At 46.7% G+C, this 58,413-nt stretch overlaps 3 protein-coding genes across 4 annotated transcripts; 1 reads left to right on the top strand and 2 right to left on the bottom strand.

The window, feature by feature from the left end:
* The first annotated feature begins 6,951 nt into the window (after positions 1-6,951).
* On the top strand, positions 6,952-19,624 carry LOC119463862 (lipase lipl-1). Its single transcript, XM_037724684.2, has 5 exons — positions 6,952-6,963; positions 9,546-9,698; positions 10,331-10,402; positions 18,285-18,353; positions 19,056-19,624. The coding sequence occupies exons 1-5, from the start codon at positions 6,952-6,954 to the stop codon at positions 19,302-19,304; spliced, it is 555 nt and encodes a 184-aa protein (XP_037580612.1). The 3' UTR covers positions 19,305-19,624.
* Positions 19,625-22,532: 2,908 nt separating this feature from the next.
* LOC119464188 (uncharacterized) lies at positions 22,533-38,993 on the bottom strand. Of its 2 annotated transcripts, XM_037725049.2 has the most exons (5): positions 38,848-38,993; positions 31,334-31,688; positions 29,369-29,585; positions 28,068-28,286; positions 22,533-26,708 (listed from the first exon to the last, which is right to left on the bottom strand). In XM_037725049.2, exons 2-5 carry the CDS (start codon positions 31,660-31,662, stop codon positions 26,010-26,012), a joined length of 1,464 nt encoding a protein of 487 aa, XP_037580977.1. In that variant the 5' UTR covers positions 31,663-31,688; positions 38,848-38,993; the 3' UTR covers positions 22,533-26,009. The 2 variants fall into 2 exon arrangements, with proteins under 2 accessions (XP_037580977.1, XP_037580980.1); XM_037725052.2 differs by lacking the exon at positions 28,068-28,286.
* A 9,831-nt stretch (positions 38,994-48,824) lies between these two features.
* Positions 48,825-54,498, bottom strand: LOC119463861 (solute carrier family 22 member 5). Its single transcript, XM_037724683.2, has 3 exons — positions 54,326-54,498; positions 51,839-52,097; positions 48,825-49,409 (listed from the first exon to the last, which is right to left on the bottom strand). Exons 1-3 carry the CDS (start codon positions 54,496-54,498, stop codon positions 48,825-48,827), a joined length of 1,017 nt encoding a protein of 338 aa, XP_037580611.2.
* Between the last annotated feature and the right edge of the window lie 3,915 nt (positions 54,499-58,413).

Here is a 58,413-nt window from a genome sequence, read left to right as displayed (position 1 = left end):
CCATTGCACCTATGCCTATTTGGCACAAAGCATACTTGCGCGGGCGGGCAAATGTCACCTCGTGCACCCATGCTATGCAATGTGATACACTTGAAGCTAAACATTTCGACGGAATTTCCTGTCTGGTTGGGAAAATTGATTAGGACTTAGAGAGTGACTCCAACCAAATACGGGAATTTATTAGCTCGACGTTTTCGAGCCAGTTCGGCTCCTTCTTCAGGGGGTATTCTTCGGAGGTGGCGGTGTGCAGCTTTTAACGGGTCCATCATAAAAAAGGAGGAGGGGGGAGAGAGCGGAAGGTGGGGAGACACTTGACAGGGCAGCTGTCCTTGACATACGGAAAAGGCGAAAGGGTGGGGTGGGCTGACTCCGGCATTGCTGGTTGACTGAGATGACCGATGCTGGGGGCGCTTCACCCGCGGGGATGCTTTTGAAGGGGGGGCGAGATGTTTTGGTGTTGGTGACCTAGAGCTTTTCTTCTTTTCGTCGTGCATCCAAGGCCATGGGCATCCACAGAGGGTAGGTTGCCCTTCATGCGGTTTATGTTACCGGTTTATGTTACATTCTGAATGCGCCATGACTCCAGTAGCAGCCTTGTTCGCGAGTTTGTGTCTGTTCGAAGGATTTGGATTTCTGGGAAAACCTTATTGTGGTCGGCGTCTTCCGAATGCTCGGCTATGGCGCCACGTATTCGATTGAATGTTGTGACGTCATTCTCATGTTGTCGGATTCTTTCTTATAGATTTTTGGTTTCCCCGATGTACGACGCTGGACAGTCGGCACAGCTGACTTTATAGACGACGCCTTGAGCTTTTTAACACGAAAGTGTTTTATGCCGGGGTCCACCAAGACTTCACTGACGTATTTCCGTCACGGAAATACGTCAGCTTACAATGTACACGAACATAATACAAAGAAAGAAACCAGAAGAAAAAGTTCCACAAACATGCAAAATTTGGAAATCGAACCCACGGCCTCTCGGTCCGCGACGATAGATCGCCGAGCGTTTAACCCATTGCGCCACAAACGCATTTGCAGAGAGCTACACAGACGCGCCTTATATATCTAACACTCCTCCGTGTACCCGCGCTCTTGCTCGGGGCGGTGCCGCCGCCTACGAGCAGAAAAGAGAAGTACTGCATTATGACACTAACGCGCACCGACAGTGAACGCTTCGGTGGTCTCAGCACTACGACGCCTCGATGCCAGCATTCGAAGGGACGCTGGCATCAAGAAGCACTACCAACGCCACCTAGGTGGCGTTCACCGTACTCAGCACAGCGGAGCGTGGCCTCCGCAATTAGCTCTGAAAATGTTTCTGAAGTTGATCGCGGAGGCTGCAATTACGACGCGTTGTACGCGCTGATTTGACTCGGTGACGATTCAGTTACGTGCTTTGTCTTGCGCGTTGTATTAGTGTGTCAGTTACGTGCTTCGTCTTTCGCGTTGTGCTAGCGTGTGCAGCGTAGTGCAGCTTCCATATGCACGACGGTTGCTCATGGTCATCGACGTTGGTAGTCGTGATGGAGGAGACGTGCCACCAGGCGTCAGCGTGGGTGCATCAACGCCTAAGGGCGCTTTAGCCACAAAACACCAATAGACATTATATATCAATGTGCAATAAACATTACACTACTTCTGTGAAGACACGTTTCACTTTCGTGTTCTATACCGATTCCTATATAAGAGGGATCAACCACATTTTTTTTTCTTTTGGTGGACGGTCTTCTGGTTTAGGAAGGAGGATATTCAAAGTGTTCGTCGGTTTGGGCGCGACTTTGAGGCCTTATTTTTTCATATTCGGCCGAGTGATTCGCTGGTACCTTTGACGCATGGGATGGACACTCGTTTCTGTGATAGAGGGCAAGTCAACGATTGAAGATCCAGTAGTTTGTTTATTCTTTTTTGATGTCGGGTGCTTTCTAGAATGAATTCCTTTGTATATCCATCCCTTCTAAGATCGTTGAAAACGGTTCTCCCTTCTTTGTTTTGATCTGATTCCAATGAGCAATGAGTTTCGGCTCTATTCAATAATGAATTTGCTACAGATGCCCTATGGTTTGCCGGATCGTTGGATGCGAAGTGAAGGTTTCGGCCCGTGTGGTTTGGTTTTCGATAAACTGAAAATTTTAGATGGCCGTCGGCTCGTGTAACTTGTGCATTTAGGAATGGTAGCGAACCGTTTTGTTCGCACTCAAGGTTGAAATTCCGCCAACACACACGTTTTTTTTAAGAGGCCTTGCTTAATAAACTTACGTTAAGCTTACCTGGCAAGAATCTCAGCAGTCAATTAAGCAAGTGAATCTTCTCCAAGGTGGTAAACGAAAGCTTTCGATTTAAAACAGTTTTGTTAAGAAAAGTCCAGGTAAAGATAAACAGTGCAATTAGCAAAATAACTCAATAAATACAAATAGATGTTTTCTCGAAATATACAGAGCACAGGAACGACCAATCAACCAAATATAAGCTAAATGTTTCAATAGTCTCACTTCTCTGCAGTAACAAAACTTAAATTAGACTTAAATTACCTCATACCTTTCCTTTACAGCTTTCACGTAGCACTACGACATTGACGGAGAGGATTTATTTATTTATTTATTTATTTATTTATTTATTTATTTATTTATCTATCTATCTATCTATCTATTTATTTTTTTATTTTTATTTACTTATTTCAAGACTCTCAGGGCCCAAGGAGCACTGCAGAGGGGGTGGGTACATTCTATTTACACAATCCCAATAATCTAAACAACATTGTTATATATAGAAGAAATTTGAAAAATACAATAATTGAGTAACGACATATTCCATGTGGCATTGTCACGTGTAAGCATCTATTAAAGCTCAGCTGTTCTCACGGACCATCCGTGACTGCTCGGAACATCGTAAGGGCAAGCACATTCAATCAAGCCACAAGATTGAAATCAGCCAACTTGTTCGCGCACACGTTTCGAAACCTGGCCGGCGTTTTGTTCGCAACTGCTGTGCAAACGCTGTGACATACGAGGAACGGGAGTCTGATTAACTCATGCAGTGCGGAACCGTTTGTGCAGCGGCTGCATCGCCCCACGAATTTCTTGCGTTGCAGCAACACCCTGTGGCGCCAATAGGCACAATATTCGTCGCACATCTTCCCCAACGCCAACACAAATACGCCCGCGGCGTAGTACAGTTCCACGCGGCAACGATGCCGCCATGTTGTTGCTTGACGTCACCAAATAGTTTATTTCTTTCTCACAGAGTTTGGAAGCGAGGTGATATATGCACTCCGGGACCGCTTACGTGTTGAGTAACGTTGGTGCGGGAATAAGGGATACGTCCACATATGAGGAGGCTTCAGATACAAGTCTCACGCCATGTTTCTCGGATCTGTCCCGGGATAGACCACGCCGTCAACATGGAGGACTTGCGTCATATTTCGGCAGCATGGCTCTTGGTCTTCGCTGCCGTAACCACAGGGAAAGAAGACATGAAACTGGAGGCTAGCATGACCCCCGTGAGTTAGATTTGTAGCGTTTCTTTTTCGGCAGCCTGAGTTCAAGAACGCGTCACCATAGTTAACCATAGTTATACTAATGTTAGTTGTATTAATGTTACCATTAAACATTGCCAGCCCACTAGAAGACACAAACTTTTTAGGACCATAACGATAGGTGTGATATGGTGCTTGCGGTGCTGAATGTGCTTCGGTAAGGAACGTGGGACGATTCCTTAGACGCAATGGTTGGATGGTTCAGTTAAGGTGGTCCTATAATAAGTAAAAGAAGCGTCTATTACATATTTCTACTCTGCTCTTGTATGTGAAGGGCAGTGGCATTTTTGTCCATGCTGTTGCTTTTAGAATTTATTTGTAATGTTACGTTCCTCTAACTGTATTTATAAGAATACATACTATATACATATGGTATCTGTACAAGAACATCAGAGCTATGTAAGTACGTATAAGAGCACGTGTGTACAATGCTCTTTCTGAGACTAGGAGTAGCTGGTAACGGATTTGTGCACAAAGAATGTATCAGAGCACACGTGTACAATACACAAGTTTCTCAGACTGGAAGAAGCCGGTCACGTATTTCTGCCCTATCTCATTTTCATTGTGTCAATAATAAAGTTTATTCAAAGAACGGCGCCTGTAGTAAAAATGTAAACCTAACGAAAGTCTTTTTCTCAATTTGAACAAGCAGCTATCCTCACCCCTGAAGTAAACTTACGAACCTTCAAGGTGGCGTCCAAGATTTGAAATCTCGACTTTCATGGAGATTTTCGTCTTGCAATGGTAGGCCTAGCCCGAATGGTGATGACAAATATACTACGCTTCTATTCGAGCTGACGCAGTGTGAGCTTATAAGGTACCATGGCTACCCATGCGAGGCGAGCTACGCGACCACGGACGACGGATACATGCTCCAAGTGGTCAGAGTTGCTCACGGCGTGCGCAGCGACGGACGAAGTGCCGCAGGTAGAGGAAGCGAGACACCGCGTCGACATCCTGTACTCTTCGTGCCACCATTGCTCGAAACGTCCGCTGTTTACTTCATCAATTTCCCTTCGGAGAGTCCAGGCAAGTCAGTTTAACTGAACTATGTTGGTGTTCATGTTTGTCGGATCCTATTTATCTGAGTCCAGTACTTCGAAAACACTTTACAAGTGCCAGTACATGTCAAGAAGGCAATACCGAGCCGAAGACTGTGTACAGGCAATTCTGGAGACAAATTGGAAACAAGTTAAAAGCACTTTCCTTGCCAAAAAAAGGTTCACTTGTCTTCCAGCTAAAGAGTTTGTTCACTGTCAGTTTATTACTGCTGTTAGTTGCAATGTTGAGGCACCATGCATTTAGTTAGAATTTTGAAGCTGAATGAAACGATGCATTACATAACCTCGCAAATTCCTATTTTTATTGAGGTGAGTGCTACGCAGGCATTCGAAATTTAATCTAACAGTCACGGGCTTTTGAAGTGTAGACACTTACACAGACAAAGCCTCTTGCTTTCTACAGGGTATTACGCTCAACCTCGGCCCCAAAAAGTATCAAAATGAAGCATAAATGAAGGCCTTAGTGCAATAATGCATGCAGGCAGTCCAGTATTGTTAAGTGGAACACGCAGCACAGTTAAGGCAATTTTTGGTCTGAGTTACTGGAAACTTTTGAAAGTAACTTCCCTCGAAGTTGAAGAAAGGTATACTTTTCGCAAATGGCAGCAGCAAGCTCAGGAGACACTGCCAGCCCCTCGCACCAATTCTCTCTATAACTTAATGTCATTCTTTTACAGAACCAGTCAACATGTAGGTGTTCACGTAATCCACATTTCTCCTTTCGAATGTCGACAATCGGTGAATGCTTGAAGTCCAATCAAACTGAGCTGACTACAGATAGTTGCCACAATATGAGAGCACACGAAATCATATCTCGGCCACTTCCAACCTGCCTCAGTGCATACTTTCCCATGTTTGTGTATTATTCATGTACGGTTGCTCATTTAATGGTGGCGTATAGTTGATTTTTTTTTCTGGCCAGGTTTCCTGTTCGCCGATAGTGGGTTCGACGTCTGGGCCATGAGTAACAGGGAGTCAAGGCCCTACACAAACAGCACGAGATTTTCGCAACGGGACCCGAAGCACTGGCAATGGAGGTAACACGCGTATCTCAATGTATTTTCAGAGACGCAAAAAAAGAAACACATGACAAAATTTCCTTGACATTTACTGCTCAATGTCACTGCAGCTTCGACGAATTAGGGCGCTACGACTTGGCTGCTTGCATCGACCACGTTCTTAAGGCCACGGGCTCCCCCAAACTGACAACGGTGGCTCTCTCTCAGGGAGTAATGGCGAACCTCGTACTGCACTCTGTACGGCCAGAGTACAATAATAAGGTAAGGTGTTCTCAGGTATGCGCACTTAGTAACGCTAAGCGCCTCAGGTCAGAAGAGTGGGATTCGAAGCGTCGATTTACAGTGTCACGTATAGCTACCCTCCATGAGTCAGAAACCACAGATCTGTTTGCTTCCAATATACTGTGATCGTGGTGGAGTAGCCTTGGTAACCTGACGTGATTTTTCGACAAACATACAGAAACACAAACACCCAAACAAACACCCCCCTCCCACACACACACACACACACGCGGAACTTGGAAAAGGGCACGTGTTAAAAACAAAGTGTCAAGCAGCCAATTAACTCGGGTTAAGATGTTCAGGTATCTTGCGTTGTACAGTGAGAATTTGACGTTTCACGTCTTCTTATCTAAAATGTTAATGACTGGCATGGCCACAAAATATAACACTTTATTATTGTGGATCTTCGTATTGCCTTAACTTCTAGGGAAATAATTTGTCAATACGTGATGTTCGTGCATGTGAAGCACGTATTTTCATTAGTATGTAAAATATACACTTTGTATGAAACGTACCAAAAATAAAAACACACACAGTAACAAAATGCATAACTATTCATTTACATATTGCAAGCATCAATTACAGGCACAGATTTATTGGATACACTTACAAAACGGAATACTGAACAATTAGTATAGGGAAGCATTAGCGTGCCATTTACACTGGCTTTGCAAAGCCAGTGAAATTCTTGCAAATCCAGTATGATGCTCTTCAGGGGGAAACAAATTAAAAAGCACATGAAAATAAGTGACGCCATTTGTTTACCGTAAAAACAGTTTGCATATATTGTGATAATGCTATACGCCAAAACACAGAAAAAAAAGCAAGGAAGGCATTTCATTCACGCAGGTAGACCTTCTTGTGGCGTATGGCCCTGTCGGAAATCTCACCCACATCAGGCCTCCAACTTCGCTACTAATACCGTTTGTCCCTTCTCTCATGGCAAGTTGCTTCTTTCTAATACGCTTGTACAAGCCCGTAATCATAATAGAAATTTAGCACTTTAGCCGTGCAACTAAAGTACGATAGCATTATTTATAACTAAAGCTATGCAAAAATGCGACTCAAGGTAAGTTGTTTTTATAGTAGTAGTTCGTAGATACCTGGTAAAGCCATTGTAAGTCAACTAAAATAGATCTAAAGAACTCAAGACCAGAAACCACGGGCGCTCGTGGTGATAACAGTAAAAAGTTGTCGCAGTTTCACCCGAAAGGTGAAGCATCAATTGCGATAGCAACTTAGTAGAGAGATATACGGAGTAAGGATAGTAGTTTTATCCGCTGTACAAACTTGGACATGCAGCAGCACCGGCAACACACAGCACTGTTGTCGACGCCGTCGGCGTTTTGCCCGCGTTCGCACAAAATGCGTGCGGCGTTGGTGACTGTTGCCGGAGCCTCTGATATAAATAGGCACTTGGTGCCGCAGCTAAACGTCGCCTCCTTTCCCTGCCCCCCCCCCCCCCCCCGGCCTTTCGTGCGTCAGAAGAAGGCGCGTTTGCTCTACATATATGGTGATTGTAAAGGAGGAAAGAGACGCCTACTTCTGCAGCCCTTAAGGGAGCACGGCACAGAACGTGCGTTTGTTCTCCGCCGTGCGTTCACTCCCCGTGACAGCGCGCGTCCCTCGCGCCCTTTCACTCGCACATACAGCGTTCGGCGGCGCGCGGCGACTATTTCATCTCCATTGACGTCATACGGAACCTCACGGCGACGGCGACGGCGACGGCGACGGCAACGGCGACGGCGACGCCGACGGCAGAAATCTGCTTTGGAGTGTCCATATAATTGCTATCGCAATAAAAGAGATAACTAGTATCACATTGAACGATGGAAAATCAAAGCCGAATGGTTAATGAAACTTTCTGCGAGCATTTAAATAAAGCAGCGGTTTCTACTGAAGAAACGTAGTTGTTGCTGTAACTTACTGCAAGAGGTTTGCTAATAGCTGTTTTGTAAACCGAATCGAATACAAATCGAACAGTGGTAGAAGCTAAACGAATCGAATGTAATATCGAGTATTTTTTGAATTATTTGCGGATTATGTACCACCTTCTCACGAATATTATCAAATGATGTTATTATCCTGAAATTCGTCACAATATAAAATTTCTGTCAATACAGTGCACATTATAAGGTTTTGTTTTTTATAAAATACAAAAAAAACATTATAGAACAACAAAGCAAATAGTTCGCAAATTCAGGGCTGGTAAAGGAATACACGGACATGCATTACAGTTTTTTTTTTATAACTAGCCTTGCGGAACAATTAATATATGTGAAGTATATGTGTATTTACAGTGAAAAAAAAAGAAAACCACATTTTTAAAAGTTCAAATTGATGTGGCAGATGGCGCCACTATCGTATAAGGTATGCTGCAATAGAACGTGTTATCGTTTATTTTAATGAGAGGATGCAGGTGCTGCATCTATAAATTGTACCAAACAATGCTGTATACTGCTGAATATAGTGGCTAAACAACATTTTATTACAAATAATCATGTTTAACCGGAAACGTTTGGCTGACTTAGCGACGCAGCGGTCTCTATTGCGTTATGTTCACTGAGTATGGAGTGAAAGTATTACAGTTTTGCTTTAATTTCACGTTTTATCGTATACAGTCGGTCACTAAAGTATCCGAAAAATATACTTAGCTTCAAATAGGGACTATTGATTTCGAGTACTTAATCAAATAGGGGAATATTCGATTTGTTATTATATAAAGTTTCAAATATTCACACAGTCATGCTTACTGCTATATCTTCGGGCTGAGAAAGAACTTGCTGCTATACGATCAGTCCTGAAGAATGGTTGCGGAATTTAGTTGCTAACGGGAGCTAGACGAAGCCTTGGATACCTTTGCAGAAAAGGTTAGAGAAGAACTCGGCGCACTTGGTCGGCTTTTCTTCGAAACACTCTCAGGAGCAACGCTAGCGGCAATCCATGGCCAATCTTTGGACGCCTTACAAGCAGTTTTCCCAGAGTGATGAGGCCGGGTCTACTTCAATATGTAATACTCCTGAGTTGTTGAAGTCAAAAGAGAACCAATGAACAACATTCGTCGCGTACCAACATTCTGAGAAAGCCAACGCTTTTTGTCAAGGAAGCAGGCAGTTTCTTTGGTGGAGTGAGTTGGACACCAGAAGCGCAACACTAAATCACTTCACACAAGTAACACTTCGCCTACAGATTATGTGTTCATTCATTTAGTAGAACTTTCATTCGGACTTGGCGGTGCCACAAAACAACTTGCAGCATGATTTTGCGAGATCGAAAAATAGAAGACAAAAATTTCTGCGACCGAAAAGAATGGATGTAGAGAAACTACTGGTAGCACGTATGTCAGAACTTCTTAGGAAGGAAAGAAACGTTAACCATGAGAGGGGCCAACTGTTGTAAGGCGAGTGCATCAGTCAGGCGCATGTTGGCCTCGTGCTCTAACTATTAGCGATGAGGTTGAATTTTGGTAAACCGCTCTCGAAGGCGACAAACCTTAGGTATCAAATGACCATTAGCAACTTACAGGTTAACATTTTGGTAGCTTAAGCAGGGGACTTTTGACTATAGATAATATGATTGCAGTTACAAATGTGGAAAGACTCATCTTGTGGGAAAAAAGTGAGGAAGCATACTTCTCATGGATCTTTACAGAAAATAGTCTACCCGTTCACAGATGCAGGCTACCTCGGTACTACTAAAGCCCTGAGGGCATTGATCTCGACAGCGTGCCATCTCTTTGGAGGCGCGCTCTGCGCGCTCGGCTTCACGCTAAACGACTTCTGCAGCCCGGAACAATTCAACAAGGTGAGGGCAACTTAAGTAACTTGCAATTGATTCTAAAGTGCCGGTTCAGTAACAGAAATAACCTTCATTATGGCAAATGTAAGATTCGTTGCAGCCAGAAATAGAGTGCCACTTACAAGAAACAACACTAGTCGCTTGCAAAGAACCAGCACAGCATTGTCCCTGTGAATATGCCGGCTATATATGCTGTACATGGCCATCGCAAGTACGGCACTTGAAACGAAGAACGTCACGATTGCAACACGAGCGACACTCCGGCGGCTAATCTCTGACCGGCGGGCTGAGTCAAGCACGGAATCCCGAGTTTGTTTCAACGCGTACAGGAAGTGCGCAATATAGAGAAGCAAGCACTACAACATGTCTCATCACGCTCTGTAGCACTTCGTGATGCTCTAAGCTCTCAGCCATAGTTGCCAACCCGGATGCGCACTTTTCTATTTGTTGCAGCTTTGGGAAGCCAAGACTTCAGTGTTTTTCTTTTTCGTGCGCTATTATGTCATTGGGTACGTTCTCCTTGCCTGCTTGCAGAACTTTGGCGGCCTCTTTGGACACCTTACCAGTGTCATAGGCTTTGATTGCAGTTTTAGAATCGGTGATGAGTATTCTGGTTGATGGACCTCCCTTTATTTCAGACTCGCGTTCCAGTGTACATGGGTCACATGCCAATGGGGACAACTGTGCAAAACCTTCTTCATTTCCACCAGGTATTCAATTTCTTCACTATATATTCGACTGATGCAAGGGTTCACATGGTCTCGTTTGCTCAAATACGTTACGATAAGGTTACCTTATTTGAAGTTCATTATTACGGTTAAAAATGCCCCCCTCGGTAGCTAAGTCAGCTAAGGCGTTGCGCTGCTGAGCACGAGATCGCGGGATCAAATCCCGGCCGCGGCGGCCGCATTTCGATGGAGGCGAAATCCAAAAACGCCCGTGTGCTTGCGTTGCAGTGCACGGTAAAGAACCCCAGGTGGTCAAAATTAATCCGGAGCCCTCCACTACGGTATGCCTCATAATCAGAACTGGTTTTTGGCACGCAACACCCCAGAAAGAAGAAGAATGATTACGAATAACATAGATTTCCAAAATTAGATGTAGAAGGAATGAGGAATGTCCTTGGAACGTCGAGTCGAGTTGGCTGATTTGGTTTTATGGAAAGAGTAAGAAAAAGTGAAGGAAGCGAAAGGCAGGGTGGGTAACTATGGGTTTTATACAATTTGCTACCCACACGTGGTAGGGTTATAGTTTACAATTCCCTTGCAGAGCACTCAGCTAGTTCGGCATGTGTGTCTCACCTCCAATAACAGACTCATGTCCGAACAAGTTAAGTTGAGCACAAGTTATTGTCATCACCATGCAGAATGAGAACACGTATTCTCTCGTTGCTATGCGCTCGTTGTTGCTTTGGCTGCCCACACAATAAAATAAATATTTTTTTTACATGGTTGAGACTTCAGAGTTGCGAATCAAGGCTTTCGCTTAAATCCCAAACCTTTCATAGTCTGCCTTGCTTACTAAACCTTGCCTAACGGCTCGGTGTCACATTCACTGCTCCAAAAGAGCTATATGAATATACGTTCAGGCGGTTGATGTTTCAGAAGAAACGAACATAGTAGACAAAAAATTGGTGAGGGAAGTACTCCTCAAGGACCAGCAGCACGATGGAATAGGCTCGAAAGGAAAGACAGCGCATACCAATTAGCACAGATTCTATGCATTGATACAACGGCGTAATTTAGCAGATTTTATGCGATACCAACAGCTCTGCTGATCAGAATATGTAATTCATTCCTGCAGCTGCGCTACGCGATTACAATGCTTTCAAGAGTTCACCCAACAACAAAAATGTCACAGTTTCGCCCTAAGGGCGAAGCAATGAATGCGATAGCAACACAGCAATGTCATACGAAGTAAGGTGAGCGGCTTTGGTAGCAACAACACGCAGAACTGTTGTCGACGCCATCGGCGTTTTGCCCGCGTTAGCTCAAAATGTGTGCGGCGTTGGTGACTGTTGCTGGAGCCTCTGATATAAATAGGCACTTGGTGCCGCAGCTAAACGTCGGCTCCCTTCCCTCCCCCTCCCCCACGGACTCTCGCGCGTCTGAAGAAGGCGCGTTTGCTCTACATATATGGTCATTGTAAAGGAGAAAAGAGACGCCTACTTCTGCAGCCCTTAAGCGAGCACGGCGCAGAACACGCGTTTGTTCTCCGCCGTGCGTTCACTCCCCGTGAAAGACGCGCCCCTCGCGCCCTTTCACTCGCACATACAGCGTTCGGCGCGCGGCGACGATTTCATCTCCAAATGGCGTCATACGGAACCTCACGGCGACGGCGATGGCGACGGCGACGGCGACGCCGACGGCAGAAATCTGCTTTTGAGTGTCCATATAATTGCTATCGCAATAAAATATGCTTATGCAAAAACATTTCATTGCCTACCCTGCCAAATTTGTTGAATCTGAGTATCAGGCATATACCAAAGTACAAATGCTCTTTATGATTAGGCTCCACTGACACCCATTGTTCTCTAAGACAGCCACCAAGACTCCAATGTGATTGGCGCTTGCGTCAAGTACCATAGCAACAATTTCTTTTGGGAAGCCAGAACACGTACAAATGCTGCCACGCCACTGGCGCACAAGTGGAACGCGCAAATAGGCGCCGGCTTCACCAGTGCTTTTCGCTTGCGCTGCCTAATGGCAAGAAGTAGCTTACAAAACCGAGAACCCGCTATATTACACTGCCTTGTAAACTGACCCAGGTTGTAAGCTAAGAAAGAGTATTTCTTTGCCGCTTGACCAATGCACTATTATGTCATCACGGTCGCCATCATACCGCTGTCATCACGCACACGCTCGCCTGGCACACACAATTGCTCGCCTACACAAACGCGTTGGCCCATCTGGTAACGCCTCGCAGTTAGTACCCCAAACGATGCGCAATAACCAGCTACCATGTCAAGTGCTTCGCATAACACGAATGCTCACGGTTCGTGGGGACTGCGTAATTTTAAATGCGAAGGATTTTGTGGCGAACATTTGCCACTTTCAGAGTATCTATTTATTTACCTAGCCGCCTACGTCTTGGTGCTCTCATGGTCGTTTCATCAGCTTGCTATGTACTAAAATTGGCACAGCATGACAAGAGTGTATGACGAACATAAATGATAGGTCATCAAATGAATGTCATGACATGTGTGTCATGTACGTAATGAAACAGCTGCCTACGTCTTGGAGCGCCTTGGTGCATGGGTCAAAAGAACGCCCAAGTGGCAAAGAATCGAGAAATAATGACGTTAATGGGTGCAAGTGTGGGTACGATAGTAACGATAATGATAGTAGAATACAATAATTACTCAATAATGACCATGACTCAGCAAAAATGACAATGATCGACTCGATGAAAAAAAAAGGTTAACACTCAAAAACCACTGAAATGGGTTCGGACAAGGGTACTAAGTGAAGGAAACACTAAAGGATGATGGTAGATTTCATAGTCACGGGCACGACTCAGCAAAAATCACAGTGACTCCGCAAAAAAAGATGAAGAAACAAAAACCACTGGAATGGGTTCCTACGGGGGCAATAAGTGGAGGAAACACTAAAGGATGACGGTAGAAGTTATAGTCATGAGTTAGTTTTATTTTCAGATGTATAGTTTTGCCATTGTAAGCTTGTCGCATAGCAACATTTTTCGTGGCCCCTGTCAAAGTGCAATTATCGGGTACAGACCCCGTCAAGCCTTTTTTGGCTTTTAGTGTGTGCCCCCAGCATTTTGTACATGCTATAATGTACCAGAATGCCTAAATAAAGGGAATTAATTAATTAATTAATTAATTAATTAATTAATTAATTAATTAATAATTAGTTATTTAATTATTAATTAATAACTCAGCAAAAATTATAATGATCGACCCTGCGAAAAAAGCGGGCAAGTTAGCACTCGGTCGTGCAAAGCTTAGGCACAGCGAAAGTGTCAATCCTCAAGTCTTACTGGCTGCTACTGCTAGGTATTAACTTGGTTGCTGCTAGGTCTTAACTTGGTTTATCTTAACTACTTGTGTAGGTAAGGTAGACTCGAGCGAGCATTTTCGGAGGTACCTTTCCTTTCGCGACATTTCGCGTGAATAGCGCTGGACTCGTCGGCGTCTACGAGCGACCTTGTTCCTGGCGTGCCACAAACCAAAGAGTTAGTATACAAACTCTAGAGGAGAAGATGGGCGAGAAAATCGGGAACTGCAAGGGCGTCGCCGTGTTGCTACGACTCATTTTTGTAGCACTACAAATTTTTGAAACATTATGCAAAAGCAACCACTTACACGTAGCGCGTAGGCATGGACAACATTTGAAGTTCATTCAGTACATTTTTCATAAAGATCGGATGGCTATTTAGACAAATTTTGTGCAAAATTTACGGTGGCCAAAAGGCTACGTTTGCAGGCGCCTTAAGTAGATGGCGCTACCATATTCACGGAGGCTCAGGACCATGTTGATTGCGCGTCTCATCCGAGTCGCATCTCATCGTCTGCGCCTGCGCGCCTGCATGGGGTAGCAACATGGCAGCGCCCTTGCGGTTCCCGATTTCAATACATGGGCGCTATGCGGAGCTTTTCCTCTAGAATTGGTTATATTCTTCTTCTTTCTGGGGTTTTACGCGCCAAAACCAGTTCTGATTATGAGGCACGTCGTAGTGGAGGCCTCCGGATTAATTTGACCACCTGGGATTGTTTAACGCGCACTACAACGCAAGCACACGGGCGTTTTTGCATTTCGCCTCCATCGAAATGCGGCCGCCGCGGCCGGGATTTGATCCCGCGATCGTTGGTTATATTAACTCTATGCCACAAATGCAGGCAGGCAGGCAGGAGCCCTGTGTCGGGCGAAGCGAGAGCACACCTGCGCCCGCGGTTACTAGGCAACGCGAGATGACGTCATCGCTACTGCTTCAGTGCATGCGCGGCTAGGCAACGCGGGTGGCGTCGGCAGCATCTCTGCGCGTTGCCTCGTTCGTGCTGCTACAATTTGTTTCTCTATCTCGCTCTCACTTTCTCTTACCCTCTCCCGAGCATTGCGCGCATGCTCTCCTTAACGTACCATGTCAAGGGAACACGTGCATGGCACGGAGAGGAGGCGTGGCACACGCCGCTCCGCGAGGTGGTTGCTAGGCAACGCAGTAACGTCACAGCTCGGCGAGGTTTTGCGACAGCAGGCGCAACTTTTTACGGTTAGCTAGTAGTAAGTGGTTCGTGGGGAAAGGGAAAGGTTGGCGCTATCTTCGGTTAGCTAAAACAACACCATCTAGACTAGGAGAAGGCCTGCGCAAGTCCTCCTCTTCACAGCGCTTACGTCACCACTGTGAGATCTCCGGGATTTATGCGACAGTGGCGGCGCAGCGCACGCAGAACGCAGCGCGCGTGTGCAGGTTTCCGTCGGACTCCGCTCAAAAGGCAGCGTGGACGAAGGCTGTGCGACGGGAGAACTTCGCACCTACGAAGTACTCTGTGGTAAGCACACGTTTTCGCTTGCTTCCCGGTAGGCATGCTTCTCGCGAGAACAGGGCCTACTCAATTGTCGTATTACATGATGCTTAGAACCGTTACAACGCGCTATGTGCTTCATGAAGCGAAAACGGAACAAATGACTCTGACGCATTGTATTTTCTTGTCATTTGTTCAGTCTTCGTGCCGTAAAGCGTGTAGTGCACTGCAAGCCTTAGCGTGCACTGCAAGCTTCTGTTTAACCAGAAATTGATTTATCGCCATGTATTCTCGAGTAAAAGTGTCTATACCGAACAGACGATGTGGCCGGCGTAGTTACGGTACAATGTGTAGCGTCCGCCATGCCTTGAGTGCAGAAGAAACAATGGCTTTGCAGTACTAGTTAGTTTGTAGCAGCACCAGCAACACGCAGAACTGCTGTCGACGCTGTATGCGTTTTCCACGCGTTCGCATGCGAACGCGCGCGGCGTACGTGACTGTTGCCGGTGCCTCTGCAGCGGCTCGGAGGTTGCCGACCAGATCAGAACTGGGCATTTGTGGAACAGCGTCGGAAGTCTTTGGAACCCTCTCGCCTCGCAACGTTACTATAAAAATCAGTTTCTGTTTTTACAGTTGTGCTTACTCGTGCATAAGCAACTTCTTCAAACAGAAACTTATTTACATAGAAACGTTGCGAGGCGAGAAGGTGGCAAATACGTCCGCCGCTGCTCCACGAGTGTCCTCTTCTAATCTGGTCTAGGTGGTGTTGGTTCCGTGCGAACACGGGGAAAACGCGGACAGCGTCGACAACGGCTTTGCGCGTTGCTGGTGCTTCTACATGGTCTTTATGCCACCACGTTTTGCATAGTTGATGGTACAGTATCTGCGGTTTAACGTCCTAAAGCAAGATCCGCTATGCCCTCCTAAGGTGAGCATTGCTTACCGGCACCCATTAGACCCATCAAAGACCTTATTTTTTTTATTTTGGATGCGGTTGATATACTAAAGTGCCTCCGAAATAACTGGCTGAATCAGCGTAAAAGTGGATGGTGCATCTTCTTTCCAGATTTTAGTCCCCTCTCGGAAAGCCCATCTGTGCTGACAGCTTCCTTTAACACACTATGCAAGTTGCATGAGGGAGAAAAAAATGAGCTTTTGCGACTCGCTCCAACTTTGATCAAGAGCGGCAGAATGTAAAGCTCGCACTCACGATCTTCAACAGTTCGACTATTGCAGCACTAACAAGCACCGAAGTAGCACTTGAGCATACAACTAGAACATTAGAATTTATTAACATTGTCTTGACATGGTGGAATATATAAAATGTCAATGCACCATTCACAGGCCAGCGCCTCCGAGACTCATTTCAAGAACACATCATTGCACTGCATAGCCGCCAGATTGACCATCTAAACAAGATTGTGGATTGCTTGGACCACTGGCAGAGCCTGAAGCATGACGCTGGCAAGTTAACTCGTGAAACGTGCATGGCACTGCGTCATACCTCACATGCCCTTGTTGAGGTGTCAACATACTGCATTGAAAAACTTGGGTTCAAATATGCGTTACTAGGGAAGTTTCAAACCGACAGCTTGGAGGACCGCTTTAGCAGATACAGACAACTGTTTGGTGCACAATATCACGTTTCAATACGTCAGATTTACGAATCTGAGCAGAAACGGAGACTCCAAAAGCTTCTTGAGCTTCCCGACCTGGATGCCGTTGCACCTTGTGTTCCCACCGCTGATCCACAAGTTCTTGTCAAGCAATTTGATGTTGCAGTGACGGATGATGATGTGAAGAAAAAGGAGCCAATGCTGCCAGCTATCATGTATGTAGCTGGATATTGTGCGCAACGTGCAGCGAAAAAACTTGTCTGCTCTGATCCTCCCGAGAAAACTTGATTGTTGAGAATCGGAGCACTGAACTGGAATATGGTGTGCCGATAGCAAATGCAACACGAGGTGGACTGAAATTTCCACAAGCAGTAGTTGTGCATGCCGTACTGACCATTGAAACTGTGCTTGATAAGCTGAGAATTGCGAAGTACGGATCAAAAGTTCTTGCTTGTTTAAAACAAAAAGAAGTTCTTGTAGGCCTCACGACTTCCCTTGTCGAAGGCAATGAAGACCTGAACTTCTGCGATGGTGGCCACTCGCCTGAACTAGTGCTGAGTTATGTTCTCGGCGCTGCTGCGAACACGCTGCTGAACAATCTGTGCAAAGTTGAGAGCAACAAACTGACAGAAAGCAAGGCTGCGAAGCGGAAGCTTAAGACTCAAGCGTAATGCGCTTACTCTTGAATGGTTCTGCCTGCTTCCATTAATATGTGTCATGAATAAATGTATCTCACAGTGGAAATCCATGCCTCTCTTAAACTGCACGAAATCGTTGTGCATGCTGTTGAAAATCTCATTTGTGCATCTCGGTGAAGTGCCTTATGAATTATTTCAAGCCGACCTTTATTTAAACATTCAGAAAAAATTAGATAATAAGAATATAATTTTCTGTATTGCCAAGAAAGCAAGAAACAATTAAAAGATTGGTAAAAGGCCAACTAGGAATCAAAAACCGCGATCATGTTTGGTAAAGCAGACTTTTAGGTTGATCTCACTGGGGTGACGTCACGCAACCATGCACAGGCCTTCTCCTAGTCTAGGTGGTGTTGGCTAAAACAGCTTCGCTGTTAAAACACAGTAACACTCAAAAAACGCTCATGTTTTCGGACATCCATGATAGGTCGTGACATGAATGCCATGACATGCGTGTCATGTAGCTCATAGAACAGCCGCCTACGACTTGGCGCTCTCATGGTCGTTTCTTTAACTTGGTAGGCACCCCGCACGCTGCTGCGCTTAACACCGATTCCCATGGGGCGTGGGATCTGTCGACTTTTTTATTTATCTTTCCTTAAACGGTGAATGCCAATTACTCACTATTCGCACTCTTATATCTTGAAAAAGCGCTGTAGAACGCGTGAAACGCTTTTGAACAAGTCAAAATACACGTGGTTCGAAAGCAATCCTCATGTAGGAAAACTTAGTACAGAGCCTTTAGTCCAGATAGGGTTATGTGGCATTCATGCTTTAGAGAATTATATCTTCATTTCAGCTCTACAAAGCCCGAAATTTCGTCATGTACGACCACGGTCCAACCGAGAATCTTCGGCGATATGGACAGGTAAATGACGCCCAAGTTTTTCAACAAACGCTGACGGTGTTCGCTTATGTAAGCGGCTTGACCCTGAACAGGGGTAAGTGCAGATAACTATTGCCTACACAAGAAAGAAGCGCCTGTAGCGTCTTCGTTAGGCACAACTTTTGTAGTAATCTGACTTCGTCTTCATTTGTCAATACCTACTCATGTTTTCTTTATTCCACCATATATTGTTGTGGACAGAAACCTATGTAATAAATAGTGCTTACTTCAAATGCAAAAACGGCAACGACCAGATGAACGAGACAAAGCGCTGGAAGTCGTATGATGTTTAGTGTTCCACTCTAATCTTACAATCGAACGTAATCAACCAAAAATTAAGGATGTCAAATCGACCAGCCCAACAGTACATTCTTCTAACAAACTGTTGTCCTGCAGACAGCTAGATAGTGAGGCTGATGTCAACAACAATACATTAAAACAGTCCCTGCCCGCTTCCCCTCCATTCTACTTTTATATTGCATTTAGGAAATGATTTCCTAACATCGAGGTAAAGCCAGACACAGTCGTACGTCTTGGGAACTGCAAAGAACGATCGCAAGGCATCAAATTGTACGCGTTCGAGCGCCTTCTTCAATGCGTTAGCGTTAGGAGTGCCAAACTGAAAGGGAAAAAACGTGTTCGTGTGTGAAGTGTATTGTTCGTTGTATTACTTCTGGTGCGCAGAGGACGGCCCCACCATATCCACTGGAACGCATACGTTTACCAGTGGCCTTGTTTTGGTCACATGGAGACACCTTGGCTGGAGCGAGCGACGTGTCGACAATGGCTGCCGCTCTTGGTTCGAACGTCATAATGAACTACGTGGTTCCTGTGCCGACCTTCCGCCACCTAGACTTCGCCACTGGATATAGGGCTAATGATATCGTACATAATGTTGCCCTGGAACTCATTCGAAGTCGCATTGACCCTTAAACCGTCAAAGGAATGCAACTTAACAGTAAAAATATAGATACATTAACGTGTTCTTTGAATGTACCGTGCTCACGGTTTTAAACGCGGCAGGCAAATTTTGGGTAGAACACCCTTTCTGTGCAATTACTCGAGAGTACCCTGCCTTGTTGCTTCGAATCTGGTCACGAAAGGTGACTTGGACTCTGATCTAAACGTACGAGTCGAGATTGCGCCGATGTCACACAAACTACCGACGGTGGAAACAAAAGCATGCGCATTGGTTAGGCCTAAATTGTCGCGTTTCAATCCGTGAGCACTGTACATCGCGCGCGTGGATAATGAATATACTTGATTGACCTTATGATCCGTGTAGTTTGGATACTAAAGAGTGCTTCTACAGCCATTCGACTCAGCTGTCATTGTATTTTTATTCTGTTAATTGGTTATTGCGAATCACTATGGCAAAATGGCATGATTAACAGTGTTCGAACAAGGAATGTCACTGCAGCCAACCGTTTAGACAAGGGGCATTTGCGTTTGTTTGGTCAGCAACTTCTGGCGTTCGTCGGTATCTATTTTAGCATAGCTACGTGAGAAAGAGAGAAAGGCATCGCCGCGAAAAGACCATCCTTTTTTTTTACACCTCATCATCAGCAGCAGCAGCTCACTTTATGTCCACTGCAGGACGAGGGCCTCTCCCCGTGATCTCCAGTTACCCCTGTCTGGCGCCTATGTAGCCAAAATTTTGATAATAATTGCTTTAAGCAGTGGTACCAAAGGTTCTGTTAAAGCGAGTGATCTTTTGTTTTCTTTCTGTATAAAACTATGAAGTTGTAACGGCGACGTATGTATAAATTAAGAGTAGAACTGCAACCAGAACGTGAAAAGATGTTGCTCGCTTGGTCATATTGTCTTCCTTATAATCTGTAATATCTCTAAGGCATTTTAATTATTCTCGGCAAAATGATGCACTGTTTTCAATCATATTGTTACATGGAAGCCTACACGGTCGCAAGACTATGCCAGAATTTGTAAGCCAGCAAACAGGTGAAAAAGTGCTTTGTCATTTTCCGTCCGCTGGCCGCCAACTTCGTCGTCGAGAGTCACCTAGCTGGACAGCTGGGGGCAGAAGCTCTGTCCCGGTGCTTCTCAGAAGTGAAAGCAGAGGACGAGTGCTATACCTTGAGTTTGGAGCACGGAGTAAGATAAAGAGGAGCGCCGATTCCGCCACCGCGCAACGCATTCGCTCGGGACAAACCGTGTAACGCTAAATTATACATCGCGTAGCGCCATCTGTCGAGGCGCGTGGAAAACACTCAACAGCTTGCTTCCATATGCGCACGCGCTGAGTGGCGGAGACCGGCGGCGACGGCGGCGCAGAACCGGCAGCGCGGTACCCGTAGAGCGTGTCATCTGCTACAAACGTGGACCCTCGGCCGTCTCAATTTGACAGCAATCAAACACAAAAAATATATGCGCACAAATAATAAAAGCGCAAATAAACACGCGGTAGCGCTTTTATGCACGCATACGAAACATTTTTAGATGCCTTTAGAGGAAACAGACGATAAATGATGCTGTACAAAAAGACACAACAGAGGTACCTGTTTTTCACACTCCTCTGCGTCTTCGCGGAAGCGAGGGTGCGAAATTTTCGTCTTCCTCGCTTTGTTTACCATGTCTGCAGTATGTTTATTCATGCCTGACGGAACAAGGTATCTTGATACGTGTACGTGAAGAGACTGAGCAACAGGACAGTGTTTTGTTCCCGGCTGTAAATCTGGGTATGGCAAAGGACGCGAGAAGTTTTCGCGCTTCGCTTCGCCATCTGATCTTCAACTACTGCACCAATGGCGTCAAAAAATTCCTGAAATAAGCGAGCGCTTCAAGCAATGGACAGAATATGTGCGCGACACTTCGAGAAGCAGCTTATTTTTGATAGTTACTTCAGCAAAGACAAAGGCGATGTCCTACTAGATGTAAAGAAAGTGCCTCGACTTCGAAGCGGAACCATTCCTTCAATTTATTTAGGGAAACCTGGCGTAGCTCAATGATGCTGAATGCCAGGAGGAACCAGAAGACGCCAATGCAGAAGGACGACAGGAGCTCAATTTAAATTTGTGTACAACTACACGCAGTGCAGGTGCCTTTCCTTGTCCAGACACATGCCGTAATGTAGAGAGAGAGAAAGAAAGGGAAATAAAGACAAGAAGGTTAGCCAGTGTAAGTACCGGCTGGCTACCCTGTAAATTCTAAGCCTCAATTGCCTTAATTCGAGATGATTCCCCCAGTTATGCAGACACATAATCAGAGTTTCTCTTGTGAAATAATGAGCAGGAAACACTGGCAGGAATTCCCAATTATCATGTTTAATGAGAATGTGGCGATTCTGCTGGCAAGAGAACCGGGCGACACGAAAAGCACCGCGAGAAACAAAGGAGCAAGCGAAGCATCTTAGCACTTGATGCGTGCTCAGATAAAAAAGAGTGATAAACGTCAGCTTTTGCATAAAAACTTCTTTTCGCTGTCGTCTGTCATTGCTTGAGACCACCCGAACTGCCGTTATATGGCCTTACCATTTGCTATAGTTTTTCTTTCCGTCTCAGTTTCCGTAATTTGTTTATTTTCTGTTCCTCTGCCTTGTAAAATTCCATGTAGGCCACCTGACCAATGCACTGCATTTGGCCAGTGTAAAATAAATTAAATAAAATGATACATGACTTGTCTGTCCTGCTAACGTCACTCCGTGAACCTCAAGAGCTATGTGCGCTACAGGCGTCAGGGCGTGCGCGGAGCAGGCGACAAAACGGAGTTTTTCTTCATTCGTAGCGCCACCTGGCGAACGCGCTGTGAAGCAGGAACCGGCGTTTCGGAATGTGTCCCTTCCAGACGAGCGGAGTCGGCGCTCCTGTCTTATCTTACTCCGTGGTTTGGAGACATGGAAGAACACGAACCGATGAAGTTGATGACGCAGTGGAACTTGCAGGTACGATCTCGTATGTGACGCCAGTAACTTGTCCAAGCACACGATAATGGCCAGTAGCGTGTAACGAGAAAGGAGCTTTTCGGAAAGAGAATAAATAATCAAGATGGCTTGCGAAAGGTAAAATAATGCTTGTAACACCTGACTGGTGTATGGATGACAACAGGATACGACTCGGATTGCGTAATCTGAAGTTCCTGTTATATGTCATGGCGAAACTAGAGCGCTGGGACGAAGGATTGAAAAAAAATAACAAGAGACATGGAAAAGCTCACTCATAATTTAATTGTTATTGCACATAAGAAAAATCATATACAGACACATCGCGCATATAACTTGACCTAAAAGTAAAACAAGAAGAGCACGAGTCTAACAGTGAACAATGCAGTTGAACTTTTTGTCATTAAGTGACTAACATGATTGGCTTGCACATAGAGCCGCATTCATCATGTGATAAGCCTCGGCAATTTCTCGCGTGGTCAGGTCATAGTACCGAAAAAAAAAACAAGCTGTAATATTGAAAACAATATGTTACTGGCATGTTTGGCGTGTAGAATGGCGTGTTTTTAAATAAATTTTCATGTTTTGTAAGACGTACAGTGCTCAGCGATTTAAACGCAATACTCGGAGTGCGTGGCTGCCTGAGCTTTTTTGCTCTCGCGGTGGGCGCTGGGGATACCGACACCATCTGATGCGTTTTGGTATAAAATGAAAGTCAGTGCGTTTGTGATGGATTTTGTATACAATCTGCCCCTTCAGCAATCCCCCAACGTTCATCGGAGGCGCTGAATTAGCCAGCCGCCGTGCCTACCGAGTATCGCGTTTCAATCTCTGAGCGCTGTGGCTGTACATTGACACACGTTTCTCAATGACGATATACCAAGTGGCCTTACTCTATATCCTATGTTATCATACCTTCCTCTTGAAGCTTACGCACGGCGCAACTAAGCGTAATTAAAGAAAACAAAAAAGAATACCACGGGGGTTTATGCTGCATGCAGTATATGAAAAAAGAAGCCGAGACGCTTTACTCACTTTACATATTATTTTCTATTCGCTCGAGAAATTCGCTATTGACCATCATTTACCACTTCCTTTCTTTATGTTTACACCGAAAACAGGCGATGACTAAACAAAAAAGGCACCCGTAGACACTGCCATTTTTTTAACTTGTCATTGAACTAAGAACGGTCGAATGAGCGAAAAGAAAAGTATACATTTCGCTTCTGGGGCTTTATTTATTTGCGTTCCTACTGATACGCAAGATCAGTATCATTTCGACCTATGTTACCGTCAGTGTTGACTAAAAAAGGGCGCGTCTCAGCTCCAACCAAAATGTAGTACTGCCATCTTGCCAACTGATAAAATATTATCTTCCAGGCATTTATCACGCGAAAGACACAAGGTGCACAGTTAGTTTAGTTAACTAAAGTCCCTCAAACTTTATAGATGGCAAGTCAATTACACACTTGAGTGGCTTCGCAGTGAGACATGACTGAAATCGTAGCCATGCACCACATCAAAACATTCCTTATGTCCCCTTCCCCTGCAGACTAAAAGCTTTTGTACGCATTCACATAATTTCATATGTTGTATCCATGATTCTCACTGACATTGCACAAACTCTGTATCAATTCCTCGTCCTTCTCACTCGGAAATTAAGGAAGCATCCCGACTGAAGCAAAAAATATAATTTATGAATCTGTCTGAGTGAGCTCCGTTATTTTGCCGACCGAAAGTATAGCAGTGTGGCACGCTTTGACAACAGGAATGGCATTAGGCAATCAGTGTTGGAAGCTAAGCTCGCAGGTCGACCAAATGGTTTATTCGAAATTGTAGAAAGCGGAAGGTAAAAGACGGTTGGAAGCCTTTTCAGCACCAGGGTAAGGCAGGGCGATCAAAATTTTCAACGTGAGCATGGCATTTGTTGCGGTACTTGGGGGGGGGGGGGGGGGGGGATACTTGCATTGAGGTTAGCACGGTACTTGCTTCGTGAGGGTCAAGGAGAAATAGCATGGCGCGAGCATAGCGCGCGGCACGCATTATGCTCGCGAGAGAGGACCGCGCGCTTCTCCTTACTCAACCAGTTTTAGCGTTGCACACCGGCATTTTGCCAAGACTAAACAGCTCCGCTATTTAAAATGAGGGCATTTTCCACTTATTGTTAACAAACCGTAGGATTAAAAAAAATGTGTGGCTCAACAAGTAATCGCCGCATTGTGTTTCCTTGCTTGACACCACCAATAGTACTGTCGTTCTGTTCCTATTTGCAACTTCAGTTCCCGGCATTCTCACAATTGTTCTAATTAAAGTAAAAGACTCGTGACCTTTCGATATACACTTGGATGTGCTATCAAAACACGAAAAATGTTAGCCCTATTCCCACGCACTATGCAGTCTACGTTTACGCACTATGCAGTGCATGATTACCATCACAACAGGAAGCGCCGCGCACTCTGCATCAGCATGAAGTCAACGCAGCAAAGACCACCGGCCTGGCTTTCCCCTTCCAGACTGAGGCCTCAACATGCTACTTCGCCAAGTGACGTCATCCCAGTAGACGTCATAAAGCTTACTCACCAAGGATTAGACGACCATCTTGTCAGAGAAGGTTTTACCATCACCGTGGATATGCTTTGCTATACATTTCCAGCCTGTTCGCAAGCGTACCCCAGCTTACGGAATACACATACATAGGAGACAAAAATGTGAGCAGCAGCGCTAGTGGCGCCATCTCTTGATGCAGCCGTTTCCTAGAGCACACACAACTGTAATTACCCAGACCATATTTGACCTACCTGCTGGTGAAAAAGCGCGACGCGAAGCAATTGCGCAACACAAAAGTGTTTCTCAAGTATATAACGCTTGACAAAAGCGTCACAAAATAGTGCCTCGGGTGCGGCTGTGCCTGCCCTCTCCGATGTACCGATATTCCGTAAAGTTGTTTAAGGACAGGATTAAATTTCCTATGTGTTCAGATGACCGTCTACCAGCAAGCCCGTGTCGCACATTTATTCGAATAATTATCTGTACACCCAGAAAACAGGAGACGAAAAGGCATGTAGCGAACGACGCACAGCTCTTGTTTCGTCCCCTCTGCCTGTTATCAGCCTTCGTATTCTGCTGAAAACTATACTTTTTGAAACTTGTGCGGGTCGCCATTCCAGAGTATTTCATCTCGGTTTTACATGAATATGCACATAGTGAAGATTTCAGCGAAATTTTGTTGTGTCGGGTGTCGTAAAGGAGAAATCATTGCGGTCACTGACCAAGTCAAGGGGACATATATCTTGGCGCAGGAAGGGTTCCTCTGAGTCTTGCCTGTCGCCCTGACGAAAGAACCTGTGTGAGCTCACAAACAGCCTTTCTTAACACATCGAATTGCTAAGCGACCGCAGTCAAATTCTTGTACTCATTATGTACAGGCGGGGACAAAATAATAAGGGATCTGCGAACGCGTGCCAAACGAAAGCCCCTGGCTATTCGAAAAGTAACGGAGGGTCGCCGCAGAGTGCAATGCATTGTCGCACGTCACAACGGCCGGAGCGGACACAGCTGTGGACACTTCTGCAATCGTTGCTATTCCTAAAGTAGGCTATCAAAAAGTAAGAGTATTGGCCACCAGGCGCTTACTTAGCCAGAGGGCGCAGAATTCTGTTTAACACGCGCTCGCAGATCCCTTATTTTGTCCCCACCGATATTTCATTTGAAAAGCTGGCGCACTTCCAGTGGCGGAGAAACGCTTAAAGCAGACCTCCCATGAACACGTTTCGCCACATATCCTCCTGCTGCGAGTCCATCTTGGGGAACTCTGCGGTACAGGCGGTGCACGTTGTCCAGGTCAGTCTCACCCGCGGATGGTAGCTGCCCACGAACATCCGAATGTCGTAGCTGTCCGTGCACAACGCCGCCAAGGACGGCGCCGATTGCATCACATCGCGTAAGTCTGCGATCGACACCTGCAGCTTCGTCACTGGGAAGTCGGTGCCCAGTGTGAGCCGTCGTAGAAGTTCGTGCCGCGGCCTGGGCGAGCTCATCGGCCCTCCCACGAACATCATCACTGTCCAGTAGTTCTCGAGTCTCAAATCGGTCAGGCCGCGCGCCGCGCGTAGGAGGCTGAAGAACGGCTTCTCCACGATGCCGTCCGCCAGTGCGAGCGACCTGAGCTTCGGAAACGCATCGCACGGAACGTCCTCGTTGCAAACTTCGCTTCCCGAGAGAGACAGGCTCTGGAGGTGCTTGCAGGTTTCGGAGATCGTCCGGAGGCTCACGTCAGTAAAGCACACAAGCTTCAGGTGCGTCAGCGACAGTTCTTCCAGGACCTTGGTTAGCCGGTCGAAGCGGCACAGCTCCTGGGTGTCGTCGTAGCACATCAGGCACAGACGAGTGAGCAGCGGAAAGTTGGAGATGCGAGAAATGACGTCGGGTTTCACGGCAGCCACCTGCGTGACGTAATGCAGAAGTAAGTGGAATGACGCTGGAATGTAGGGCATAGACTCAAAAATATGGCCGAAATGTGTTTTTTTTTTTTTGCTAATGCCACTATCATTGAAGGCAGATGTGTACCCAAATTATGACAGCTGCAATATCTTTCAGAGCAAGGAGAACGAAACAGTTAGTTACAGTGGCTGCGCTGGACCCCATGTTGCTTAACGCGCGTGAAACCCCCCTATTAGTACTCGTGTGCATATTTGAGTAATGTAAGAATAGCGACATCAACTTTGTGCGCGTTCAATTGGATTTTCGAGCATATATTCTTAGCAAACGTGAGACTGCAACTTCAGTTTTAGGGTAAAAGAGAACCTGCCGTGGTTGCTTAGGGGCTTTGGCATTACGCTGCTGAACAGGAGATCGCGGGATCAAATCCCGGCCGCGGCGGCTGTATTTTGATGGGAGAGAAATGCAAAGACGTCCATGTACATTGCGTTTGGTGCACGTTAACGAATCCCACGTGGTCAAAACTAATTCGGAGTCCTCCACTACGACGTGTCTCAATCAGATCGTGGTTTTGACCCACAAAACCCCACAAATTATTAGTATCAAAGAGAATCATGTTTTTGAACCAATATCTTACCACTTTCACTATGATCCCCTACATAAGTCTCTCTCGGCATTTTAACGTCGCCGACTATCAACGGCTCATTTACCCTTTGCCATGTATGTACCACCGTCCGATCTGTCCAGTCATCTGGACGTAAGATGCAGGGACATCTGAAATCGGCCTCCACGAAAGTTTATGTTCGTAAAAGCTTTCAGAAAGAATCCTCACAGGTAAGAGCAAATGCGCTGAGGTAACACTTGTCAATAGCAAGCAAGCATTGCTTTGTTTACTGTTTAGACCTGCATCATTATAAAGCGGGTGGTAAGCTTACAGCCAAGAAACTTGCAATAAATTAATTACAGTATAGGCCAGCGTCGCTACAGCAAGCGAGGGGCCTTCTCAGAGTGGCGCACGGTATTGTAGACATCCACAGATGTACGTGACCACTGAAAAATCTAGAATCAGCTAATAATGGCCGCTGAAAATTACTGCCTAATTTAGGGTTACCCAGTAGCTGCTGATAAGCTGTTTTGCTGCATGCAAACACAGTGTTCGCGGAGATTAGCGATAGAGTAGGTTAACGATTGCACCTGGAAATCCTTTTGGGTATCCCGGATATGCAATTGGCAGCCGCTGTTTTATATACATATGCAGACAAGAATTTCTTAAGCCCTGCAAAAAGTTTCTTTCTGCTCGACCTTCCTGCAAGAGCAGCCGCGCGATGCGTAACTGAGCATGCAGTCATGGCGTGGAACGTGACCTGGAGCTGCTTAATATCGGGATACTGCTCGAGGGCCATGTCCATGGTCTTCCCGTCGGCTTCGCCCAGCATGGTGTATCTGCCATCCGCAAGTCGCGCGATGCCACCGAGTGTCAGCTCCCGGCAGCTCTCGAGCAACGGCAGATGGTGCCACTCCTCCGCTTTGACCTGCTCGGTCATTTTAACGATGTACTCCATGGGAGCCTGCACCTGGGAGAACTGCGCCAAAATGAGTAGTTTGAAAACATTATATCGCTTTCTTAACAGCGCCAAAAGTCGCGGGCACGAGAAGAAGGCAACGACCACAAGCGCTGACTCGCATCTAAAGGTTTATTCGGTAATCAACAAGATCAAGTAAGAGAAGCTGGACAACTAAACCAAACAAATCCTAGATGTTAGATACCTAAACAAAGAATATGCAATTACGAAGTGTGCGGCTTTTGCAAGATTGCTGTTGTGGTATATATTTCTCATTTGGAACAAATTTAGCCAGAAAGTAAAATTTTATGGCAGTTGCCCTTTAGGAGAAGTGCTTTACCATGGTTTAGAGTTATATTAAGCAACCTACAGTTGGCGTCGAAATTTTGGAGACCACGGGTCTGAGAAAAAGTGGAATATTTCCGCTGCTGGGCGACGCTATCACGTCTGTAGGTTGTGGTTAAGCTTTACTTTGTGATTTCTCTGACGAATCTCATTTCGAGAAATTTAATTTTTCTTCACTAACGCCTTGCGCCACGCGAAGGGCCCTGCCCGTCCGGTCGAAGTGGTTCGGGATGAGGAGGTTCGGCATGATTATTTCCACCAGACGCTGATGCTTACGCCGACACCAACGCCGTCACCGACGCTGACCCCGACACCGTATTTTCTGCGACACGGGGCCCTTAACGCTAACGCATTAATAAACGTTCTTTACCAGTGCGCCTTATTTTCTGATCACCTTGATGTGTTCACCCTGTTTGCCTTTCGTGTTCGCCGGCGCCGAATGTATGCTACAAAAATCCAACTCGAACCCAGCAAACGTGCTGATGCGATCGTAAACATTTCACGACTAATGTTCTAACGGCTTTCTTTTTGTCAGATTAACCTTTTCTTCCATCCGTTCTCACTGAGGACCATCAAAAGTTGTCATCGCCTTCACCCCTCCGCTGCTGCCACATATGATGGCAAGTCATTCAAGACGGCCACCATGAATCATATTTACAATAACACTACACTTCACTCTCAATTTTTACAGACAATGATCGTGTGCCCACGCAATATGTAATACCCTCTAGACAGATAGACGGGCATGGTGTTCTCACCTCGGGACAGCAGGCAAAGAGATTCGTGAGCGTGAACGGGCCGAGATAGAGCTCATCGGCGCCTATGCCGGGCGTGGTGCCGCATAGTCTCTGGAGACGCGAGATGGGCCTGTTGCCTTGCACGTGCGCCTTCTCTATGCGCTGACAGTTGAGGTTGTGAAAGAGGATGAGCGCGAGGACATCTGGAAACCAGGCCGTGAGGTCCACCACAGCATCCCTGAGTGATTTGCAGATTAAGTATACAGATTAAAACCAGTGCGAGGGAAGAGGGATGGAGGAAGAAACTAACGAGTGCTTCGCCGCACCGTGTTTCTTTCCATAGATGTATAGTCAGTCCAAGCACTACACTACACTCTACGTTAGTGTGTTTGCTCATGCTGAAGGATAAATACAATAGGTGTTTTTTTTTCTGCACGTCAAATGGATGTTAGCGCGTGAACGTTGCACTAGCTACTCCTTGTCTGCTGATCACGAAGCGTTATTGACTTATTCACCCAGCACGTAGACTTATACACTGACATCTACTGCGAAAGAAGTTTTGCTTCGGTCCCAGTGAAGACTGCAGCATCGACAAGCGAAGCCTCGCACTGTGGTCACTTTTCACGCTTCGATCTCACAAGCATGGGTTCTGACGCTGTGCTCGCCTAGCCTCCTGCGGCGTCTGATGAAATCCCGGTCAAGGCCATCGCTGCGCTGCGCTCGTCACTTTAGATTTCCAAGAGGGCTAGATCAACGTTTAATCTTTTCGGATGACAACTTCGTCTGACCACCAAACTCGCCGAGATTGTCGGTATAGAAAGAACATTCAACATCCACTGCCACGTCAGCGGTGCTACCTAGCACTAACAGGGCTAATCTCGTGCACATGCGAGTGAAAGCGATTGGACGGCAAGATGGCCACCGCGTGGCAGCTTACGTGGTATAGATTGCCGGCCGCGTGGCGCGGCAGGCGTGGGTTCGACTCCCACTTGCGGCAAGTTGTCCCTTCGTTCGCTTTCGTTTCCCCTTTTTCTCAATCCTACATTTGAATTAGACACAGCAATGAATTTCCCCTGCGCCTTCACTGGCTACATTGTATCCTTTATTCATATAGTTGCAGCTAACGAGCAGTCTAGCCCTTTGGGTCTCCTTATTCTACTCTCTCACTTCAGCGAGAGTTTTAATTCCTATAGGACATTGATTCTTCACATGACGCCGTTGCTGTGTTTGAAGAAAGAGTTGTTTAGGGATCCCTTCCACAAGCTTCGCCTGAACTTTACTGCTCCGATGCTCGTTCCTGTTGGTATTACCGCTCAGTGGTTTTGGCCACAGAAATGTTCGTGCAGCCATTTCCGATTTCCCGAGCGGGACTAGAGGAACTGCACGGCAAACTTGCGCCTCCTTTATACGTTTTTTTTTCTTAATCTTTTCTCTTATTTGCTGATGTCTTCTTTTATTTCACAGTAACAGCTAAATATTCACTGTGTATATACATCAGCTAACTGTTTCGGTGGCAGCTTGCTATTCCCTTGATAGATGCAAATTCACTATTAATAAACTAAATTTTACGTACTCGCACCGAGTGCTGCAGTCCTGGCCACACAAAAAACCACGCGAGAGGCCGGCGCACGGATCTCGTTCTTGTGTACACGCACGCCAAACGGGCCTATGTGCCAACTCGGACAGCGGTGGCCGTGTTCCCAGTGATGGCACAGGTGCACCGGTGCAGTCCCGAAGGCCACGAAATGGTGAGCAAAGTGCGCAATGCACCCGTGGCACGGAACCCCTACACCCATAACTTAATTTTCCAGTTCTTCAATTCGTTTTACTCAAAACTACGTTTTTTTTTATATCCGTGACCCTTAGAACCGCCCGGTCTCCTAGCCTATCCACCAGAGTGGGTTTCGCCATTTTACTGAGGAAGAATCAACCAAGACAACACAACCCAACCCAAACTTAACGAACCAAGTTCACAATACCACTTACCGGTTGTGCACAATGACCAGTGTGTGCGTCTTGCATAGGACGTCCTGCGCGGTGGTAAGGAATCCCTTCGCAGACTTCAAGCCGGGGCACCCAGCAAACAGCGCCCTCGGGTAGCACTGCTTGACCAAAAAGCTGCGGTTCCCGACGAAACCTAAGTAATCCATCGTGAGTGTCGAACGGTCACCGCTTAGCGTGAACTGTTTCGGAACGGTCCGGCCCGCCGGTAGAGGCCTCTCCAACTTCAGCATGACCAGGTCCTCGGCGTCGGCTAGTTCATCCGGGTCTCCGAACTGGCCGAGGTCATCGGCCATCGCCTCTGCGCAACTCATGGCCGGTGGGCTGGTTCCGTGCGATCCTGCTCGGTCGACATATAGCACGAACACCGGAATTATCTATAGTCGTCACGCCGGTAACCCCAGTTACGCCTAATTACAACACAGTCAGTGCACAGCACCCGTTTTACAGGGTGCACCTGTTAACGTCGCATCCCCCCCCCCTTTTTTTGACATGGATGAACATTAAGATTTGTCAAAGGGGGTCGCTTGCTAAAACCGCATGTAAGAAAAACATGTTAAAGCATTGCACCGGGTGTTAAAAATTAAGTTTTACGAAATTTTTAAAAATCGCCTGGGGCCGGAAGCATAATTCGTATCGTGGAGCTGGGTTATTCGAAAAGGAGGACATTAGTAGCACATAAAATCTAAATACATATTCAACTAATTAACAAAAAATCACTAATTAACTTAGTTAATTACATTACGGCACATGTTACAGTTTACGAATTGTATCCGGTGAGTTTGCAAGACGCATGCAGTTGAAACGAATTTCCAGGATGACACCAGTTTCCAGATATTATTTCCCAAAGTATGGGACGAAATAGATGGGCGTTCCAGTTACTTTTGTGCTTCAATGTATAAAACAGCATTTAGGTAAAAAAGTAGGTAGAACAGCAGTGCATTTTTACGGCGACTTTGATGGCGCATATCTGCCTGTGGCGCCGCGTCGCGTACGGAGTGCAGCTTCAACATGCACCAGCAGTGTTTACACGCCGCCTACTGCTTCGCTTGCGATGGCCACAACTAAGAAAACTGTTGCTCTAAGTGGATCAGAACGGCAACGGTGTCGACGGGCGAATCTCACTTTGGTCCGGCCAGAGACACGCCAGCGTGAAGCAGAACGCCTTCGCGCGTTTGCGGCGCACGCTGCGAAATCTGCCACTCGCATTTCTAAAGCTGAGCGCGTTGCAAGACGTTACGGAGTCCGACCAAGATGCTCGTACCGTCGCCGAAGCGACTCGACAGCTGGGCGCCGCTCGCCAACAGGACACCGCGCGTCAAGCAAACGTGCAAAATGGTCGCCGGCCCGAAAATCGTGCGCATTTCGCTGCCGCGGACCGTGAGTTCTGTGAACACACGCTTCACATTCGTGTCCTACCGATTCCTATGAACGAAAGCTCAAGCATCAAACAGCGAAGCTGTTTAATTAAGCCAGCAGTAAGTTGTGGTACGTATCAAGAAACTACCAAGAAATAAAAGAAAACAAACTTTCTTGCTGAAGCCGGATTTGAACCCATGCACCACGTGTCCCAAAGCAAGCGTCATATAACCACTAGGCTATACAGCCACTTTTTTTTTTCTTTATTGCATGGAAATATTAGTAGTTATATGCGAAAATTAGTTGTGTTATATATACACATACATGAAAAACAAATTCACACAAGCTAGGCAGTCCAATGAAAGTTCAAAAATCGGGTAAACAAACACAAGCGTCCAGATAAGAAATCCATTCCGGAACGCGGTCAAAGGTTGTAACCACACTCCGCACTTGAGCAGCCTCTTCTCTAACAAGAGACCTTCGTCGAGCGGGGTGGCTCGGCATGTCTGTCGATCATTCGGCTTCTCCATAATGAGTACAGTCCTAATAACATAAACAAATCATATGGTGCATTACTGATTGTCTTTTTGAAAGGAAGGAACCGGATACCGTAAGGTGTTAGAGGAATTCTTTTTTGATAGTTCTTTGTAAAATGTCCCAAAAATAAAATGCATCACGACAAAGAATAAAGCAATGTTCTATTGTCTCAGGTTGGCTGCACAGTCTACAATTTGTATTCCACGGTACATATAATCCTTTCTCATGAAGCCATGTTTTAACTGGAAGGGTGGAAGTGTGCAGCTTAAAGAAAAATGTTTTCGCTGCTGGCGTTATACACATTCGACGAACACAGCAAAGAACATCTTGACCAAATAGAAACAGATACGGCTTTCGATACATAGGTGCAGGGAAAAGGTTATTTACAAGTGCTATATTTAGCGATGTTCGATCAACGCTAAATAAATATTCTAACGTGAATCTGGCTTTTAAAAATGAGATAGTATCCACGAGTTCTTTTAGGAAGCCCCATAACAGCAGTTCTTGAGCAGAGTTTGTCGTGACAAAAAGAAAAGGGAGGTGTGAAGCAAGACGTGTTCTATTAACTGCAAGGAGGAAAGGATGACGGACATTTTTAAGGTAAAATAATCTCATGACCAATTGTCTCACAAACAAATGCACAAGACTGAGACCTCCCTTCTCAAGTGGAAGAAAAAGATTATCCCTTCTCATAGATTCCCATGATGACTGCCAAATAAAACATGCAAATATTCTGTGGAATGCCTGAACATGGATGCGGGAGCAGTGCAAGACCTGCAGAACATAAAGAAGCTTAGAAGCAAGGAATATATTGCACGCCTTAGCTCTTGCGAAAATGGGGAAGTCGCGTCCCTGCCAGGTTGTCACCTTTCGACGGATTGTGGTTATCGCAGATGTCCAATGAGGTCCACTATTACGGAAGTTATCGAGAGGCACACCAAGATATCGCAGCGAAGACTGATTCCAATGAATATTCGAGAACACAGAGGGAGTTAGAGCCCACATGCCTCCTGCTCCTGCCAGGAGGCATGTGGGCTCTATGTGTGGCAGGAGACAAGCTCCTGCCATTTCACAGAAACGCAAGGTAGTGTTTATTGTCTCAGTAATACTGGGCTTATCAATGCAAAAGAAGGCAATGTCATCCGCATAAGCTAGAACTTTAATTTCTTCATCTGCATACCTGTATCCCTTAATGCTTGAGTTATAAAGCCCGCTTAAGCAAAGAGGTTCCAAGTAAATTGCGAAAAGTAAAGGCGAGAGCGGACAACCCTGACGGACGGATGAGTGTACCTGTATTACACCTGAGAGGGTACGGTTCACAATTAACTTTGTAGTGCACTCTTTATAACAAAGTGATATACCATTATATAATGCATCACCTAACTGCAGATGTCGTAGTAATCGGAACAAAAAACTGTGCTGAACCTTATCAAATGCTTCGGCGAGGTCAATCTGAAGAAGAGCTACTTGATCCATGCTACCTTCTAAGCACTCAAGGACTGAACGTGCGATATGAATATTTGTTTGTATAGAACGTCCTCGAATTCCACATGTTCGATGGTCACCAACTAATTTATCAATGACTGTCTGCAACCTATTTGTAAGTACTTTTGCAAATATTTTATAATCGACATTACATAATGATATCGGCCTATATCCGTTTACACTCTTTAATATTTCATTATCAGTACTCTTTGGGATTAGGGTCGTATGGCCCTGATAGAAAGTCGGAGAAAGCTCACCATGTTTATAAGCGTCTTTGAAAACCTGCTCAAGAAAGGGACACAGGAATTCCTGAAATTTTACATAAATCTCGGCACTAAGGCCATCAGGGCCAGGCGTTTTGTTTTTCTGCAAAGTTTCAACAGCAAGCTAAATTTCTTCTCGAGTTATTGGCTCGTCAACGCTGACTCGATCATCATCCTGTAATTGTGGCATAAGAGAAATAAATTGATCGGCTTTTTCTTCGTAACCCTGCTGAAGCGTAACTGCAGTGAAAAGATTTTTATAGTGATCTTCAAATATGGTGATTATCTGCGACGTTTCTGTATATATGGAACCACCAGATTCAATTTGCAATATTTGCTTTGAAAGCGCGTATCGCTTTTCATCACCAAGAGCCCTTTTTGTGGGCTCCTCATCTGTGAAACGAGTTGTGCGTGAACGCACCACTGCTCCTCTGTACGCTTCCGTCTCATATTTCTGTACCTCTGCTCGAACAGCCACGCTTGCGCAACATGCATTTATGCGAACTATATATGATTGCTTTCGAGCGTCGTCGTCTTCGTCCACAGCTGGCACGTTCGTACGCTCGTGCTCTGCGAGCTGAAGAAGTTTCGCGCGCTATGAGAGCGCGAGAGACGCATACACGGAGCGGGTCTCCTGGAACGCGGTGTCGGCATTGGAACGCGGTGTCGGCATTGCAAGCTGCGCTATGCAACGCGCAGTGACGGCCGTAGTCCGAGACGCGCGAAAATAAACTATCATGATCATGAGTACCAAGATGAAAAGTTTGCGCGCACTTCCGGAAAATGCTGGGGTATACGATCGTCCAGCTTCGCTGTTTCAAGCGTTGCGCGGCCGCTTGCAAGGTTAAGCGGTTTTTTTTTTTTTTTTAACAGCGAAAGCCACAGCTGGCACCCTTCCAGGGCACGGACGGCCGGACGCCACCGCTGTGCCATCACGTGATTGCTGAGAGAGTGTAAGGGGGAGAGGCCACAGATGTGGCGGCGCAAATGTTGCTATGCGCCGCTGTGCCATCAAGTGATTGCTGAGAGAGTGTGGGGGGGGAGAGGTCACACTTGGCACCGTTCCAGGGCACGGACGGACGGACGGTCGGACGCCGCGAGTATGAGTCATTAAAGGCTTTCGCCTTAAAACTCTCATTAGCCGTATGCTGTATGTGCGAGTGAAAGCGCGCGAGGGACGCGCGCTTTCATGGGGAGCGAACGCACGGCGGAGAGCAAGCGCCACTTCTTCCGTCGCGCGAAAGGCCGGGGGGTGGGGGACGGGAGGGGAGGCGACGTTTAGCTGCGGCACCAAATGCGTATCTTGCGACCGGGCGCAAGGGGAACTGGCGACTCAATCTCTCACGCGAAAGGAGGACAGACAGCGGGAAGGCGCAGGAGAGAGGGGTTCCGGCTTCTGCTCTGTGAGCAACTTGTGCTTTGCACGTCGCCGGGCGGTCACGCGCACCGTATCTTGAGAGCGATCTGCAACACGGCTCCTACCTTTGTATGCGCTGTGCTTTCGCCGCTCAGTTTCCGTTGAAGCGATAGACCGCATGAACCTTCGCTAGCTGCTGTGTGGTCACAAAAACAACGCGCATAACTGTTGTCGACAGCAGCGGCATTTTGCCCGCCTTCGCACCGAATGCGCGCGGCGATGGTGACGTGTTTATGAAGAACGTGCCAACCTTTGCCGTACACGCTATGGCGGTGTACCGTAGCGACTATAAGGCCATGGTCCCTGTGGTCACTAAATAAAGGAAAACCACCGTATCATATATATTTCTTATTCTTTAATAGTTCAAGTAACCAATTACGCCATCCCATCTTAATAGTAATAATTGAAAATGCATAATTCCCACCATAGTACAGCTTCGCTGGTCTTCCATCTCCATTGGAGTGGACGGGCTGACAGTTTTTTTTTTTTTTTTTTTTTTGCCACAGCGCAAGCTTGCATGCTGGCCTGCGCTCGCGCTTTCAAACAAACAAAAAAAAACGTTAAGCGTTAATGCCAAAAGCATGCCATGCCGTACGTGAACTGCGCAAGTGGCGTTGTTTAGCTGCTTTAGTAGGCGTATATTGGTCAAACTGAATGATTCGTTTTTGACCTAGCGTGGGAGCACGAACTTTCACATAAGAACAAAGGTAATGTGCGTCGGCATGCGTATTTCATAGCTTGCAAGTGTGAACCTCGGTTTTGCGAGATAAGGATTCTGAGAGGAAGCAAAGAAATTACGGCACGCGAACTTGCGGAAGCCTTTTATATATGAAGAAAACGTGCATGAATTACGTCCGCGATAGTTCTATGCGTCTATTGGTGAACCAAATGCGTTTTTTTTAGAAAAAGTTGTCGCAGTTTCACCTGAAAGGTGAAGCATCAATTGCGATAGCAAATTTGTAGAGAGATATACGGAGTAATGATATTAGCTTTATCAGCTGTATAAACTTGGACATGCAGCAGCACCGGCAACGCGCCGAACTGTTGTCGACGCCGTCGGCATTTTGCCCGCGTTCGCTCAAAATGCGTGCGGCGTTGGTGACTGTTGCCGGAGCCTCTGATATAAATAGGCACTTGGTGCCGCAGCTAAACGTCGCCTCCCTTCCCTCCCCCTTCCCCCCCTCCCCCACGGCCTCTCGCGCATCGGAAGAAGGCGCGTTTGCTCTACATATATGGTGATTGTAAAGGAGGAAAGAGACGCCTACTTCTGCAGCCCTTAAGGAAGCACGGCGCAGAACGCGCGTTTGTTCTCCGCCGTGCGTTCACTCCCCGTGAAAGAGCGCGTCCCTCGCGCCCTTTCACTCGCACATACAGCGTTCGGCGGCGCGCGGCCACGATTTCATCTCCATTGACGTCATACGGAACCTCACGGCGACGGCGACGGCGACGCCGACGGCAGAAATCTGCTTTTGAGTGTCCATATAATTGCTATCGCAATAATATTCTTCGTCGCGTTGAACCTTTGCGCATGCACGCAAGTTCATCCTTAATTGAAACAGTGAGCGTTGATATATCTGTAAATCATCCTACAGCCACGAGACGCGTCCCATCTTTCTTACTAAATTTCCTTTTCCGTCAACAAAATGGATTCTGTGCTGACACACTTGGTCCCTTCACGGGTTATGGCTTTCGCCACTATGTCAGTTGTTAAAAGCTCTCGCCGCTTGTTTATCTGTGTGCTTTACTCGGTCCTTGACTTAAACGTGCACCCCACCACATTACGCATTTAGACCACGGCTGGTAGGTCAAGCTACAACAGCATATTGCAAACAGTATGACGTGACTCCCGGCTTTCCTTTGACATTGTCAACGAATCGCGAACGTAGCCGCTATCAAGTGCGCTGGCTGAAAGTACAGCGTGGTGCAGAGCAGCCATTGTGTTGTGGATATCTTTATTCCCATTCTCTTGAAAGGTAACACTAGAAAATCCAAGTGAGCCGCGCACCTGAACACCTTTATACAATCCACCACAGTAGCCTAGTGGCCCTCTGCTGCTGTGCATCGCAGGACGTATGTTTTATTCTCGGCCATCGCGGCCGAATTTCAAAAAAATATAGAACAAGAAGAGAAAAAAATTACTCCATCTCCCTCTAAAGGGAACTATGTGTGGATGCGAAGCAGCGGGGAGATGGTTAGATTGACACGTTGCCAACAGTCACACGACGAAGTGACTCTCGCACATCATGCTACATCCGAACATTGCACTTTCTGTTCTGCCAAGTTCATTCCGACATTAACAGTTGCCATGTGCAACAGCCACATGGCAACAGATGCGGCAAAAGAAACACTGTGAAGAACTGACGTTAGGCGACACATTTTTTTTTTCACTCCGAGGGGGCAAAAAACGTAAATCGCGTCTTACACGCTGTATCACTTACTCAGATAACCATGCCGGTGCAGCCACGAACACGCAGGGAAGACGCAGCTAATGAAGATCGCATATGTAGGCCTCTCACTCGCCTAACACGCCTCCACGTTCTGCCGCGGTCGCTGCCAGCGCTCGACGCGGCGCAACAGCTTTATCAGCTAACGCCTGCACGGCGATCTCAAGCAGTCAGTCCAAATGGAGGCGTCTTGAGCTCTCACTCTCTTCCTTCAGATAAGGCAATTGTGTTGCTGATAAAGCGGCAGCAAGATAACGCACCCCACGATCGTTCCCTCCTCCCCCCCCCCCCTCCTTCCGACAACCAGAGACCACATTTTGAGACGACGCGTTTTTCTTGCTGTTATCAGTCTCACCGAGTGGTTGATGCAAGCGAAAACGGCGTCGTGCTAAAGTGCGAGACAACGGTGAAAAAGAGAAATGCATTTGGGATCGTTGCAAAATCCTTCGTACTCCGCAGCTTGAGCAGATTTCGCTACCGTGCGCTACCGGTCTCGATGGCTCAGTGGCTTTGGTGTTCTGCTGATGAGCTCAAGGTCGCGGGTTTGAGTCCCGGCAGCGGCGGCGGCATTCTTGTGGAGACGGAATGCAGTGATGGAAGTGCCGCTCCAATTGCTCTAAAAGAGAAATGCTGCTACACGCTGCTTCAATTGTCATTTGTGTTAGTAACTGGTCCGAACCTGCTCCGAAACGGCACTGGGAAATTCGATCTCATACTGATTACCAACTGCTGCTGTGGCAAGTGGGATATGTGGCAGATTACTTTTACATTGTGATGCTCAGCTTTATTGGCTTTGATCTCATTTCTGCCACAAGAACTGGAATTTTAAATATATAGCTGATTTAGCTCTAATTTTTAACCGGATATGCAGACTATTTTGACGAAATGTGAAAGTGACTGAGATTACTTCGATCTCATGCCGATTATCAACTGCTGCTTTTGCAACGGTCATAGGCGATTGTGGTTACTTTTGTAATGTGGTGCTCAGCTTTACCGGCTTGATCTCATCTCTGCCGGAATTACTGGTACTTTAAATATAGAGCTCGTTTCACTGCGCGTTTGATAACCATCCATCTTCTTAATTGTTTGCTTCTTGCAATTTGCGTTGATTATTGTATGTGCAATGTGTTTCATAATAAATATTATTATTTATGAGACGCTTCGGTGACGCTTTAACTCCAGGACTCGCAAGGCATATTTTGCCATCTGCTCCGAAAACACCAATAACGACCCCAAACTAGATTTTTTTTTTTTCATTTTGCTCCGAAAACCCTTTATGGCTGCTCCAAAGTGACATTTTTCTGCTCCAAAATATGCTCCAAAAAGTAAAATGTCGCTTCTATCACTGGGAATGAAAACACTTTAGATTCACGTTTAAGAACTCCCGGTTATCAAAATTATTCCGCAGCCCTTCACGACCACGTTCCTTATAAACCAGCGTACCGTTTCAGGAATTTAACTCCCCCCCCCCCCCCCCCCCACTCTCACACACACGCGCAATCTGATCTGATCTACCGAACGCGAGGCAAAGACTTACAAAATTCGCAGAATTTCGGTCATGTGGTCCACCCAAACTGCAGCGGATCCATTGAAGGTTGACAAACAGGTCCTAGTGAGACACCGGCGAGGCTGAATCTTGCTGAAGCCAAAGGAGTAACAAACAATAGCGATCGGCGCGTGTGTAACAAGAATCCAGTGACTTGGCTCACAAGATCTCGAGAAGTTCGTGTAGTTATGGCAGGTGTATACAGCGAGGTTCTCTCCAAACTGTAGGGCAACGTACAGGAAGGAGATGTTCGCACACCCCACCTCTGCCTTCTTATTTCCTTCCGTCCACAGTTTCCGCTGCTTCCTGTGCGATGAAAGAAACGTGTGCGTGCGCAGCTACGAGAAGCTACCGCATTTTCCTTTCTGCTGGCTGCGGGCATAACTTTCCGTTATACACATTATATACAGGGTGTCCCAGCTATCACGCAGCACGATTAAAAAAAAAGAGGAATGGCGTTACGTGAATTAAACCAAGTGCGTATTGTTTCCAGTACAGTGGAGCTGCTGCCAGTAATTTTTTCGTTACTGAGATTTAATTAGGTGTATTGGAATTAATTATCGAACTCGAGAAGCACTATCGTAATTATCAAAGTGTCAATGAGAAAGTTGTAGAGCAACATGAAAAACTCCAGATACAGCTTTCTGTTGCTCAATACGTGCTACATAAAAGTGTTCTTCCGAGCGTGAAAGAAGCCCCCAAATGCACGCAAAGTTCCTGCGTGTATCTGCGCGGCAAATCTGCGTGTATTCGCGGGCTTCTTTCACACTCGGAAAAACGCATTTATGTAGCACGTATTGAGCAACAGAGAGTTGTATCGGGAGTTTTTCATGTTGCTCTACAACTTTCTCATTGACACTTTGATAATTAGGACGGTACTTCTCGAGTTAGATAATTAATTACAATTACCTAATAAAATCTCTGTAACGAAAAAATTACTGGCGGCTACTCCACTGTACTGGAAACAATACGCACTAGGTTTGCTTCGCGTAACGCCGTTTCCTCTTTTTTAAAATCGTGCTGCATGATAGCTGGGACACTGTTTAAAAGCTTGTCCAGTTGCATAAACGATTAAATATACAAATACAGGCTGGTTTCGGCCATGTACAGTCCCAGTGGAAAAAGGTTCGCACAAGTGACTTGTGGCAGGAGCGGCAAACTCGTTCTACGCGGCGCTGTTGATCCACAGAGCGTCAATAGCGAGAGTGCCAGGCACATTCCATTTTCTAAAGCAGGGGTGGCCGGCAGAAACTGACCAATCTTAAAGTCCGCATTTCGAAAGTTATCATACGCCTCACGTTTCGGTCAAGCTATGCGCCAACGAGGCTGCGCAATGAGGTAGCGATAAAGGAACTACCATCGCTAATAGCGCCCGCGCATCAAAAATAAATAAAGGTGCTTAAGTGCGCAGCCTCGTTGGCGCAAAGCTTGGCCGCAAATTCAGGCATATGATAGCTTTCAAAATGCGGCCTTTGAGATGGGTCGGTTTCTGCCGGCCACCCCTGCTTTCGAAAATGGAAAGTGCCTGACACTCTCGCTATCGGCGCTCTGGGGATCAACAGCGCCACGTATCAGGAGTTTGCCGCACCTGCCACAAGTTACTTGGGCTAATCTTTTCCCGCTGGGACTGCATATAGAAACATACTTACGTAAATAGCGGACACTCGAGCCGTTTCGCGGCCGAGAAAGCAAGGGTCTGACCACCCGCCAGACGGCGCAACGACGCCCGCTTCCACTTCACCTTAAAGGTAGACAGCTTATCATACATTCACCGGGTTACGTCCACGCGTCCCGTTTCCATAGGGACGTTGATGCTGCGCGGGTCATATGTCGCTGGTTACGCCCACCCCACCGCGGTTTTTCAACGTGTCGCCTCGCTTTTGCGGTAAGGTCTTGCCTTTTGTATGCGGAAATAGTTTTGCTCTTTCTCGCGTTAAGAACATTGTTAGCAAGACGTTTGTTATGCTGGCTGGGCGTATTTCGCACGGGCAGCATGGAATATGAGCTGTGGCGTCCGTTTACCGTGCAGCCACCCGTTTGTTTTTGTACTCGTCTTTTGCGGAAGAGCACGCGCATTACTTCCAACGCGTAATTTTCCAAACGTCGCTCGCAACACGTTCGGTTTAAAGCACAGAATTTGATATCTGGAGGCTCACCCGTATCATCACACAAACGTTTTATCTGGCGCGGCTCGAACGTTTTGTGAAGGCTGTTTACCTCACTGGTTATGCATAATGCATGCGCCTGGGCCGGTTCGCAACAGCCAGTTTTACTTGACGCGTTGCTTGTCATAGATAAACATTCTTGTTGCGGTCTGTGTTTTTGGTCGGTGTGTTTGTCTTTATCAAGAGTGTGAGCCAGTATTTTTTTTTCTGTGCAATTCCCAATGTAAACAAGAAAAAATAAACTTTTTTGTATGTGACCACTCCTTAATCCGCGCATTGAGAAAAGTGGCTCGAGAACGGCAGAAAATTGCAATCAAAACAGTTCTGATCACATTATTTTTCCAATCTGCATGACCTAATTCAGCTGACTTGCTTAGGTTCTTCGAAAAGCTTGGTGGTTTTTCCAGTAAAAAGGTTGCGATTCGCGAGCTTATTACGTCTGTATGTACGGTATGCTTAAAAATGAAATCTTAAAGTTCTTGCCCTCCACTATAGACGACGTAGTTAAGCACTTTAACAGCAAAGGGTAAACCAGAATCTAAAGCATTGCTATCGAAACCGAAACAAAACAGAGCTAAACCACGCGTCCAAAATCTCAGAAGACAAAATTGGCTGTCTCACCAGCCGCTCGGGGCGCTGGCGGCAGTGCAGTAGCACGGCCGCGGGGCCCTGCGGGAGTGTCCACTCTTTACCTGTATGTTTCTCTATGGGACTGTACATCAGTAGTGCTCGATGGTTGGTCCCATAGAACCAAGAATCATACGGGTGGTCTCGTGGGTTGAAGGCCCACTGAGTGCAGGTAGAGCTGTCGCATCTGGGTGAGACAATATATTTGGTCACCGACTTCTTTTATTGTGAGATGGCTTTTGAAATTGTTATTTAAACATTCAAAGGGCTAGATCTAAAACACATAAATATACCCAAGATAGGGACCGGATCGATGGCCATCGCCGTGGAACAATTGGTGGTGCAACGCACGCGTATAGTGGTGGTTGTGGGTTCGGTTCCCGACGGCGAAAAGTCTTTTCGTCCACTCTCGTTTTCCCTTGTCCTCATGATTTTCTAATTTTCAATTTCAACCACAGCATCTTACCCTTATTCATTATTCAGCATCTTACCCTTCATTACCGGTTGGCTTTATATGTACAGAGGTGAGCACTGTTAGGGTGAACACGCGAGCGCTTGGCCAACGGCGCTGTCAGCACACTGTAACGGCCATCGCTGGAAACGAAGCACATGTGCAGCATGCGCTCTGTGAAAGAACTTTTCCAGCGTGCGCACGACGTCACTGGAGACGTTCTTTCGTCGTTTGCGAGCTGCATGTTTGTCCTCTGAGCTGGTACTTCTGACCATGATCGTCCACCAGGATTAAGAATTGGTGCATAAATGAAGAAATAATTATAAGACAGTTTCTATTTCAGCTATTTAATGAACTAAAGTACAAGCTCGCACTTAGAGCTGAAGAAATGCGCAACATAAGAATACAATGTCGGTACGTCTAGTGCCTGGTCATGTCGCCATTGCAGCAATGACTGCAGCTGTCCTGGAGGGCAACGAGCCACAAAGTTCCCGTACATATTACCGGTTCTCCTTTAGGCTTTCCCACTCTTCCTTTACTGCGGCCCACAGCTGGTCGGAAGTTGCAGAATGAAGGGGCTTCCGAGCCAAAGCAGCTTTCAGGTGGCCCCACACATTTTCAATAACATTAAGGTCCGCCCCTTTTGGTGGCCATTCCAGTAAGGATATGTGCTTCTCTGCCTGGAAGTCTTTCACAACATTGGCCGTGAGTGTTGGCGACTGGTCCTGCTGGAAATTTAATTGCCTTCTGGGAAGGAACTGCTCGCAGATGCATGGCTACATCACACTGTTCAAAATTTTCGCAGCGTTGGGCTGACGTTAGATGCCCACGTATGCGCTGCAGTGGTCCTAAACCATGTTGTGAAGCCGCACCCTACACGCTCACACCTCCTCTCCCGCTGTGAGACACGATTTGCATGTTCTTTGGGTCATTCCTGCGTGGAGTTACAAAAAGTAGGAATCTCACTCATCAGCACAGAAAGTTTGCCTTACCGTGTGCCTGGCAGTCTCCATAGGCGCAATCTTTGGTCTTGTCTCGTCGAACAGGAGGACTCGTCTGAAAATATGACGCGACCCTAGTAGTCTTCGCTTGTCCGCGCCTCGTGTTGCTTAAGGCTCATTCACACTACGCCTACACGAGAACGATTTTGGCTTGCCGACTGATGACGCAAGCAGTTTACAGGACGGAAAACGCTGTGACCAACGGTTTAAAGGAGGGAAAATGCTGTCGCCAACAGTCGGCAGACCAAAATCGGTGCCCTGTCGGCCTAGTGTGAATCAGCCTTTAGCAAACCGCTGTCGTGCATCCCGCTTGCCAGCCCTAAGCAGCGGCTTCTGTGACGCGATGCGACTGCGAAAGCCGGCGCTATGCAGGCGACGTCGAACAGTAGTCTCCGATACGTCCAACTCTAACTCCCCACAAACTGCTGCTGCAGGCAAAATAGGGTTGTCGACGACAGCTGCAACTATGGATCACGGTGTAAGATATATACTCTTATATCTTACACCGTGCTATGGATACATCTCATTCCTCTGTCGTATCCATAGGACGGGGTGCACGGGCAGCATCGCGAATGCGACCCTCGTGCTTGTATGCCTGTAGTATTCTATTAACAGTCTTGACAGCCCTATTCACTAAGGAGCCGATGAATCGCTGAGAATAACCTTTCAGCGAAAGGTGAACAACAGAGCATCTTTCATACTTGGAACTCTAGCTATTATAGCAACTAGTGACAGACTGAATGTCTGTGAAAGATGCGTTGCTTTTATATGCGGCATTTCAGGCGGAACAACCCAAAATATAATACACATGCCTCATAGCTATGGGTGTTTTTTTTTCATTATTATGCACTCTTTAAACGCGGATTTTTAAAGACTGAGCGGACTTTAAAGGCTGTATCAACTCTCACGAGGAAAAAGCGTGGCTAGAAGACGACGAACGAGCCTCTCCAGTGACGTGATGCGCGCGGTGGAAAAAGAGCCGCGTCAGACGTGTACTGCGCATGTGCAACGTTTCCAGCAATGGCCGTAACGCGGGGCTGACAGTGCCTTCGGCCGCGCGCTCGCGTGTTCACCCTAATGCCACGTACACACTAGCGGCAAAACGCGCGCCGCGAAAGCAGCCGCGAAACCGGTTTTTCTTGCCGCGGCAGGGATCGCTCCTGGACCGATTTTTTGCGGTTTGCCGCGTGCCGCGGATGAAGGAGACCAATGAGAGCAGCCCGCTTCCGTGACGTGCGCGCGGGAAACTGGTGGCATGCGGACCCGCTCGACCGCTCGTTTTGTACTCGCGTCCGCTGTTAGCAGGAAACTCGTTTCGCACTATCATCTGCACGCATCAGCTCCCGGACCGAGCTGACGGATAGTTCGAGAAGGGGGGAGAGAGTCTAATCTGTCACGTGATTGCCGCAGCGGCGCGCCGCCGGTTGGTGTGGCCTAATGGCACGTACACACTAGCGGCAAAACGCGCGCGGCGCGCCGCCGGCGGCAAAACGCAGCAGCGGCAGGGCGGCCACACCAACCGGCGGCACGCCGCTGCGGCAATCACGTGACAGACTAGACTCCTCTCGCCGTCTCGAACTATCCGGGAGCTCACGCGTGCAGATGATAGTGCGAAACGAGAAACAAGCGGTCGGGCGGGTCCGCATGGCACCAGTTTCCCGCGCGCACGTCACGGAAGCGGGCCGCTCTCATTGGTCTCCTTCATCCGCGGCACGCGGCAAACCGCAAAAAATCGGTCCAGGAGCGATCCCTGCCGCGGCAACAAAAACCCATTTCGCGGCTGCTTTCGCGGCGCGCGTCTTGCCGCCGGCGGCGCGCCGCGCGCGTTTTTCCGCTAGTGTGTACGTGGCATAAAACCCTATATATAAAAAGTAGCGCCATCCACTTCCCTCCTCCTCCGTTCCACTATCGCGCTCGGCGCGACCAGCGCGATCGAGGCACGATATCGACAGTGGCGCCGCCTGCGTCGGGCCTGCCGTGGCAGACGACAGCTAACGCGCTACCAGAGGAAATCCGAGGAAAACTTCGATCGCGCCCTGCGGAGACGTTTTTGAGGCGCGATTTTGCTTCGTCAGTCAGTAACTGGTCTTAATAATGCCGTTTTGGAAGTAGCAACGCGACGATGCGAGACGTCGCAAATATCAAGTGTGCAGCAAGCGTTTGCGCACGCCGGATGGTAAACAAAAAAAGCCTTTTGCCCTCGCCTTGTCGGTTGCAGCAACTTAAGGCGCAGCAGCATGCCATCACAACCAAGTTCTTGTCCCTAACACGTTTGATCCGTTTGTGCGTACAGCACTTTCGTCGCACAGGCCCGAGAATGGCAGTTGGAGCGCGCTGGAAAGAAAAAAATATACAAAAGCGCGACGCGAACTTCCACGTGACACGGATTGGCCAATGGGGGAGCGGAGGAGGCTGGGGCGACAGGAGGCGGCTAAGAGAGGGCGAGGAGGAAGCGCCGGGGTGAGCGCGGTGGCGGCAAGATCTAAGAATGGCGCTACTTTTATAAATATAGGGGCTTTAGTGTGGCCGTCCTGCCGCTGCTGCGTTTCGCCGCCGGCGGCGCGCCGCGCGCGTTTTGCCGCTAGTGTGTACGTGCCATAACAGTGCCCACCTCGGTACGTGATTAACAAAAATTGAGGTCCCCGATTAACATTCTCGTTCCAGCGCGTTGAATACAAAATTTATGCATTTTCAACCCCTATGCCGGAATCTTATAAGAGAAGCTTTCGTGAAGTGGTTAAACAAAGGTCATGCCACTGATTATATCTTTGTTGGGTTTTTGCTGAGTTTCGCCAATGTCACCGCAAGGGCACCGCCAACATAGACTTCTAAGGCTTTCGCCTTAATATCATGTCAGTGCCTCTTTTAAGTGCCCAACGCTGCGTCGCCTGTGATAGCCCTCTGTCAAAAATCAGAGCTTAGTACATCAAAATAGTTACCGAAGAAAGTAACTTCAGCGAACGTTACTTTGTCAGCAAAGTAATCGTTAAATAGCAAGATCACCCAAAAATGCGATTAACTACAATTAAATACTTAGAGGTAATACGTTACATACAAGTCTGCGTTGCACATGTTGTTGTAATTAGTGGGAGCTACCATGCTGGCCCCCGGCTGTTGCAACGCGGCGCAGAGCACGGGGGAGAGGGTAAGGAATAACACAGTAGGAAGGGGAACAAGCAAAAATAACAAAATAGAACGCAACTGATATTAAAAGGGCCATTATAAAATTATTTTATCACAGGGGCGCTGCAAAGCAAGGCTGGCTGGAGGAGCGGAGGCGCGGCCGGGTGCTGCGGCTGCACGGAGACTAGGATACTACCCGCGTTTGCAGCTTTTTGGTGACAGATCGTGCGCGCTCAAAGTTCGATATATCCAATGTCTGGTTCGTTATAAGAATACATTTTACATGCATAATGATAGGAGAACTTCGAGTACTCGATAGAGAGCATATTTCGCTCTATCCGAGTTCGTTCTATTCCGGTTTGATAGTATTCCTATAGCACAGAAGGGTACGCTTATCGTACATTAAGGGTTAAGTACAACCGCTATACATTAACGAACGTCAGCGCAAAATCCATGTTTACCGACTGGTCGTGCCAACAGAAACACGAGTAACTTGCATTCTTGACACTATTCCGAATTGGCGCTGAGCGAAGTCTTCATTGGCTTTCCCACAACACAGCGCTTCCCTGGTCTCTCTGCGAAGTTTGCAGGATTTTAAGGATATTCTCAATTACAAGACGGTGACGACGTAGAGCTCGCAAATTGCCTGGAACAAAGCTTCAAAACCTATGAGTGCTCCAGAAGCATCATACCGAAAAAGCAGCAAAACTTCATAGCATGAAGCCTTATTCATGTACACATCCCAACGCGTCCTCTTTTCCAACATCTACAATTCGAGACTTCCATAAGTGCTTTAAACGTTCATAGAGTAAATAATCACCAAACCGCTGCAAACTAACACCGACACGTGTTACGTGCCCCTAGCAATGACTCAACCAAGTCCACCACACAAAACTGCGCTTGGACAGAGGAGCGCTAAACAATATAAAACATCACGGTTATTGTCAGTTGTCGTAGTCATATCGGCAAGCCAGTCAATACCTGGAGACCCACACACGTCATCAATAAAGCTTCGTGGAAGGACCCAGACACGCATAACACAACTACTAATAGCGCGTTCATTTACGCTCCGAATGCAGCGACGCCGTAGGAGACTGCCTCTTGTGCACCCTCCAGGACATCGGGCTGCCTTTTGACACCGTCGCTACTGCCGACGTGTCCAAAACAACCGGTGAACCTTCGTCCGCGATCAACTCCTTCGGAGTCGGCGGAACAAGCACAGCGGACGCCGCAAAGGCGAGGAGACCCAGTGACGTCACAGCCGTGGGCATCATGCTAACAGGTAGGGGCATAGACTCGAACTCCCGGAACAGCGCACCCATCATGGCTCCGATACGGCCGGACATGAACGCACCGGAGTATCCAAGGCTTCGCACTGGAGTAGGGAACGCGTCAACAGTGTGCACCACCAGTGCGACGTAGGCGACATTGAGAATGAGCACGGAGCTGCAGTAGGTCATAAGCAGCAACGAGCGGCCACCTATGGCGACCAGGGCCGACTGCAGCGCCGACATCATGGAGCATGCGGCCAACAGGGGAACTACGGAACGCAAGCCGCTGTGCCGCCGCGTCACGCTGTATGCGGCAGCCATGGCCGGGAAGTTGCCGGTCACCACGAACCACTCCGCCGCTTGAAGCTCGGCCTGCGAGTCACGGCCCGTATTGGCAGTCATTTCGAGAAAAGTAAGGTAGAAAGCAATCTTCTAATTTGTTCTATAGCGCCGGCAAAGTCAGTCTTCACGAAGACGTCTTCATCATCTGTATAGTATCATCATCCTGGACGTGCGTAATAAGCGCCCACACTAATTAATTAGTGTAGGCGTTTATTACGCACGTCTTCTTCATCTGTATATTATCATCATCATCCTACGTTGCTCGATCCTCATCTGCAGTTGTGTGATCATCATCATCGGGTGTGTGCGTTTGCTGGCTCGCTGCCGAGTACTCGGGCTGAATATACGTCGTACCAACAGAGACATCATGATATATATATATATAAAAATCAGAAGCACAACTTCGCGGTTATCTTAGGTTTATTTACCCAACAGTTTCCGTCGGTGGACCGACCTTTTTCAAGGGATACAGGAAATTCTCGCAACAGTCTTTTTATATCTAGATATTATATCTAGATACTTCGCGGTTATCTTAGGTTTATTTACCCAACAGTTTCGGTCGGTGGACCGACCTTTTTCAAGGGATACAGGAAATTCTCGCAACAGTTTTTTTATATCTAGATATTGTATATCTAGCTATAATATCTGCATATAAAAAGACTGTTGCGAGAATTTCCTGTATACCTCGAAAAAGGTCGGTCCACCGACCGAAACTGTTGGGTAAATAAACCTAAGATAACCGCGAAGTTGTGCTTCTGATTTTTCTAAATACGCTTGGCCCATTGAAAAATCCAGTTACTACTATAAATTTGGTGGTCCTGCCGTCTTCAAAGGTACTACTCTAATGAATGCGTGCCGCACTAGGTCCTTCCTATTTGACTAAATGTGATTCTACGTGACAGTCGGTTTCGTCAGAACTCTCAAAGGCCACGGAAGATGTCCCATTTGGGACATTCACTTTATTGGCGCTGTCCAAGCCAACTTCAAACAGTTGTAGTGGAGCCAACTTTATCTAAAATTAAACAAATCTTTACGTGTTCTGCAATAAATATTTTCTGAGTATACTTCGAGCATTTCTTTATTGTGCTGATTCAATCAACCACATAAAAATGGGCATTTAGAAATGTTTTTTGGCTGGCGTTGCTTCAGATAGCATACGAAAGCATATATGCGTCCCTCTCTTGTGCATCAACGCTAGAACAAGGCCAATCGTGTTTGTTTTTAATGTGTGACGACTCCGTCGCGCATCTTATATACGTGAGTTTCTCCCCGTTAAACTTCACTTTATGCTTCAGTGACAAATCTAGAATCCTGCATGCCTCGGTCATGAGCAATGGCTGCATCGACGGCAAGGTATTTAACAGAGCACTCTAAGGTTTCACAGCCATGAAAAGCCTATGGCTAAAAATCCTCTAGGGCCTTTCAAATGTCCAAATTAGCAAAGGAAGCTCATTGGTAACGTTCAAAATTCACTCAAATTGCAATCCAAGTAACTTGAATTGAAATTGAGGGTATGTTCCAACTCTGGCCACCATTGTAGATGGTCTACATTGTCAGCTATAAAGACAGCTTCGAGCCCAAGTAATGGAACGCATCTGAAACCGTCTAGAAGAAGATGATGCTTATTATTTATTGGCATCCCCTTTGAAACGGAGTGGTGACAAATAGTCACGTAGCCTGCTCGAGTTACTCAGCTATGCTATAAATGCTTCTCATTGTGGCAATTTTGTGTACAACTCTTCCTTGGAACATCATCTCTTCCTCGGAACATCTTCATCTGCCTTGCACCGCTACCAATGCCTGCAACGGATCCGGTCCCTTCAATTTCTTCCCTGATTTTTTCCCACCAACACTCTAAACGTCTCTTGCTTATCTCGACTGCTTACCAATTGCTGCTTCCGTCCACTTTAAACCGAAGCACTTCTGGAAGGTGTACGTTACCTACGGGTCTCACTAAGTGAATCCTTTCTCATTCCATTAGGATGTGCTGAGTGGTCTCCGAGTTTTTGCTGCAGCATACACGTGTCTCATCTAGTTAGTATCTGTGGTATGACGCCTCCTTGCGTCAACAACAAAAGGTAAAGAACACATATATTATTGCGGTATTCCAACACTTTATGGGTGCGAACCTATGCAAAACACAACTTCGCTTACATTCGCGCAAAAGAAAGCGCGGCTACCTTTAGAAGACAACGCTCCCGTCGAGTTTCCAGGCAGTCCGCTCAGCCGACATCTTCTTTTGGCGGCAAAGTATCCCGCATCGTTTTTTATTTCGATGCTGTCTTCACGAATTTGTCTTTTTTGCCGGCTTCGTTAGAACTGGGACGGTACTTAAGATGGCCACTGTGTTTTTAGCTAATCTATTTAGCTAATCTATTTAGCCGTCTACGGCGAGTATTCGAACACAGCCTAGAGTGAACCGAGTTAGAACTTCTTATCGTGCAGATGAAATCACCGACCCACGGAGCGAGGTTCTCGTAGTCACGTGCGTAGTAGGCGATGTACACGAAGAACCAACATCCGAACAGGGCGAAGCAGCGTGACCGCATGTGCACCGACGTGATGTAGCGTAAAAGCCTCGCGGACCGGAACGCCGCCCCGTCTCCGTGCGACTCGGCGTCCTTGCGGATCCGGTCGAGTCGGTCGCGCACGAGGTCCGGGTCCTCGAGGTTGAGACGAGCAGCCCACATGGCGATGCGCTCGGCGTCGTCGAACATGCTGCGTGCGTTTGCGAAACAGAAGAGAGAAAGGGCAAATCTCTCTTTGAAGGGTTTCGGCGAAAGAAATCTCGGGTTTACAGTCCACGTTAGTGCATTGAAGCGACGTGGCGACATGCCGTACGCCCACTGCCGAAACGCGTCATGTATCAGGCGTGTGCTGCAACTAGGCTCCTCTCTCGCGTTTCTTCCTGTACACGTTGTGCCGTCTGGCGGCACTTTCGCAAAGTACGTGCGTGACATACATATATGAACGAGAGGAAAGATAAACCGAGGGGCCCGATTTTTATTAGTCAGCTCACAAGAAGCCAACAAACAATGACACGAAGGACAGCGTAGGGGAAACTATTTGTAGTTCTTAACTGAATTAAATGAAATTATAGACAAATCGAGATGAAAGTGAATGACAACACAATTGGCCGCAAGTGGGATTCGAACCCGCGTCTTCGCATTACGCTTGTAATGCGCTTAACATTTGTGCTACCGTGGCGCCGTTTCCTCATCCACTTTCTGGGGTACTTGCGTATGTGTCTACTAGAACTAACCATGTGAGTTATCACCAGCGAGGTGGTGGCGCAGATTGACACTATATTTTTTATAATGGCGACAAATCGGGCAAGATAATGAAATTCTTGGCTTTGTTTGGCTACATTAAACTTCCATTTTGACTCCTTTTCTTCCGTCCCCAATGGCAACGCTGATTAAAAACCGCCTATTATTAAGAACCGCAAGAAAAAACTAAGGCACACCACAATCATTCAACCCGGTGTAAATGTTGCAGAATGACCAAAGAGGACATTGAACAAAATAAGAAATGCATATAAATATGTTGTCTTTCCGGAAAAAAAATGGTTAGTGAAGGGGAATATCAATCTTCCTTCCTAAGAAGTAGCTCGGTATGGTGTCAGAGTTCTCGCATATTTAGTCAATCTCCATTGACATAGTGTAATCTTTACTAAGGTCATCATATGACGCAATTTCAGAGCGAGTCACTTTCTTTGCTTCTTTGGCCGTTTTCGGGGTTGGTCGGTGGTAGGACCCAGCAAGGAAAACGTTCGCTGTCTCGCTCTCTCTCATTCACTCGCTCTTTCGCTCGTTCAGGCTATTCGCATACACCGATAACAATCGTTAGTGGTTACTCCACAATTTCGTTAGTTGTGTTTTTGTAGCGAGAGCTACACTGGCCGCATTCTCGACGTTTCGCTGTGGCCGGTGGCCGCACTACGAGCTGAGCCGTTGCCTAGCAACCGCCGCATGCAGCTGGCATCGTCTGCTCGAGTTACCACGGCGCGGCGACGCGCCGCCGCCGCCGCAGTTGTGTTGCAGGGGTTCGCCGCTTGCATCTGGCATGGCATCAGAGGAAGAGCCGGTGAAACCGCGTTGCAACAACAGAGAAAGAGCCGGCATTGCATCGTATATATAGAAGGGGCGGCTCGGTGGGATTCGTGGGCAGATATGGAAAGTGAGTCGGAGAGACTGAAAGAAGCCAGGCTTCGTCGTCGAAACGAAACCAAGAGGAGGCAGCGAGCCGAGGGGACGGAGGAAGAACGAGCCGCACGCCTCGAGAAGCGTCGTAAGTACGAAGTGGCCAGGCGAGTGGATTCAGATGAGGATGGCACCCGAAACGTGTTCAAATCACTGGACGACAACCCCTTATTCTCCCGCCTCACCGAGCACCGGGCGGCTGTCTTTGTGACAATTGAGAAACAACAAGATGAATACTTTCAAAATAAATGCGTTACACTTTAAAAATGTCTAGTCCTTAATGTAACCATAACTTAACGAGATGTAACAACCAAACCTAAACACTCAGACGCACGAAGCTAAACGATAAACATGAACATTTAACCGTAGAGAGAACCAAGCTAAACAATAAGACTAACCGTACCTCTCGCTACGAACACCCAGGCATAACTGAGTTAAGCCACAGCCAATTTTTTCTAATCGATAACTATTTAATCTGCATTAGTTCGAAATGTGTCCTTGTTTATCAACACCTTATTTGTGTTTACAACGATTATGCTTCCCAACACGCTGCCCTCGTGATAAGACTGCGACCACTATTCTGTCCAATGTCATATTCAAGCACTTGCGGGGTTATGTTGAGTTGAAATAAATGCAATAAACATGCTGAGTCATAGTGGTGTAAATACACGCCTGGTGTTGCACTGAAGCTCTGACCATACTGTGGAGCGCAGATAAGCGTGTTTCCGTATGTATATAGCTCACTTGTTGTATAGGCACCAGTGGGGCGACTCCTCGATGATGCACACCAGGAACGTTAGCAATAGCGCTGGTACCAGTAGCATGGCGTGCATCATTCGCCAGGTTGAGGACATCTCCCTCACAGCGACGACAAACACGGGAGAAAGGGCCGTGGCCAGGCTCACGGAGGCAGCCATGAAAGTCGCTCGCGGACCAGATGGCGTGGACTCAAACAGCAGCACCTGGTGGCAGAACGTTGCACGAGAGAGATAAAAGAGAAGGACAGGTGTGTGGAGCTTGGGCAATGTGATTTGCTACCCTGTGCGTGGGAAAGCAATACGGGGTCGAATAGATAATTAAGGAGAGGGGAGTGTGAGAACCAATGGCCACAATCTGCTAGATAGGCCTGCCTTGAAAAAGGAATTCGGCAGGGACACGTAACACGTGTCCCTGCACGTAAGACACGTGCATTTTTTCGCTTGGGTATTCATCCGCATGTCGCCATGCACGCTGTAAACTTTCGCGGTGTTCCTTTTGAGACGTAATGGTGGTGGTGCCCCTCACTTTACATACATGGTTTGGTGTTGAGAGTGTTGTGTTGTTGTTTTTGTTGTTGTTTCCTGTCACGTATGTGGCTTCTACCCACTAGGGGAGATTGGCCAAGAAATGGATACGTGGAGCGCAGCGCTGCCATTCCGTTTTGAACGATCGTTAGCGCGTGATCGAAGACGGTGACGACGGTGACCCGCAGACTATCAAAAGTGCTGCGTGAACTTTTGCATATAGGGAAGACACGATGCCGGGTTGCGTAAGACACTGAGAAATTTGACGTCAGTCCGAGCACTTGTTGACGTGCACGCGTGCGTGGAGCGGCTTGAGAAATATAAGATGGAAGGCCGCAGCCAGTGGAATGCAGAGGAGAGGGGTCACATGTTAGTATAGAGCATGCGAGAGGTCTCAACTGCCAGAATAGTGTTTGTCTTGTTCTTTGTTTGAAATTATTGCAACTTTTGCGAGACCACGAAGATAGTCAATACACCCCCACCTGGTTATATGACACACATACTGTGACCTCCGTTGACGTCTGAGTTATGCGAACTGTATTCCATTGCATTCTTTGCACAGATGGTATCTTTCGCGTTTGAGGGCAAACTGTTCTGTATATGCGTTTATGCGTGTATGAAAAAGAAAATGACCGATAAATGAAAAATTATATGACAAATTGAAGTAATAAATATCAAGATAACAGAAGGGCGACAATTATCTCTAATAAATCATGCGAAAATATTCATATAGCTTCATGAATATTCTTTATATTATATATCATATATAACCGTTAGGAAATGCATAAAATAGACAGGAAAAGTATTCATTCGTGCACCAAACATGTCGGTAATATTGGTAGTAACATTTCTCCAGCTAGTTGGGCATACACGTCAGCATATCTATGAATTGATTGATTCCCCTAGATAGCGCGCTGAACTTCTGTATTAGAAATGACTCGCAAGCTTCTCTGTTGTAGAGAATGGATAATCCCATTTAAAAATAATGGCCTTAAATTTTTCGAGAGGGTGACCTAGTGTGTTCAGTTGTCGGGATAGGCGGAGCAGCGGTATAAATTTTACATGTGATTTGAGCGTAGCCTAAAAGGGGGTTTCCGTTCGTCCCATCTATTGTGCGTGCGAAATGGTGCATTCGACTAAATATACAACGTTAAAAGTGTCGCAGGTGTAATCCGCTCGAATTTTGTATGAGAATGAAGATGCGGTGCTCTTGGCAACAGAGGTACGCATCATGACGCAGAGTTTGCATCAATCTCTGTCCCATGATAAATGGGGGGCCGGCAATTCGTTCAATTTATTAAACACTGGATCTGAAGAACGACTGCCTTCATATATATATATATATATATATATATATATATATATATATCACACTTTCACGCACGCACGAGAGGCATACTATGTATTCCGTTTCAGCATACATTGCAAGCGACCACCTTTCAAACTTCTCCAAAGCCGAAGAGGTCGGACGAGAGAAGATGCAGTGAGTCTACTGCAAGAAAACTGATGGAAGCGTTTTAAAACAGCGGTCCGAGGGCAATGCACTCATGATCAAACATAGTTTTCTGTGTTTATAAGCATGCTGATAGTCCTGCACTGCCTATTGCAGATGCACACCTAGTTAGCTCCACATTTCATGTTGCGTTTACAGCTTTGTTCTTCACACGTCAATGAGAGTTTCCTTCCTGACTGTGCATGTGTAAATGTTTGCTTAACCACGGCCGGGCTCGACTGGCGCGCGCGCTCGCTTCTTACGGCCTTCGCATCGGGGCTAGTTCATGCCTATCGCCGCTGCTTGGAGGGGGGCGCTGCGACCCCACCCTGCTCAGCTGTTCCCAGCCGATCTGTGCAGCGCGCGCAACGCTGGAAGATTGGGTCGGGCGCGCTTCTTACCTCACCGTGCATTCAAGAACAAGTCGCCTAATAGTAGAGGACGCGTAAATGGTTCATCTAGGCTTCTTATAAATGGATGCAGTGTAACCGTATTAATACATCGAGCTTCTTTAAATTCACTGGGGATGCATGCGCCGGGAGAACAGCTCTCCGCCATCAAATGTATTTTGAGGAATGAAAATAAATATTTATTCCTCGTATGCACTTACAATGGTTGCCATACTTTTAGGTGAAAACTCTTGCGGACACAGTAGCTCACAAATGTGTCTTATTCACAATTACAATCTAAAGTGTTTCCTTGGTGGCTTGTGTACATATAGGCCGAAGGCTTGTCGTTTTCGCCAGTCAGTTGGTTTGATTGCTTTACAAGGAGTATTCTCAGAAACTTCTCGGCAATTAGATTTGCGGATCGTATCGCATGACTGTCGTCAACACCTTCAGGGCAGCTCAAGATGGGAGCGCGTTTTAAATAGAGCTGGACTGCTCTTTGGAGTATTTCGAGTACATGCCTGCGTGGCAGGTGCTCGGAGGCTTTATCGAAAAAACACCATTATTTATTTATTTTTATTTTATAAATACTGCAATCACCATTCGGTGATTTTAGCAGTGTGGTACAAGCATAACGAATAGCTTGGTATGTACAGAAATGCACAGGTTAATAAAAAAAACTGTTATTTGAATAAATACAAAGCGTACAGGTTGGGCACACGCAACGTTACACTAAAGAAGTAAAACAGTGTCACTGCGAACATGGCACAAACAAAATAATGTCACTGTAAACATGATAAGAAAGAAGTTAATGTTGGCGCAGAGACGACGTCATTTTTTTTTACTGTTGTGTGCGGAAAAAAAGAATACTTAAAGGAGTTGCTGCATGAGGAAAAAGGACTTAAAGAGAAATTATGTATTTGCCGAGTAGCGTATCCGGAGGAGAAGGCTGCGACCTTTGTTATGTCCATCTTATAATTCCCATTTATTAGTTGATGCTATCTTGTCCAAAAGCGCTAGAAACTCGGGCTAGAAACTCATTGCTTGAGAACTGGTGAAAAGAAACACCGGGTGTTTTCCCGGAACGGGACTTGCGATACGGAAGGCAGTAATATACCATCACACAGCAGTTATACAGGGTGTCCCAGCTATCACGCAGCACGATTTAAAAAAAGAGGAACGGCGTTAGGGGAAGCAAACCTAGTGCGTATTGTTTCCAGTGCAGTGGAGTAGCCGCCAGTAATTTTCTCGTTACTGAGATTTAATTTATCAATTGTAATTAATTATCTAACTCGTGAAGTAATGTCCTAATTATCAAAGTGTCAATGAGAAAGTTGTAGAGCAACATGAAAAACTCCCGATACAGTTTTCTGTTGCTCAATACGTGCTACATGAATCTGTTTTTCCGAGCGTGAAAGATGCCCGCGAATACACGCAGAATTTCCGCGCGACTGGCCGCTCGAGGCGGTTTGCGTGTGTTTGCGGGCATCTTTCACGCTCGGAAAAACCCATTTATGTAGCACGTATTGAGCAACAGAAAGGTGTATCGGGAGTTTTTCATGTTGCTCTAAAATTTTCTCAACACTTTGATAATTAGGACAGTACTTCTTGAGTTAGATAATTATTTACAATTAACTAATTAAATCTCAGTAACGAAAATGTTACTGG

The sequence above is a fragment of the Dermacentor silvarum genome, chromosome 9 (assembly GCF_013339745.2).
Source record: "Dermacentor silvarum isolate Dsil-2018 chromosome 9, BIME_Dsil_1.4, whole genome shotgun sequence".
NCBI classification, from domain to species: Eukaryota; Metazoa; Arthropoda; class Arachnida; order Ixodida; family Ixodidae; genus Dermacentor; species Dermacentor silvarum.
The sequence above is the reverse complement of the archived record's forward strand: the minus strand, read 5'-3'. Positions and strand labels throughout refer to the sequence as shown.

Excerpts from the sequence above, each read along its gene's own strand:
- LOC119463861 (XM_037724683.2), bottom strand. The coding sequence starts at position 54,498 with ATGGCTGCCTCCGTGAGCCTGGCCACGGCCCTTTCTCCCGTGTTTGTC. Across the intron at positions 52,098-54,325 it reads CACTGGTGCCTATACAACAA|CATGTTCGACGACGCCGAGC; the intron begins GTGAGCTATATA and ends AAACGCACGCAG. Across the intron at positions 49,410-51,838 it reads ACGAGAACCTCGCTCCGTGG|GCCGAGCTTCAAGCGGCGGA; the intron begins GTCGGTGATTTC and ends CGTGACTCGCAG.
- LOC119463862 (XM_037724684.2), top strand. Across the intron at positions 9,699-10,330 it reads GCCCGGAACAATTCAACAAG|ACTCGCGTTCCAGTGTACAT; the intron begins GTGAGGGCAACT and ends CCTTTATTTCAG. Across the intron at positions 18,354-19,055 it reads ATCTTCGGCGATATGGACAG|AGGACGGCCCCACCATATCC; the intron begins GTAAATGACGCC and ends TCTGGTGCGCAG.
- LOC119464188 (XM_037725049.2), bottom strand. The coding sequence starts at position 31,662 with ATGAGTTGCGCAGAGGCGATGGCCGATGACCTCGGCCAGTTCGGAGAC. Across the intron at positions 29,586-31,333 it reads CTGGTCATTGTGCACAACCG|GGATGCTGTGGTGGACCTCA; the intron begins GTAAGTGGTATT and ends CAAATCACTCAG. Across the intron at positions 26,709-28,067 it reads CCGATATTAAGCAGCTCCAG|GTGGCTGCCGTGAAACCCGA; the intron begins GTCACGTTCCAC and ends TACGTCACGCAG.